This window comes from Agelaius phoeniceus, assembly GCF_051311805.1.
Source record: "Agelaius phoeniceus isolate bAgePho1 chromosome W unlocalized genomic scaffold, bAgePho1.hap1 SUPER_W_unloc_2, whole genome shotgun sequence".
Lineage (NCBI taxonomy): Eukaryota > Metazoa > Chordata > Aves > Passeriformes > Icteridae > Agelaius > Agelaius phoeniceus.
In genome coordinates, this window is record NW_027509867.1 from 7,939,208 (window position 1) to 8,009,385 (window position 70,178).

General features: G+C 52.8%; 2 protein-coding genes across 2 annotated transcripts; one reads left to right on the top strand and one right to left on the bottom strand.

Moving 5' to 3' along the window:
* Window positions 1-21,184: 21,184 nt before the first annotated feature.
* LOC143692758 (olfactory receptor 14J1-like) lies at window positions 21,185-22,117 on the top strand. Its single transcript, XM_077172999.1, has one exon. It carries the CDS (start codon window positions 21,185-21,187, stop codon window positions 22,115-22,117), a length of 933 nt encoding a protein of 310 aa, XP_077029114.1.
* Window positions 22,118-29,743: 7,626 nt separating this feature from the next.
* Window positions 29,744-33,756, bottom strand: LOC143692699 (serine/threonine-protein kinase pim-1-like). Its single transcript, XM_077172942.1, has 6 exons — window positions 33,752-33,756; window positions 31,617-31,851; window positions 31,455-31,505; window positions 30,885-31,251; window positions 30,093-30,269; window positions 29,744-29,850 (listed from the first exon to the last, which is right to left on the bottom strand). Exons 1-6 carry the CDS (start codon window positions 33,754-33,756, stop codon window positions 29,744-29,746), a joined length of 942 nt encoding a protein of 313 aa, XP_077029057.1.
* Window positions 33,757-70,178: the final 36,422 nt, after the last annotated feature.

Genomic DNA, 70,178 nt, shown 5'->3' on the forward strand with positions numbered 1-70,178 from the left:
CTGGGCCATCCTGTGGGTGCCCTGTGATGGCACTCAAGGTGATCTGTTCCATAACCTTGCCAGGCACCCAGGTCAGGCTGACAGGCCTGGAGTTCCCCAGCTCCTCCTTCCAGCCCTTCCTGGGGATGGGCTCACACTGGCACCTCCAGTGCTCTGGGACCTCCCTGCTGTGCCAGGACTGATGGTAAATGATGGAGAGCAGCTTGGGCAGCTCATCCCCAGCTCCCTCATCCCCCTGGGATGGATCCCATCTGATCCCGTACACCTGTGAGCATCTGAGTGGCTCAGCAGGTCAGCAGCTGCTTCCTCCTGGATTCCAGGGGGCTGTTCTGCTCCCTGTGCCCATCTACCAGCTCAGGAGAACACTTGTCCTGAGGGAAACCTGTCCTAATATTGAAAATTGAGACAGACAAGGTGTTAAACTGTTCAGACGTTTCTTTAGTTACTGTATTCCCCACTGCATCCAATAAAGAGTAGAGGTTCTCTTTATCTGGTGTTTTGCTACTAATTTATTTATAGAAACATTTCCTATTATTTCTCACACAAGTGGCCAGATTAAGCTCTAATTGGGTTTCACCTCTTTCCTCTTCTTTCTGCATAACCTAACAACATCCTTAAACACTTCCTGAGTTGCCTGTTTCTCTTTTCAAAATGATGCATCCTCTTTTTTCCCTTAAGTTCCCACAAAAGCTCCATGTGGAGCCAGGCCAGTCCTTTTCCTCACCAGCTCATCTTTTACCACACTGGGACAGGCTGCTCCTTCCCCCTTGAGATTACTTTCTTGAAATGTGTCATCCTTCCTGGACCCCTTTGATTTTAAGGGCTCTTTCTCTTTAAAAAATCAGTACCTGATTCAGTACTCCCCAAATCAGCGTCCTAAACAGGCCAAAGTATGCCCTGCCTAATTCCAGTGTAGTTTTGTTGCTGCCCCTCCTTCTTTCACAGAACACTGAAAACTTGATTATTTCATGGTCACTGTGCCCCAGGCAGCCTCTGAGCCCCACATCTGCCCCCAGCCCTTATCTGTCTGTGAACAGCAGCAGACAGAGCTTTCCTTGGCAGTGGGAGTGTTACCAAAAATTTGGTAAAATATAAAACTCCTTAACTCGAGTGTAGCATTAAGAAGCAGCATTCTTTATTCAGCTGGATGTACGGGGGAGAGCTCCTCTCAAAGCCGTGCATGCTGAGTACAGGAAAGTTTCTGTTTATATTCTCTATTTTGCACACATATTCATTGATTGTCATGGACTAAACATGCATATGATAATCATTTCCCCAAAATCATTGGCATATTTCCCCTCCCCTTTACCCATGTGTTCTTCTGTCCTGGGGGTCTCTCTGGTGGTCCCTGGTGGTCATGGACCCCAAAGTTCCAGTGGGCCTGGCTGAGCTGGCAGGACCCTGAGGCTGCTGAACTTCCAGTTCCCCTTCTCACACAATGGTCCTTGTGTGGTTTCCATAGGCCTGGGGGGTGTAGACAATTGATCATCTGGTAATATGAGGTGACAGAGTGGGGTATGACATCACGAAGTGGGTAATGTGAGATCATAGAGAAGCTATGACATCATAGGCCATATCTGTGACGCCACACGGCAGAATTCTGACATCATAGAGCAGATGATGACATCAGAGATTTGGCTGTGACATCAGAGACCAGCTGTGTGACATCAGAGAAGGGGCTGTGACATCCCAGAGGGGCTGTGTGACATCCCAGAGGGGCTGTGTGCCATCCCAGCAGGGCTGTGTCAGGTCACTGGGTTGGTCACTCGGCCCCAGCTCCCCCTCACAGTTTCTCCCAACAAGTCCAATGCTGTCCATGCCCAGCGGGGTCCCTGTCCCCCGGGATCCCCCCGGCCCACCTGGAGCCACAGCCTCCACCAAAGGATGTTCCACAGGATCCACCCCAGAGCCTGACATGGGGACAAGGGGCCAGGGCTGTGTGAGCAGGACATCAAGGACGGGGATTATCCAGGTCACTGTGGCCTGGGTTGGGTTGCCCAGGGCAGGAAAGATGTCTGGCAGCTGGAGCAGGGTCTGGGAAGGGCCTCCAAGGTGGGGCTGGAGCCCTTGGGCTGTGAGCAGAGGCTGAGGGAGCTGGGCTTGTCCAGCCCAGAGCAGGGAAGGCTGAGGGGCTCCTCATCCCAGCCTGGCAGTGCCAGCGAGGAGGGGATGGAGAACACAGAGCCAGGCTCTTCACCGGGGGCCTGGTGGGAGACAAAAGCCAATGGGTGGAAGGGGAAAGAGGGGAGATCAGCCAGGACAGGAGGAGATGAAATGAGTCAGGCTGGTTTCAGCATTTCCTCAGCACCAAGAGCAGCCTGACCTCCCTTCTCCATCCACCACTGACAGCTTTGCAAATCAGGAATTGTTGGAGCTCTTTTGCCCCCACTCCTGGACGAGCATCCTGATACAAGAACTTAATTTTGTTTATATCTGTCACAGAACCATGTTTTGTCTAAAATTAATTCTAGTATGTAAATCACTTGTGGATGGTGGAACTCATCAGATGCTGCTGGGACGTTGCACATAGCTCAGGGAAGACTGAGATTGTTATTAAATTGTGTCCTGTTCAACTGTGGTCTGTTGGCCATGAGGAGAAACTTTCTGTGCCTCTGAGTCTCATCAGTTCCTGACCCCCAAAGGACACAAACCTGATGAGTTGTGGTTCCCACTCCAGTGGTGGCACTTGGACCTCCCTCCATCCCCAGAGCTGAGCTCCCTTGTCCCAGAGAGTCCCTGGCAATGCAGGGATGAAGGAAACAGGCTGTGGGGATCAGGGGCAGAGCCAGGGAGAGGAATGACTTTTGCATTGGATGGAGCTGTGCCTTCCCTTGGCTTTGTTGGCTGACAAGAAATGAACATCCCTCTGTGTCTCGGGCAGCTCCTTCTCCAAGGAAAGCAGGTGGGAGTTGGAGCCAAGGAGCTGAAAGCTGCAGGTGCAGCCTGGGCTGGAGGGAGCTCAGATTTGCACAAGGCTGCTCTGAGTGCCAGGGCTTGGATGGGGGAAATGGTGGGGCGGGGGTAGGGACAGAGTCTGATTGATTGTCAACCATGGAGGGTCTTGATTTTCATATCCATTCAAACTGCATGAGGAGGTACTTGGATTCAATGTAAATTGGAGATTGCACATATCAATGAATTAAGAGGAAAAAAACAATAAATTGCAGGATCTAAAAATATTTACTTGCTGTCTTTTTATATATAATGCATTCACTTTTAATAGGCTTTTGAAATCTGTTGAATTAACCACACAAGATTTGGAAACTGAAATCAAGTTATTCCCAGAGGCTTGGCTTGTTCAGGTGTTCTGAATGTTCATGAGCCCTGGGACACTGAATTCCTGCACTGAAGAGCTGAAGGCTGAACAAGCCTCTGGAGCAGTGAAATTCAGCAGCAGCCTCCAAGTTGCTGAGGATGTCAGCAGCCCCCAGTGAGGCCATCCCTGCCCAGAGACCGTGGGGGAATGGGCAGACAAGGAGAGCGTCCCTGGCGCTGGGGCAGCACAACTCAGAGGCACCAGCGGCTCCAGCTGGGCAATGGAGTGTGGAATGTGGCTGGGAAAGCCCTGCCTGGGCTGGGCCAAGCAGGACACACAAGCCCTGACTCGATCCCTAAAACAATTATCTCAAGGAGACATTTAAAAGGAATTACAATTGTTTGTGTCCTCTGAGTTAGGTGCACTGGAGAAATACCAGTACAAGAGATTCTAGGAGCTCAAAACAACCAAACAGCCTTCCCTGGGAAGTTCGGAAAATTGGAGAAACTTTGGCAAAAGGTTTATTATGACATTGTAGTGGTTTTGGTTTGTTAATTTAAGATTTTTCTATTCTTGACATTTCTTAATTAATGGATTGATGAGTATGGGGGGTTTTAGTGTCAGTTAATTATTTATCTATTTCTTTTATTGTGAGATTGTATTATGAGAATAGTAAAGTAGGCCTAAGATTTTTAAAGCGTATATAGAAAATTTTATTTAAAATAAATTTATAAAGAAAAAAGGTAGTAAGAATTAAAATGAATTCTCTCGAACACTTTTTTTCTTTACAACTTTTTCTTTTTACTGACAATGTTAAGTAAGTAAATTTAAAATTTCTAGTTGGTTTACTATTTCTAGAATAGTCTTTTTTTTTGTTTTCTTCGGGAGAGAAGTTTTTCTTGTTAAGGTTATGGAGATTATTTTACAAGAAAAAAAATATTTTTTTGTGGTTCTTAATTCTTTCATGGATAACAGTTGTCAGGGGAACTTTGTTCTTGGGAAGTTGTTTTTATTGCTACAAGATTTTTTACAGCTTGTAGATGGGTCATGTCAACTTATGGGGTACTGTTTTAAAGATGTGTTCTTTAAGGGTAAAAGTTTTTATTTTTTACTTTTAAAATTATTTTTATCTCTGGGAATAGAGATCTTCTCTTGGGGATACTGGATTAGTTGGATTTTTCTCCCTGCTGTTTAAACCTGTCATGAAATTACAGTTATTTTAACATTTGTTTATTTTAGTATGGAGGGGTTTTTTGATATTAATTGTAATTTTTTTAAAAAGTTTTTTGTGTTATAAAGAAAGAGTTGTTCCATTATCGTTTACAAGAAGATTTAAGTTTTAAGATTAAGGTATTTTTTCTTCTTTTTTATTTGGGACTTAATTTCTCCTTTACTGATTTGATGGTTTTATATATTTTTTATATGATCATGGTGAGATTTTAATAGCTGTGGTTGGCTTTGTTCTGGTTGGGATTTTGTAGCCTCTTTTGTTTTCCTGTTTGGGAGTTGTTGGGGTTTGGTTTGGTCAGAATGGGGCCAATGGGGGTGGGGCAGCCTGGGGAGGGGGGAAGGGGCTCAGCCCATGGCAGGGTTGCTTGGTTTAGTTTGGTTTGGTTTGGTCTGGTTTGGTTTGGTTTGGTTTGGTTTGGTTTGGTTTGGTTTGGTTGAGATGGGGGCCAGGGCCGGGGCCCGCTGCTTCTTTGTTGACTGGAAAAGAAAGAGGAGATTCCTGGGTTTTTTCATCTTTAGCATTTGTGTTTCACAGAGGTGCGACCGTGGTCACAGGGGTTTTCACGATGATGAAGAAGAGACGAGAACGTTGACTCTATGATCAGAAGGCTTGATTTATTATTTTATGATATATGTTATATTAAGACTATAATAAAAAGAAATAGAAAGGAAAAGGTTTCTTCAGAAGCTAGCTATGCTAAGAATAGAAAAGAATGAACAACAAAGATCTGTGTCTCAGACAGAGAGCAAGAGCCAGCTCTGCCATGAGTGGTCAGTAAATCCAAACATCTACAGGAGACCAATCACAGGTCTACCTGTTGCATTCCACAGCAGCAGATAAGCATTGTTTACTTTTGGTTGCTGAAACTGCAGCTTCTCACAAGGAAAAATCTTAAGAAAAGATTTTTCATTAAAGATGTCTGCGACACAGAGGCGTGTTCAGTATCTCAGTGGTTTAACAGATTGTCAGTTACACAAAAAGTTTTGTATTACTTTTAAAAATTCTTCTCATGTCAAATATGGACAGATATTCAATCAACAAAAAACACTTCTCAAAGCATTGACTTGGCCCATTCAACTTCACAAACTCTAAGCCTGTTCAATTTCATGTTAATAACAATTTACAGGAGCACAGAAATAGAAGAAGATGCAGAAAGAGAGAGAGACAAAAAAGATGCAGAGAGGCACACACACAGCTACCAACTCCTGGATTCCAGCAGAGTTCAGATGGAAATTCCAAGAGGAGGTAGGGTCAAGATGTGTGCTTGCCTTGTGGTCAGCCTTCAATACCCCTTGGTCTCCCTGGGCCCTTCCCCCAGGTGGGGCTTGGGCTCATTTGGTCCCTCAGGAGCTGGGCTGGGGGCTGCAGAGGTGGCTGTGGAGTATTGCCTGTGCTGTGCCAGGGACTGGCAGCCACTGCTGGGCTGGGATAGAGGCTCTGGGGGGATTGGGGTTCCAGGGCAGGGCAGGGCTGGGGTTCCAGGGCAGGGCACGGCTGGACCTGCCCCTTCCTCCCCCACACACAAAAAGTTTTGATCCAAAAATCTCCTCCAGTCTTTCACAACAGTCAATATTGCAGGTGAAATCCCAATTCTGGCCATGGGCACCTGGACTAGGACAGTTCTTTTCCATAGGAAGAAAAGCCCCAGTTCTTGCCCTATTTCTGGTTTGATTGCCTGGATCTTGTTTGGTTTTGTTGTTGCTTTGTTTCCCTGCTGTGCCTGAAGTGACCAGTAAGGAGCAGAGTGACTCTTGCCAAGGAACTTTGTGCTGCTGTCCCTTGATATTAAATCTGGTTTATTATTAATATTTATTATCCCCTTGCTGGGGATTTTTTCAGTGCTCTCAAGGCCTCATTGGTACCAGGGTGAAGGAGCCCTGGCCCAGGCTCTGGCCCGGGGGGACATGGAGATGCTGCCGGGGGGTCCCTGTCCCCCTGTGCCACCCCCAGAGCCCCAGCCCCCCGTCCCCGTGTCAGGCTCTGGGGTCGATCTCGTGGAACATCCTCTGGGGGAGGCTGCGGTGCCAGGGGCGGGGGGACCCGGGAGGACAGGGGACCCCGCTGTGCACGAGCAGGGTTGGACTGCTCTGGGGGGAACTGTGAGGGGGGCCAGGCAGAGTGACCTCCCCAGTGACCTCACACAGCCCCTGTGATGTCACACAGCCCCTGTGATGTCACACAGGCCCTGTGAGGTCACACAGTCCCCTGTGGTGTTACACAGCTGCTCGATGATGTCACAGAAGACTCTGATGTCAAAGCATCACACTGCGATGTCACAGTTTGTTCTGTGATGTCACAGCCTGCTCTATGGTGTTACACAGCCACCTGGTGATGTCACAACCCACTCCCTCATGTCACAGAGCCACACTCTATGATGGCAAGATCTGCTCTATGGCCTCACACTATGATGTCACAAACAGCTGGGTGATGTCACAACCCCCTCAGTGATGTCATAAAACCCTCTGTGATGTCATATTGCCACTCTGTAATGTCACAGCACACACTTTGACCTCACACCTGGCTCTATGATGTCATACAGCCATGCCATGATCTTTCAGCCTGCTCTGTGATGTCACAGAATCCCCTCTATGATGCTGTAGCTGCTCAGTGACCTCACACAGTGCACTCTGTGCTGTCAGACAGCCCCTTGCTGACATCACAGCTGCTCTGTGCCTCCATGACACAGCCACAGAGGAGCTGCTGTGACACAGCCCCCTCTGGGACATGCCACAGCCCCTGCCAGTGCTGAGCCCCTGGGAGCTCTGTCTGTGCCCTGCTGGTGTCCCTGAGGGGCCCTGGCAGTGCCCCAGCCCTGCTGGGCTGTGCACAGGAGCTGCTCCTGGCCAGAGCTGTCTCTCTGCAGCTCTGCTGCCCTTGCCAGGAGCTGCCTCTGGGCCAGGAGCCCAGCCCAGCTCAGCAGCACAGACACAGCACAAGGGCTGTAATGACCCTCTGGGGCTTTCGTGCCCTTTGCAACAGACTCAGTCCCTCAGAGTGTGCTCAAAGGACTTCTCAGGGACTCAAAAAGAGGGTGAAACACCTATGTTTCTCATACTTTAAATAGATCCTTCTGAAGGACAGGACTGAGAAAGTGTCCCCAGGTTCCAGGTAGAGCAGAACACTGGAGGCAGTGATGACAGGTGGGGACAAGCAAGGCAAAGGTGTCTCTGGTGCTGAGCAAACCTGCGCCTCTGTCCCTGCAGGCTGTCGGCCTCCCCCGGCTGCCCCACCTGGCTGGCCCCTTCCTTTGCTGACAGCTCTGCCTCCTGCCTGCCTCTGCCTGCCCACACAAAGCCTGGGGCTGCTCCAGGCTCCTGCTGGGGGACGTGCTGCACCACAGCCCTGCCCTGGCAGGGAAATTCCTTTCTCCTTGTGTCCACTCTGAGCCTCCCCAGCTGCCCTTGGTGCTATTATGTCTTCTTCAGGCTCATTCCCACTAGGAAGAAAAGCTCCAGCCCCTCTGAAACCACCCTCCAATCCCTCCCAGGCTACTCCTGTTCTGTCCTCAGTCTCCACCCAACTGACCCCAGAGCCTGCAGACTCTCCCTGCTGGTTTTATGATGAGGCCTCCAAACCCAATCTTGGGAGATTTTTGGGTCCTCTCCAAGGTCTGTGAAAATGGAAAAATAGTGATCAAAGTTATTTTCTCCCAAATCTTGAAGTGACAGAACTAGGGTCAATATCTCTAAACTGAATGAGGGTGGATTTACATTTGTTAGAAGAGGAAATATTTTGCAATTATGGAAGTGACATGAAACTGCATCTGTTTTTCCACAGAAGTGGATGCCCCATCCCAGGAATTGTCCAAGAACAGGAGCTTTGTGCAACCTGACCCAGTGAAACCCTCTCATCCCCAAGGACAGAATTCCTGTAGTGTGGGTTCTCTGATGTGCTGGGTGCCCTCACAACGCTTCTGGCCAGAATGTCTGCTGAGGGCAGCCAGGCTGCTGCAGGGGCAGTGACCTCACAGCCATCACCATGGCAGCCCTGTCCCCTGGGCCTGGCTCTGCCCTTTCCTCTGCCCCTGCCTTGGCTCTGCTGGCATGAAGAGTTTTGTCATTGATATCTTGTCCCCAAGGTGCTGAGGCCAATGGCTTCCCAGTCAGGCTCCTGGAGCACAAGTGGCTTTTCAGAGGCCAGCCAGGAATGAGCCCTGAGGCAGCAGCTCTGCAGTGGTGGCCACCAGGCCGGGCTGCCAAGGGAGGCTTCTGGCCATGGGCTGCAAGCAGCTGCTGCTGCCAAGGTGCCTTTGGTGCCTCAGGCTCTCCCTGGCACAGCTCCCAGCACGGCACTCTGCCCTTGTGCCTGAGGCCTTCCCTGTGCTGGGGCTGGCCTGGGGCTTTTCCTGCAGCGGGACCTGCCCTGCTGATGGCACAGGAAAGGCAGTTCCTGCTGGAACAGGAGGCTCTGCCTGCAATGGCCTCCAACAACTCCAGCAAGGGCCTGTTTGCAAAGGCCCCAGTGGGAAATGAAGGGGGGGGGGGGGGTCATGCTGATTTTGGGGTGAATATTGCAGAAACAAGTCTGACTCCTCCATCCCAAAGTTGAACATCCTTAGCGGGAGCTGAAGCTGTGACAGTGCTGGAAAACTCCCCAGAGAAAGGAACAACCAAGTGACACCACTGAGAGCTTCTGCAGAGCTGCTGAGCTGGCCCAGCCTGGGCACACCCGACTGACAGAGCAGCACCTCAGACTAGAAAAGCCTTGTCCCAAATCTTAACCGCAGCATCTCCTGACATTTCCCTTCTTGGAGGGTGTAGAGTTTCCTCTCTGTATGGGGACACCCTGAAGGTCATTCACTGCTCCAGGCTGAGCCAAAGGGATTTGCCCATGGTCATTGTTCTGGGGGACTGACATCAATCTCTGCTTAATTACTGGTTTAGCTTTAACAAAATTGCTTTGAAATCACTTCATAGTGTTTAATATAATATAATATAATATAATATAATGTTATATAAATGTTACAACTCCAATACCTTGCTGTAAATATTTCTGATAAAGATAATTTTATTTAATCATTACCATAGTAGATAATTATATAAATATCTCTGTTTTCCTATCCTTAATCCTGTGGGACAAATACTGTAATGATTTAATTCCACCTTGATAATTTTTTACACACAAACACTTGAAAAGTCTGAGGCTGAGATTGGAACCAGCTGCTCCAATGCTCCACTCCTAGAAGGAGTTTAGGAAGTCTGGAGGTCCTTGGGGATATCTGGGGATCTGTGGAGACTATTGGGGCTTCTTTCTGTACCTTCTCACCCAACAGGAACTTTTGTAATAAACTTTGCCTGAAGCTCCCACTGTGCCCATGGCAGGAACCCCTGTGAGTGTCTGGGACATCCCGGCTGTTTGGCAGCCTGGGGACTCCTGGGATGTCACCGTGGAGCCCCCGTGAGTGCCTGTGACAGATCGGTGCCTTTGCAGCCCAAGGTGCCCTGGGATGTCACCATGGAATGGCTGTGACTGCCTCTGACCACAGGGCTCTTTACCATCCCAGAAAGCCCGGGGAGGTCTCCATGGAGCCCCTGGCTCTGCCTGTGACATTCCAGCTCTGGAACAGCCTGGAGACTCTTGGAAAGTCCCCATGGAATCCCTCTGAGGGCCTGTGACAAATCTGATCCTTAGCAGGCAACCATCACCAGCCCCCTGTTGCTATGCTCAGTCCGTTGGCAACTCCATGGAGACCCCATGCCAGGGGTGGTTGCCTTGGCAACCAGGGCTGGCACCAGCTGGGATACTCGGTTTCCTTGGGCTGAGCTTCAGGAATGGGATTCCCATGGATGATGAGGGCAGAGCTGCAGCTGAAGCCCTTCCCACACTCCCCACACTTGTAGGGCCATTCCCCAGTGTGAATCATCTGGTGGCTGATCAGGGTGCTGCTCTGCCTGAAGCTCTTCCCACACTCCAAGCACTTGTGGGGCTTCTCCCCATTGTGAAGCTGCCCATGGACCACCAGCTCCATGCTCGGGCTGAAGCTCTGTCCACCTTCCAGGCTCAGGGTGGGTCTTTCCTCCTCAGAGCACCCTGGGCTGGGTTTGGAGCCCCTCCTCCTATGGAATCTCTGGGGCTTCTGCTCCACATTGGAATTCTGCACCATGGAGCCACTTAAAATGACATCGTCCAGGAGGTTCTGCTGTGGGGATTTGTCCTCCCTGGTCTCTATCCTCAGCTCCTTCCCTGGGGGAGGAAGGCCAAGGAGAGGATGGGATTTGCCTCCGTGCCAGAGGGAAGGGGAAGGAGATCCCCCCAGTGCATCCCCGGCAGGACGGGGTTGGCAGCAGGGTTTTCCTGCAGCCGGGGGCCGTGCTGGGCTGGGAGATGGAGCAGGAGAGAGGGGGAAAGGGGCACTGACTTCCTCCTCACCTGCCTGGCTGTCCCGGGGCATTGTGTCAGTTTGAAAAGACAGGTGTCTGCTAAGGAAGGCAGGAGACTCCCTTGAAATGGAAAATGTTAATCCTTTCCCTTGGAATTATAATTTTCAAAAGAAGGAGCTGTCAAGCAAAGTCAATGGGAATAGGAATAACAGTTCTTCAGAAGGAAAATTAAAAATACAAATGCAGTAGTACTAAAAACTACTTACAGAGTAAGAATACGACCTGACACCCTGTGGGTCAGAGTGTTGGTAGCACTCCTGTTAAATGGTGGCTGCAGTGCTCCTGCAGGGACAGGTGTGGTTCTGTTGGAGCAGTGATCCTGTAGAAGGGTGGAGTTTTCCTCTGAAGGTCCAGATGTGGCATCGATTGGCCTGGTCTTCTTCTGGGATCCAGTGGAGCTGAAAGCTGCTCTTCTGGGAATCTTGTAGGAGAAGGCTAACTCTGTTGTTCACATTCTCAGATTATATCCAGGTAGGAATGCTTGGCTCCTCCCTCTGGGCAGAGCTTCTCACAATGGGATGATGGAATTTTTATCAGTGACACTCAATGGCCCATTAACAGAAGATATCTCCCTGGAGGGAGGATTCATGCGGAAGAGATAAAGTAAATTGCTCAATTGACAGATGATAATTGCCCCAACTTTAACAGAGGGTAATTGAATACACACCCAGCTAAACCTGAGACACTGTTCCAGCCTTGGAAAGCAGGATTTGGTACCAGGATTCTTTAGGGAATGCAACCCTGATTGAAGGCAGAGATAGAATCTCCAGAGCCTGCAGCCAGAAATGGACAGTTGTGTGATACTCATTTCAACATCTTCTCTTTCAGAATTATTGACTAATGATTATTTGCTTTGCCTACCTAATATTTTGGTAATTTTTTGCAAATTTGCATTATCTAAATTACACTGTTCCTTAAGTTAAGTTGGTGTCTGTGTCTTTGGTGCGGGCCCTGCCCACTGGCGAAACAGGGCCCAATCCTGCCTAAGTGTTACCTGGGGAGACAAAACCCTCACTGCAAATGTGCCCCCTTCCTCCTTGATCCCCACACTTCATGCACTGATCATGATGTCCTATGGTCTGGGGTATCCCTGGGGTCAGCTGGGATCTCCTGTCCTGGCTGTGTCCCCTCCCAAGCTCCCCCACACCCTCAGCCCCTCCCCAGCGTGGCCGAATGAGGGGCAGGACAGGCCTTGGCTCAGTGCGAGCTCAGCAAGAACAAAACCATCTCTGCGTGCTCAGCCCTGTGCTCAGCCCCCGGGCCCGGCATTTCCTCCACTGCCACCCCGGAGCCCCCTTTCCCACCCCTCTGCCCCACGGCCGCCGCAGCACCGGCTGACAATAGAAGCAATTCTGTGGCAATTCCAAGTTTCCTTGGTTCCTGCACAGCTCCAGCTCAGCTGCTGGCAGGTTACAATTAAAGAAAAGTGCAAATTTGGCCCATTAAAGATATTATTAAAAGGAAGGGAAAGCTCTGTGTAGCTGTCACAAAGGTGACAGGGATGAAGAGAATAATGATTCTCACATATGGAAAAAACCCAAGCCTGGGAATTCAGTAGTTATTTGGGAATTTAGCTACTTGAGCTGGGCTTCTTGTGGGACTTTCAGCAGCCTTGTGTTCCTCACCATGTGGTGAATGAACCTTGTCAGTCTTGCTGGTATCATTTGCTCCATTTCCTCCAGCGATTTTAACAAACTTTTCAAGGAGGGACAACAAAATATTTTCTTTACACTCCAGTCCCACAACAGCCATTTTCCTCAACAGTTCTCCCATAGGTCGCTCAGACGAAGCTGCATCCAAGTTTCCAAGAGTTCCTCCAGGGAGACCCACAACCTCCTCAGAGGAAGGAACCATGCTGTAGTCAAAGGCAACTGGGGTCAAAGAACAGTGCCCTGAACTCACTGTGCCAAAATAATTTTGCAATCTGGTTAAGAAAATATTAGAGAGATGCCATTTGCCCTGGGGCAGGGCAAGTGTGACATTGTCCCCTGTGTGTGTGTGGCCTTCCCAGGCTGGGGGTTTTACACCTGAGCCAGTTTGGGTAAGGGGGGTGGTGTTCACCCCCTGAGCAGGGATTCCCCCACTGTTTCAGGCTGCAATGTAAGACGGAACCAAATGCATGTTTTCAATGCCCATCCCCATCAACTGCTGTAAACAGGTGGGGCAGTGTTCTTGATCTCTTCCATGACTCAGCCCTGATAACGCCCTCCAGGGGAGATATCTTCTGGGAATGGGCCATTGAGTGTCACTGCAGGACTGATCAAATTCCATCCTCCCATTGTGGGATGCTCCGCCCAGGGGGAGGATCCAAGCATTCCTACCTGCATATAAGCTGAGCCTTGCAACACCAGGAGCAGCTTGCCTACTGGATTCCCAGAGGACAAGAGCTCCAGAACCACCACTGGACCTGCAGAGGAAGACCAGACCCTTCTACAGGATCACTGCTTGGACAGAATCACCTTCATCACTCCAACAGGACTGCAGCCACCATTTAATGGGACTGCAGCCACCAGCCTGACCAGCAACAGAGTGTCAGGTTATATCCTGACTCTGTCAGTTTAAGGCAGTGTTTCTGTATCATTGCCTTGATCTTCTTTTCTTATGAAATTGTAATTCTGGTTTAGACTCTCCCCCAGGTTTGCCTTGAAACCAGTAAAAATTCAATGCGCTCATCCCTTGCTTTCCTCCCAGAACAGGATTTCACATCCCCAAACCTTTGCCAGATGGAGGAGGAGGCTGCAAGGAAGAGGAAGGAGGCCCGGGACACGCAGGCAGGTGAGGAGGAAGTCAGTGCCCCTTTCCCCCTCTCTCCTGCTCCATCTCCCAGCCCAGCACAGCCCCCGGCTGCAGGACAACCCTGCTGCCAACCCCGTCCTGCTGGGGATGCACTGGGGGGATCTCCTTCCCCTTCCCTCTGGCACGGAGGCAAATCCCATCCTCTCCTTGTCCTTCCATCCCCAGGGAAGGAGCTGAGGATGGAGACCAGGGAGGAGAAATCCCCACAGCAGAAACTCATGGAAGAGGCCATTTTGAGTGACTCCAGGGCACAGGAATCCAATGGGGAGGAAAATCCCCAGAGATCCCACAGGAGGGGGGGCTCCAAACCCAGCCCAGGGTGCTCTGAGGAGGAAAGACCCACCCTGAGCCAGGAAGGTGGACAGAGCTTCAGCCAGAGCTCAGAGCTGGTGGTCCATGGGCAGCTTCACAATGGGGAGAAGGCCCACAAGTGCTTGGAGTGTGGGAAGAGCTTCAGGCAGAGCAGCACCCTGATCAGCCACCAGATGATCCACACTGGGGAATGGCCCTATGAGTGTGGGGAGTGTAGGAAGGGCTTCAGCTGCAGCTCTGCCCTCATCATCCACCAACGCATCCACACTGGGGAGAGGCCCTATGAGTGTCCCCAGTGTCAGAAGAGGTTTCAGACCAGCTCCAGTCTCCTCCAGCACCAGCAGATTCACACTGAGGAGAGGCCCTTCCGCTGCCCCAACTGTGGGAAGGGCTTCAAGCGCAACTCCACCCTCATAACCCACCAGCGGATCCACACTGGGGAGAGGGAGAGGCCCTACGAGTGTCCCCAATGTCAGAAGAGGTTTTACACCAGCTCTGATCTCCTCCTGCATGAGCGGATTCACACGGATGAGAGGCCCTTCCGCTGCCCTGACTGTGGGATGGGCTTCAAGCGCAACTCCCACCTCATCAGGCACCAGCGGATCCACACCAGGGAGAAGCCCAATGAGTGTGGGGAATGTGGGATGAGCTTCAGCCAGAACTCTAACCTGATCTCCCACCAGAAGACCCACACCAGGGAACGACCCTATGAGTGTGGGGAATGTGGGAAGAGCTTTAGGCAGAAGTCTCTCTTGATCTGCCACCAGAGGATCCACACTGGGGAAAGGCCATACAACTGCGGGGAATGTGGGATGACCTTTAGTAGGAAGACCCAAATGATCATCCACCAAATGATCCACACAGGGGAGCAGCCCTATGAGCGCCCCGAGTGTGGGAAGAGGTTTCACACCAGCTCTCAGCTCCTCCAGCACCAGCGGATTCACACGGATGAGAGGCCCTTCCTCTGCCCCGACTGCGGGAAGGGCTTCAAGCACAACTCCACCCTTGTCACCCACCAGCGCATCCACACTGGGGAGAGGCCCTACGAGTGTCCCCAGTGTGGGAAGAGCTTCACCAGCAGCTCTCACTTGAGCAGACACCAACGGAGGCACCAGTAAAAGAAGCCCTGCACATGCCCCAACTGCAGGAAGAGTTTAATGCACTGCTCCAGCTTTATCCCCCATTGGAGACCCCACGTTGGTCAGAGTCCTGGTGATCCATGTTCCCTGTGATCCATGCTGGGAAGACACCTGTCCCTTTTCCTGCCCCTGGCAATGACATGATGTGGGATTGGAGAACATGAGGGTCTGGCCATGGCCCTGTCATTACATTCACTCCCACCTGAGGTCATTGCCAGGGGCAGGAAAGGGACTCTCTCTCTCTCTCTCCCTGAGGAAAAGGGTCTCCTTTCCAGAGAGGAGGAAATACATTGCCAGGAAGAACTAGTTGTTGATGTTGTAGTTTTTTCTGTAAATAGTTTTACTTATCCCTTCTGTTATCAATATTGATTCTGTTCCTTTTGCTCCTCATCTTGTTGCTGTTCCCAATAAATTGTTCTTATCCCAGCCCGGGATCTTTGCCTTTTGTGCTTTTCATGGGAGGCGGGAGGGCAGCGAGGGCAGTGCGGTTTTAGCGGGAGCAGGAAATTGGGGAATCCCATTCCTGAAGCCCAGCCCGTGGAAACCGAGCATCCCAGCTGGTGCCAGCCCTGGTGGCCATGGCAACCACCCCTGGCATGGGGTCTCCATGGAGCTGCCAAGGGACTGAGCATAGCAACAGGGGGCTGGTGATGGTTGCCTGCTAAGGATCAGATTTGTCACAGGCCCTCAGAGGGGTTCCGTGGGGACTTTCCAAGAGTCTCCAGGCTGTTCCAGAGCTGGAATGTCACAGGCAGAGCCAGGGGCTCCATGGAGACCTCCCCGGGCTTTCTGGGATGGTAAAGAGCCCTGTGGTCAGAGGCAGTCACAGCCATTCCATGGTGACATCCCAGGAGTCCCCAGGCTGCCAAAGAGCTGGGATGTCCCAGACACTCACATGGGTTCCTGTGATGGGCACAGTGGGAGCTTCAGGCAACATTTATTAGAAAAGCTCCTGTTGGGTCACGAGGTGCAGAAACAATCCCCAATGCTCCCCATAAATCCCCAAATGTCACTGTTGTATCAGTGTTCCATGGTTTCTTTCCAATGGAAAACAACCATCCTTATCCTCCAGGTGTCCATGTCTGAAATTGGGATTCCACCTCCAAAATTCTGTATATCCAAGGGTTACTCCCAGGCACAATCTGCCAGTACCATCAAGCCTGGCTGGCCTTGGCCTCTGGTGGCTGCCCCTGCAACACTGGGGCTGGGTCCTTCCCTTCCCATGGAGATCACTGGGACACTGTGGAGACCTCATGGAACCAAGGGGATCCTTGTGGCACCACTGGAGCCCATGGAACCAAGGGGCCATGGTGACACAGTGGGGCTTCATGGAACCCAGAGACCATTATGGCTCTGTGGGGCCTGATGGAACCATGGAGACCATTGGGACCCTTCAGGGCCTTGTGTCACCAAGGGGGCATTATGGCACCTCAGGGCCTCAGGGAAGCGAGGGACCATTGGGACAATGTGGGGCCCCATGGAACCGAGGGAACATGGAACAGGCCTGGCTGGTTTGGCCTCCTAGGGGCCACCTGAAAGCTCTGGCTGATGTTGTGATGTCAAGGAATGCGTCTCATCAGCTCCTGGAACACTGGGGCTCCGTGCTTTCCTTGCTATAGAAAAGAACCATCCCTCTTTTTAAATGTCCCTTGCCAAAATTGGTATTCTCTCAAAAAAATTTTTCTATATGCAAGGGTTTCTCTCAGAAAAAAACTTGCCCCTTCTGGCTGGCCTTGTCCTCTGGTGGTCACCTCTCTTCTGCCTGGCAAACACTGGGGCTCTGTTCCTTCCTTCCTATGGAAAAGAACCAACCTTCATGTCCAGGGTCCATGGCCAAAATTAGAATTTGGCCTCCCAAATTCCATATTTCCAAAGATTGCTCCCAGAAAAAAGTAGCAAGGACAGACAGGTCAGGTTGGCCACGTCTTCTGGTGATTTTCTTAGACTCTGAGTTGAATGCTTTCAGTTGAAAAAACCTTGGAAAGGGCCCAGAGATCTCCCAAGAAGGGTTTTTGAGGACTTGGGCACATACCGATACATATGGACAAAGGAGCTCTGTGCTCTGTGCTGTTGTGAGGGTTTGGCATCATGGAAGTGATGTTCTAAGAGAAGCTGCTAGCAGTTTCCTCCGTGTCTGACTAAAAATCCAATCAATATTTAGCTTTGAGAATTGACAATCTGTTAAACCACAAAGGAAACTGTACATGCCTCTGTGAAGACACATGTTAAAGATGGGAAAGCCTGGGAGGGTCTCTTTCCCTTCTGGCTGGCACAGAGGTAACAAGGCTGACCCGGCCCCGTCTCAGCCAGGCCGGGCCGGGCGGCTCCTGCCGTGGGGCCGGGCCCCTTCCCAGGGACCCCGCCAGGCCCCATCGGCTGCCGGGCAGCCCCATCGGCTGCAGGGGAGGCCGCAGGGCCAAGGCCGGGCCGGGCCATGGCTGCAGTTGGGAACATCTGGGCCCTGCTGAGCCCTGCCCCGCCGCCAGCCCGGGCCCAGCCAGGATCCGCCGGGCCCCAGGAGCAGCCCTGAGCTGGGCCGGCTCGGCCAAGATTCTGCCACCCTTGGGCTTCAGCCGCAAGCCCCGGGCAGGGGCAGGAGAAGCCATCGGCCCCCGGCCGTGCTGCTGCTGTGCTCTGGCCTGGCTGCTGAGATCCTGGCCCTGCCCCAGCGCGGCCCATCCTGACACAGCCCCAGCGCAGCCGCTGCAGAAACCTCCATTGTAAAACAGCTCCGGCTGCAAGCACCGAGCCCGGCCGGGGGCACGGAACCATCTGCAGGCCCCCGGGTGAGATATGAACTCTTTCAGTGCTTCCATCCTCCCTCCAGTGAGAGAAAAGGACAAAGTGCAGGCACACAGAGGAGCAACATGAAGACACCCAGGTCAGTGAAGGGAAAGTTGAGTCCCAGATGGGAGGGATGAGGAGATGCCTTGATCTTGGGGCTGAAATCCTCTTGTAAAGCTATGGGGAAGGATGTAATTAATATATCAGACTCTCTTTTTCCCTATAACTAATTTAAAATATGGGGAGATGACTTGTTCAGCAAAGGCCTCCATGCTAAAGTAAGCAAATGTTGATGTAGCTGTGATCCTATGAGAAGTTTGAACAGAGAAAGAGAGAAGAGTGGTGAGATCCTGTGCCCTCAGGGAGAGAAAAAGAAGATCTCTGTTCTCAGAGATGAAGATGATTTCAGAAATAGATGAAGAGAATCTTTGCTCTTGAACAGCTCATCTTTAAACTCATACCCCATTAGCTGACATGGCCCATAAACACAGCTGTGGGGAAAGCTGTGAAAAATGGGAGGGACTTCACAATTGCAGATTTTCTGGGCAGCTGCTATTCATGGGAATTGAGAGCCACGGGAGAACTTTTTTCTTATGGAGGAGTCTCCATAGCATGAAAGAGAGACTCCTCTCCCTAAGTGAACTGAAGAAAGACTGTTCTAGATGGTGTAAACTGACTGAAACTTTCAGGTTTTGTCTCCTTGCATTGTCAGTAAGAAAGAAAAGGTTGTAGGGAGAGGAGAAGTGTTCAGATTCTTATTACTCTTTCTTCTATTTACTGGTAATAAAGTTTTCTATATACACTTCTAAAATTTTGAGCCTACTTTGCCTTTCTCCTAATCCCATCTCACAGCAGGAAATGAGTAAATATATTCCAGGGAGTGCAATGGTAATTAGCCAACACTGATCCCACTGCACTAAGAGATGCATTGGCTGAGAAATCTCATATTAGCAAACCAAAATCACTCCAGATACATTCCTGATAAACTGCATAAGAGCAGAGGGAAATCAAGGCAGAGCCATGGTTTGTCAGGACTTGATGCATCCTGATGAGCCCTGAGGTACATTTGGAGCTGAGCACTGGAACCTCAGGGCCTGAGAGGAGATTGCACAAACCTTTCCAGGAGTCAAAGTCAGAAGAAAACCCCAAAGTGTCTCAAAGCATGAATGGGTCTCAGTGAGGTCCATCCCAACAGAGGCTCCTCATGGACTCCTTAGAGGAGAGTATTGGAGGCCAGGATTGACCAAAAACCTCTCAGAGTCTCAATGTGGAAAGAAAATTCCAAACTATCTTAAAAAATGTGAGAAGCTCAAAGCATTACTGAGCCCCACTGAGTGTCAGTACAAAGCTCTCCAGGGACTCATTAAAGCAGATAATTGGGGCCATGATTGCACAAACCTCTCACAGAGTCGGTATCAAAAGGGAAACACCAAGTACCTTAAAAGAATGGAAGTACCCTGAAGTATTAATGAGCCCCACTGAGTGTTGTTACTGACAAAGCCTCTCCAGGGACTAATTACAGCAGATAATTGGAGGCCATGATTGCACAAACCTCTGAGAGACTGCAAGGCCAAAGCCAAAGCCAAAGTCCTTTGAAAAACCTGCAGTCCCTGCAGGGAGCATGAAGGAGCCCCCAGGGCCATTGCTGAGCAAGGCTCCCCAGGGACTCCTTGCAGCAGATCCTTGAGGCCACTGGGATGTGGGCTAGGGGGGGATGCTGAGGGCAGCACAAGGGGCTGACAGTGCCCAGCCTGGCTGGGGCTGTGCCAGGAGGCCCCAGGGCCTCAGGACAAGGTGTCTCCTCCCAGCCCTTGCTGGCACAGACCCTGCTGAGCCCCAGGGCACCAAGACTTGGCTTCTCTTTGTCCCCACCTGTCATCCCTGCCTGCAGTTCTCTGCTCTGCCTGGGGCCTGGGGACACTTGCTCAGTCGTGTCCCTCTCTGGGACCCATTAAAAGTCCAAGAAACTTTGGAGTTGGATTCTGCCTTGGAGTTCTGCGGAGGTTTCTTCATCTCCCTCTCAGGGACTGATGTTCAGGGCCTGAGCACAAAGCCCCAGAGGCTGATTAAAGTCCTTGTGCTGTGTCTGTGCTGCTGAGCTGGGCTGGGCTCCTGGCACAGAGGCAGCTCCTGCTCACCAAGAAGAGCTTCAAAAGCACATTTCTCTGGATGAGCAGCTCTTCTGCCAGCCCAGCAGGGCTGGGGCACTGCCTGCAGCCAGCCCGGGCACAGCCCAGAGGCACAGAGAGCTTCAATCAGTCAGGGCTGGGAAGGGGCTGAGAAGTGCCTGGGGCACAATCACTGCCAGCCCTTGGCACAGGAACCTCTGGCTGCAGGACAGTGCAGCTGCAGCTCCTGGAGCCATCTCCTCAAGCTGGAACATCCCAATGCCTACAGAGCCTGTGAGTACAACTCTGAAGATTTCTGGTGCAGGGGAGGTGAAATGCTGTTGAAGCTCTGACATGCTGAGGGGTTCTGGTCAGTCATAGACTATTTCCAAGAAAAGGATTTCAACAAAAATTAGAAAATTTCCAAAGACTTTTCCTTTAGTTTCCTGCTATTGGAGAATGGCTGGGAGGGGGGATAAATATTAAAGGATGATTATGAATTATTATTTATGAATTTTGACAAGTGCCTGAGACAACCGAACTGTGCTTTTAGTGACCAATAGGTTCACAGGAGATCCCTAATGTGCTTTCAGCCACTCTGCCCATGGAAGGCAGCAGCATCACCTTTGCTGGAGCCATCAGGCTCAGTCTGAGCTGTCCTTTCTCCAAGCTGCAAACAGAACCTGCCCCCAGCCAGTGCCCTGTAAACAGGCAGGGTTCTGTCAGGCCAAGGAGAGTGCACAGAGATTTGGGGTCTGTGAGTGCTGGCAGGGAGAGATCAGGCACAGGGAAACACCTGCAGGAGGAAAATCTGCAGGAAGCAGAGAGAAGATCAGGCAATGAGAGAAAACAAAGCCCAGCAATGCTGTGGCAGGGAGAGTTTAGAGATGCCCACAGGAGCCCCTGCAGTGCAGCCCCTTGCTCTGAACAAGCCCCCTCCCTCCTGTGCCCCAGCCAAGCCTCTGCCCTCGGCCTGAGAGTTCCTGATATCTAAGAATAGAAGGAAAGACATAGGGGGAGCTTAAAAAGAAAACCCTAGAACTCTTAAACACCAAAGGCTGTCTTGGTGTTCCAGGGCAGGGTGTATGGGAAAAGGCTTTGATTTTGGTTACAGGAATCTCCTCTAACTCTTCACTGTCCTTTCTCCATGAACAGGTCGCCATGTGCAGCCCCAGCAAATGTCCAACAGCAGCTCCACCATGCACTTCCTCCTGCAGGCATTGGCAGACACGCGGCAGCTGCAGCTCCTGCACTTCTGCCTCTTGCTGGGCATCTCCCTGGCTGCCCTCCTGGGCAACGGCCTCATCATCAGCGCCGTAGCCTGCGGCCACCACCTGCACACGCCCATGTTCTTCTTCCTGCTCAACCTGGCCCTCGCTGACCTGGGCTCCATCTGCACCACTGTCCCCAAAGCCATGCACAATTCCCTCTGGGACACCAGCAACATCTCCTACACTGCATGTGCCGCCCAAGTCTTTTTCTTTCTGTTCTTCCTTGGATCAGAGTATTACCTCCTGACCATCATGTGCTACGACCGCTACGTGTCCATCTGCAAACCCCTGCACTATGGGACCCTCCTGGGCAGCAGAGCTTGTGCCCACATGGCAGCAGCTGCCTGGGCCAGTGCCTTTCTCAATGCTCTCATGCACACGGCCAATACATTTTCCCTGCCCCTGTGCCATGGCAATGGCCTGGGCCAGTTCTTCTGTGAAATCCCACAGATCCTCAAACTCTCCTGCTTCAAATCCTACCTCAGGGAACTTGGGCCCATTGCTTTTAGTGTCTGCTTGGTATTTGGTTGTTTTGTGTTCATTGTTTTCTCCTATGTGCAGATCTTCAGGGCCGTGCTGAGGATCCCCTCTGAGCAGGGACGGCACAAAGCCTTTTCCACCTGCCTCCCTCACCTGGCTGTGGTCTCTCTATTTGTCAGCACTGTTATCTTTGCTCACCTGAAGCCCCCCTCCATCTCTTTCCCATCCCTGGATCTGGCAGTCTCTGTTCTGTACTCGGTGGTGACTCCAGCCCTCAACCCTCTCATCTACAGCCTGAGGAACCAGGAGCTCAAGGATGCCCTGAGAAAAATGATGACTTTATCTTTTAAGAAACAGTAAACTCTCTTTTTCTGCTCTATAACCTTAAGAATGTAACTCTTTACAATCTCAGCCTTTTTTTCCTAGTTCTGCAGTTTTTCATTGAGACCTTTTTTTATTATTATACTAGTGTTATAATGTTTTTTATAAAATACTGTAGTCCTCTGCTGAGCATGTCTACATGGACATCTACTTTTCTTGTGTAGCACAAAGACTTTCAGGGGTCTTGTTCCCTGTTCATTTCAATAATATCCAGTGTCTGCCCTGCCTTGTGTGTCCAAGGCATTTCCTCAGCCCTTCTCTGGCTCTGCAGGGGCAGTGCCTGTGAGCTGAGGCTGAGGGAAGGGGCTCCCAGCACAGTAGCACGGCCAGGGACAATGGCCCTGCCTCTTTGCACATCTGCTCCCCCCAGCTCCACACTCCCCTCCCCAGCCCTGCTGTGGGTGCAAGGCCAGAGTGCTCTGGCAGCTTGGTCCCTGTCCTGCTGCATGTCCCTGCTGTGACCCCAGGCAGGGACAGGCCATGGGCACTGCTGGGACACAGCTGGGCTCCAGCACAGCAGCTCCATCAGCAAAGGGCATCTCCTGAGGGCAGGGCAGGGAGGCTTTGCTCCCCTCCAGAGTCACTCTCAGGACTCTCAAGAGGCTCCTTCCTTGTGTTCCTTGCTCTCCCAGGGCTCAGTGGGATGAGATCAGGGTCTCACTGGGGCCTTCAGGGGACTCAGGTCTGGGTCAGGTTTTGCTGGTTGGTGGACAGTGCCCATCAGATGCTGAATGGTCTGTGCTGAACCTTCCTGGGGCTCTGCAGCTTGTGCCAGGGATGATGACAGGGGAATGTTTGTCTGGAGGGCCTTGGGAGCTGCAGGAGAGCACAGGGGACCTGCAGGGACAGAGTGTTCCAGGGACCAGCAGGGAGTGGAGCTCACTGGGCACTGGCCAGGGTGGGGTCACCCTGAGATCAAGGCCTGAATGTCTGCTGTGAGCCAGGAGAGCTCTGCAGCCCAGGGACACAGCAGGCACAGGGAAAGGAGTCTGGGCACTGACTCCTCTGCCCCTCAGGGATCTCCCCCAGGAGGATCCAGGGCAGCCCCGAGCCCCTCTGGCAGCCCTGGAACAAGGCAGGCACCTCTGAGCCCCTCCATGGCCCCGCAGAGCCCGTGTGGGAGGGGGTCAGGGCAGGAGCACCCTCAGCTGCCTCTGTGTCCCAGGCTGAGCAGCAGAGCCCAGCAGAGGCAGCCCAGGGCCCCGGGCAGCACAGCCCCCGTGCTCTGCAGAGCAGCAGCCCCAGCTCGGGGCTCTGGGCAGCAGGGCAGGGCTGCAGCAATGGCTGCTCGGGCCAGCACAGACGTGTTCCCCTGGGAAAGGCTCTGGGGGCAGCTGGCATGGGCCAGGAGCAGGGCAGGAGCCCGTGGGGGTGCAGAGGAGCCCTGGCAAGAGGCTGCCCTGTCCCTGGGCCAGCAGGAGCTGCCTGAGGAGCCCCGGGGCCAACTCTGCTGCTGGGCTGGGCAGCGGGGCTGGCCCTGGGGCTGCAGGAGCTGCCCGAGCTGAGCATCTGCTGAGCATCCCAGACACAGAGTGGCTGTCCCTGACCTCCAGGGCCTCCAGTTCCTGCTGCAGGGCCTGACCTGACTCTGCTGCTCTGCGGGGCTGGGGCAGGTGCAGGGAGGGGAAAACAATGGAGCCTTGTCCCCATGAGTCCCCATGAGTCCCCACAGAGTCAGAATGGTATCTGTGGTTTCATGAGCCCCACGGTGTCACAATGGCCCCTTGGTTCCATTGGGCCCCATAGGGTCCCAACGGTACCCTGGTTACAGGAGGCCCTTCAGTGTCACAAGGGCCCCCTTGGTTCTATGGAGCCCACAGGGTCAGTTTTGTCAGTGGGCAGGGTCAGCACCAAACACACAGACACCAACTGAAGGAATTGTGTAATTTATCTAATGTATGTCTGCAAAAAATTACAATAGGAGAGGCTCAGCAAAGCACATAATCGTTAGAAAATAATTACAAAAGCAGAAGCTCAGCAATGCACCCAACCATCCCCACCAAAGATTGCCTGCAGTGATTGAGAAAGATCCAGCCCCGGTTACCCTCAGCCTTTACCATCCCCCAGACCCACACAGCAGCTGGGGAAGCTGTCACAGCCAAGGGCTGCAGAGCCACTCCTGGGCACTGGCAATTCCTGCAGGTGCCTCCAGCCCCAGCTGAGGCTCCAACCCCGCTGGGAGAGGGCCCAGCTCTGACAGTGCTGAATGAACAAACTGACAGCACTGCTAGTGTGGCAACATCTGGTTTCATCCTCTCTTGGGTCCCTCCCAAAGCCTGGCCAGGGCCCCAGGAGGAGCCAAGGGAGGTGACTTTGACCATTCAGACCCAAACAAGGCCAGATGAGGCCTTTTCTGGTTTCCAAATACAAAAAAAAGTAAATCAGTATTTCACCAATGAACACATACAGAGATCATATTGCTAATAATGATTCATTGATGAGTGAATACAAATATTACCTTTGGTTGGAAGGTTCATCTGGAGCTCAGCTTTGCCTCAGGGCCTGTTGTTCAGGCCTCAGTCAGGGCCTGGTGAGGCCTCAGTGCTTCACTCAGTGCTTTGACCTACAGATGAACTGCAACCTTCTCAACAATTTCAATAACACAGTTTAAATTTAGGTATTAGGCACAAAGGCATCACCTCTTGTTCTTCAATTAAGTGCTGCTCAAGTTCATTACTCAGAGCTATAATTTTAATTCCTTTTAAAACATGCTTAATTAGTTGCTATTCTCTGTTCTTTATCAAATTCCCCTTTTTTCCTTGAGACTGTGTCTCTTTTTAGAAGAGTCCCAGTACTCCATTTCCAGCACAAGGCGTCACAACAACTCCAACATGGAATCATAACACACCAAGTGCTCACAATGCAATGATTGCAGTGACTGCCACAAATGCATTTCACAGCAGCCTCCAATTTGGGAGCCAATCCCACCATGAGGAATTTTCTTCTTTCTGCCTCTCTTCTACTGATCTTTCTATTGAGGTGATTCCTGATTGATGGACCTCAAACCCAGCACTGATAGACATTCCTGCAACATTCCTGTCCTGGAATAGCCCAGGATCCTCCCTGGCCAGCAAGCAGATAATCCAAGGCCGTGCAGTTCTGCAGAGCCCCATTTGTGTTTGTTGGAGCTCGCAGGATGTGCTGTTGGATATTTTAACAGCATCACTTCTTACTTCTTCTAATAATTGATTTAGTTCATTAATGTGAATTGGGTGCAGCCATGCACAGCCAGGGGTTTCCATTTCCCCAGTGGGCCATTGTTAAGGGCATGGAGCACATCTGGGAGATGGGTTCTCCATGGGGACAGGTTCCCATCTCCTCATTTTTTCAACTGCTCTTTTAACAACCCCTTCACCCATTCAACCAATCCTGCAGCTTGTGGTTTGTCTGGGATATGAAAAACCCAGCAGTCTTAATCACTGCATTTCTCACAGTAATAGAAAAAGCATTCTGCATCACAGTATCAGCAAATCCTATAGAAATAGCCAATTTCATCCCTTCCTCCTTTATGCCTTGTATAGAGTTCACAAAGTTTACCACTGACATTTGGGTCTTGGGCAGTCCTTTTCTGTAGAGTATTTAGTGTCACAGTGAGCAGCTAAAGCTGACATATTAGTACTGTCGGCCTTATTTAATAGTATCAATTTTTAATTACATAGATAAAAATATAAATTATTGTGTTATATTACATATAAGTATTACGATTAATTTGTTATTATTAATATTATCATTATAATTATATCACTAGCACAAATGAACCTGAGCTCAAGAATGAAACCTTCTGTCACTCCGTGTGGGAGTGACAACAACAATTTTTCCTTCTGTTGGTGCTGTTTCCAAAGTGTCATTAACAAAGTTCACCCCCATCTTCCCAAGCCCACAAGTTCTTTTCCTTTTCCATGTGCAATTTTTGGATGCATTTGAAGCCATCCAGGGGTTCAGCCTCTTTTACCTGACTGCCCCACTGCTCCCACGGGGCTCCGACCTCAGCCCACTCCAGAGCCAGGGAACTCCAGGGAAGGGCTTCCCATCTGGGAATTTCTGATGGCACTGATTCCTCACATTGACATTGAACAAATGACATTTTGTTGGGATCTGGCCAGACTGTGCCAGTTTTTTTGTGCCAGTGGGCAGGGTCAGCACCAAAGGCACAGACTCCAACTGAAGGAATCGGTGTCATTTCCTGCAGCTCAAAGCAGCAAAGAATCACAACAGGAGCAGCTCAGCAATGCACCCAACCATCCCCACCAAAGATTGCCTGCAGTGATTGAGAAAGATCCAGCCCCAGTTACCCTCAGCCTTTACCATCCCCCAGACCCACACAGCAGCTGGGGAAGCTGTCACAGCCAAGGGCTGCAGAGCCACTCCTGGGCACTGGCAATTCCTGCAGGTGCCTCCAGCCCCAGCTGAGGCTCCAACCCCGCTGGGAGAGGGCCCAGCTCTGACAGTGCTGAATGGACAAACTGACAGCACTGCTAGTGTGGCAACATCTGCTTTCATCCTCTCTTGGGTCCCTCCCAAAGCCTGGCCAGGGCCCCAGGAGGAGCCAAGGGAGGTGACTTTGACCATTCAGCCCCAAACAAGGCCAGATGTCAGATTTCATGGCCTTGTCTGGCTTCTAAATACACAAAGGTCAATACACGTTTCACTAAGGAGTGGCTACATCTATCACAGTGCTAATGACCATGCATATTTCATCAGGGAGCAGATACAAAGATAACCTTTGCTTGGAAGGTTCATCCAGAGGCCACCTTGGGCTCAGGGCCTGCTGTTCAGGCCTCACTCAGGGCTGCTGTCCAGGCCTTGGCACTTCAGGGACGTGCTTTAGTGCTGGGCTTGGCACTGCTGGCTGAGCGGCTGCACTGGGTGAGCTCAGAGGGCTTTTCCAACAGAAAGGATTCTGTGATTCCATGATTCTATCCACTGCATTCAGCTGGGTCCATGTTAGCAGCATTCATTTGCTCAGAAAGTCTCCTCTTGCCCAGCTCCTGTGGCCTGATGCTTCAGCTCCTTCAGCTCCTGGTGCTGAGCTGCTCATGCTGAACGAGACGACTCGGAGAGAAGAACACAGTCCATGCAATTCCTTCTGGGACACGGAGAGGGGAGGCTGTGCAAACAGGAGCATTGTTTGCTGTGGCCTCCTCTCTGCCCTTCACGCCTTTCAGCGCTTGGAACCAGCCAAGAGCTTTCTCCAAGAGTGCAATGGAGCAGCTGTTCCTGCTCCTGGCTCTGGCTCTCTCCAGTCTCTGCCCTTGCCTGCTTCTGTCCCTCGTGCTGTGCCCTCTGTTCCCCCAGGGCTGGCTGGCTGCTGCCCAGGACTGTGGCACTGGCACAGATCCAGTGCTCCAGAGCCTCCTTTCTGTGCCCTTGGAGCTGCCTGAGCACAGCAGCCTTTTCCATCTGCAAGCTCCGCATGGACAGGGAGTGCCCAGCTCCGTTCCTTGCACAGCCTCCAGGAGCCCAGGGCTGCCATCTCAAGTCCCTGCTGGCACTGGGGGCTCCCAGGTGCCTCAGGCTGCTGTGACACCGCTGCACATGGGAGGGAACAGGGGCAGGGCTGTGCTGAAAGTCAGCTCCATCTGCTGCTGCTGCTGCTGCTGCTGCTGTGGGGTCATTTGTGCAGCCCTGGCCCAGAGTCAGGGATCAGATCCTGCCAGTCTCTTCCAGCCCTGGCTGCTCAGAGTTTGGGCCCTGGAGCCTCAGGTGGGCAAAGGCAGCTGCTCCTGGTCCCTCTGTGTGCCCGTGTTCAGCAGTGCTGCTCCATCAGTCTGTGCCCAGCAACGGGGAAAAGCCTCAGCCCTGCAGGGCCAGGAGCTGCCGGGCTCTGCCTGAGCAGCTCAGCCAGCAGGAAGGGAGCTGCTCCACACGGGAACCAGGAGCAAAGGACATTCCTTTGATAGGACATGTTTTCTATTTAAAGGAAGAAAAAAGAAAAAGGGAAAAAAATAGGTAAATTGTAAAAGATAAGAATAAAATCCAAGTGTTAGTGAAAAAACATAACATAATGTTAGTGAAAATAACAAAACATAAATGCAAAGTTACATTCTTTGCATTAAGAAGTGAATTATTTTAAAAAGAGAACTCAGTTATTTATATTGTAAATGTGCTGATGGCATGGATCCATCTTGCTGACCTCAGCACCCGTTTTTGAAAAGTTTTTGAGGTTGTTTCCAACATTGTTAAATTGTGGGTGAAGCAATGGGAAATTGCTTTGTGCCCTGCCACCTCCAAGCAGGACTGGGAATGGAAACTCTGTCAAACCCCAAATCCTTTAGAAGATGCCCTTCCTTCTCACCCTCAGTTAATGAGCTGCACATTCCTGTTGAAACTGTCAGGGGTTTCTTAAAGACACAAAGTCCCACTGACAGCTTTTTGCTCTGGTTTGGCAGTGCAGAAGGGCAATTCTCCATCCACCAGCTCCAGACTGCACTGCCTCAGGAGCACGGCCCACTCGCCAGCTTTGGCCCACTCGTGGCACTGCTAGAGGAGGAAGAAAGTGCAACTGCACAATTCCAGCCAATCAAGAAGGAAGAATGGGACAGACAAAACAGCCTGTGCAGATCCAGGTGTTCAGCTGGGACTGTGGAGAGTTTGGGTCCTTGCCAATTGGATGTGTGTCCCCAGCTGCAATCTCTGGGCCTGCAGCAGAGTCTCACTCACTGCCAAAGCAGAAAGCTCAGGCGCTGTGCTCGTAACGGGCTCGTCTGATGCAGAGCTGTCAGAGCAATGTGAGGGCAGAGCCAGCCCAGCTGGGCCCAAGGCTGAGCCCAGCAGAGCCCTGGCAGAGCCCAGAGCAGCCTCAGCAGCCGCAGAGCCCGGCTGCAAGGAGAGAAAGCAGAAACCGCCCGTCAGCTGAGGGCTCCTGTGCCCTTGTGCCAAGGCCTGCGGGGCCCAGGCCATGCTGGCTGTGCCCAGAGCTGTGCCCAGAGCTGCCCATCCCTGCTGCCTTTGGCAGCAGAGCAGGAGGGCAGGACATGTGCCCAGCCTGCAGCCAGCCACGGCACATCCAGCCCTCAGCAGCTGCCCAGAGCCAAAAAGCAGCTGGGCAGCAACTGAAGAATTCATTGCATCTGCCCCAGCAAAGGGGGAACCTTTGGTGCCTGGCCAGGCCGTGCCAGGACCAGATCTGGGAGCATCCCCCTGCCTGTGGACTCACCTGCAAATTGGGCCTGGAGCCTGGCTTTGAAGAAGGTGCCAGAATCCAAGTCCATCATCTTCAGCTGGCCAGGCCGAGGAAGAGATTGTCACCCTTGAGCTTGTCCTTGGTGTCTCCAGCAGCAGCCCTGCCTGGTACAGCTTCTCCAGGGGCTCCTTCTCCTTCCCTGGGGCCAGACCAGGCTGTCAGGGCTCTGCCCAGGACCCCAGCCATCCATGAACCAGACAAACCAAACCAGGGGGGATGGTGGCCACCAGTGCTTGCCACACCTGGTCTCCAGCTCAGCTCCAGCTCAAGAGCTGCGTGTTCCCTTCTGCTGACCCCTGCTCAGAGCTACAGGCAGCACAAAACCAGCCTGGTTTGCTTTGCCACTGAGTGCCAAGAGATGTGTGGAGCTGGTACCTGCCAGGCCCCTGGATCCAACTGTGCATGTGGATCTCTCCCATCTTCTAGGGCAGAGGAACACCCTGCACCCAAGGATGACAGAAAAGCTCTTCTAAGGATGGCCTGTCCGAGGGTTGCATGGACAAACACCTCTTAATGATATCCTGGCACTCTGGGGAGAGAAACCAGAAATCACCAGTCAGCTGGAGAAGTTGTCCCCCTGTTCCCGTGCCCAGGCCATGCTGGGTGTGCCCAGAGCTGGGCCTAAACTTCCCCATGGATGCTCTGTTTGGAGGAGAGCAGGAGAGCAGGACCTGTGCCACCTCCTCAGCAGCTGCCAGAGCGGGATGCCCACGAGCCCGATGCTGTCTCCCAGCACTGGGATTCCCCCCGTGCCCAGAGATGAGGATCCACCTTGAGAAAGCCATCGTGGGAACAAGATCCGCCCCCGGATGATCTCCTGGCCCCTCCTGAACGGGTGCTTGCCCATGACCAGGTGGCACAGCAGGAGGCCCAGGGACCAGATCGTCGCTGCCTCGCCGTGGTAGCGTTGGTGCTGGATCCACTCTGGTGGGCTGTAGGACAGGGTTCCTGTGGAACACAGACACAGCTCAGCAGGGGGATGCTGCTGCTCCCAGAGCCTGGCCCCAGCATCCCTGGCCATGTGGGGGCTGCCCCAGAGGCACACGGGGTGAGCGCTGCCCTCTCACCAGCACCTGGGACTTGTGTACAAACTCGGGGCTGGAAAAGAAGCCACTGGTGCTGGAAGAGGGCAGCAGAAACCCTGGGAAGGCCCAACCATGACACACAAAGGAAAAACCCACCCACTGGTGGAGAAAACCCACTCTCCTCCCCACCTGTATGGCCCCCAAAAATGTTAATAAGCCAAGGCAAACAAGGGGAGTGGAGCAGTCCAAGCCCTTCCTTGCCTGCACACCAAACCATCCGGGGCACGGGGTCAGACCCCCCTCTCTGCTACCCCCATGGGGGTTTGTGTCGGGCTGGCTGCCCCAGCTCCAGCCCCAGCCCAGGCCACAGTGGGTGCTGAAGGCTGTCGGCAGGGCTGGCAGCTGCCCCCCCTCACACCCCACCCAAATCAACTCGGCTCCAGCATCAATCCCATCCCGGCTGCAATAGGGGGAAGCCCCAGTGCTGCACCCAGGCTGGGCCATGAGATGCCCAGGAGCATCCCCTGCGAGGGCTCACCTGCAAACTGGGTGTAGGCTGTGTCTTGGAGGAAGGCGCCACAGCCAAAGTCGATCAGTTTCAGCTGCCCGCTGGCCAGGTCGAGCAGGATGTTCTCGGGCTTGATGTCCCTGTGCAGGACCCCGCAGGCGGTGCAGTGCCGCACGGCCTCCAGCACCTGGCGGAACAGCGCCCGCGCCTCCTCCTCCGGCAGGAAACCCCGCTCCGCCAGGAAACCCGAGAGCTCCTGGCACCGCTCCGGACGCTCCAGCACCAGCAGGAAGCTGTCGGGGAGCTCGAGCCACTCCAGGAGCTGAATGACAGCGGCACAGCCACGGGACACCTTGGCCAGCAGCACGATCTCCAGCGGCGCGCTGCTGCCGTCGGGCTGCGGGAGGAGCGCGGTGCCGTCAGTGGGGCTGAGGCCGTTCCGGGGCTCTGGGAGCCCTCAGCCAGCCTGGGATGCTCTGCACGCCCCGCTCAGCCCACGCCCGCTCTCCCCGCAGGCTCCCGGCGGCTCCCACCGTGCCGGGCCCCGGCTCCTCGCCGCCCGGCCCGGCCCGGCTGCTGCCGCTGGCCCCGCTCACTCACCAGCTCGCCCCAGTGCCGGATGCGATCCCGCGGCACGCGTTTGATGGCCACCTGCGAGCGAGGGAGAGCAGCGGGCTCAGCTCGCCGCCCGTCCTGCCCAGCCCCATCCTCCGCCCTTCTCCTCCTCCTCCCCCTCCGCCCGCCGCCGGCCCCGCCGCTCACCGGGGCGCCGTCCGAGAGCCGCGTGGCCGCGAAGACGCTGCCGAAGCCTCCGCGCCCCAGCAGCGAACCCACTCGGTACCGCTCCTGCAGGGCCTCCTGCGCCTTTCCTGCGGGCGAGACGCGGCTGTCAGCGCTCGGCCCGGGTCCAGCAACGGCCCCCGAGCGCGCCCCGAGCGGCCCAGGCCGGGCATCCCCACCTGCCCCGGGCCCCGACGGCTCGGGGCCGGCGGCCGCGCTGCCGAGCGGCCGAGCTCGGGCCGGGGAAGCCGCAGCGGAGGCGGCGGCAGCGGCAGCGTCGCCTGTGTCCTCCGCGGGCCCCGGGAGGAGCCAGGGCCGGGGCCGGGGCCGGGGCCGGGCTCGGGCCAGGCGGAGCCGAAGGGCGGCGATGCCGCCCCCGCACCAGGAACTGACGCCCGCCCAGCAGCGCCACCGCCAGTACGGCCAGAGCCGGGCGGAGGCGAGAGCGCGGCGGGACGGCCGGGGCCGGGCACGGGGCAGCCCCGCCCGGGGCCGGGGGCGGGCCGGGGGCATGGCCCGGCCCGGCAGGGGAGAGGGAGGCGGGGAGAGGAGAGGGACGCCGGGCAAGGGACCCCGGGAGAAGGGTGCCCGACGGCGGGAAAGGGAGACACAGAGAAAGAAAGAGAGAAAGAGAAAGGGTTCTCTCGAATATCTGCTTTTGCTGCTGCTGATGCCGCCACTGCTGCTGCCGCCGCTGCCGCCGCTGCAACTGAAGCACCGGGGCCGTTCGTCCCCGTGTCCGTTCCCCGCTCGCCCCACGAGCCCCACGTTCGAGCCCCGCGCGCCCCGGGCACAGCCCCTGAGTCTGTCCAAACACGGGAACTTTGCAGCGGTGAGCCCAGATGCAGAGCCCTCACTCCTGCACACTGGCACAGCAATCCCCTCGCTTGCTGCTCTGCATTGGCCTGGCTGAGGGGCAAACACTGTCGGGCCACCTTCCCTTGCTGTAGGATTCCTACCTGACCCAAGCACTGCACTTACATGTCCAGTGTTGCCTTCCAGTAGAACCAGGGGAAGGAAAACTCTGTGTGGCTCATGGTATTTTCAAGTGTCTAAAAATCACTAAGTCACCGATCTTAGAGGTGCGGTGCATCTGGAATTCCTGGGATGGAGAAGTAGTGCAACATGGAAAAGGGGAGCATAGAGATAAAGGAAAAGATCTTGGATTATTTCATTCATTTTCATTTCACTTCTGGAAAGCTGTTTCAGTTTTCCAGGAATCTTCTCCTGTCTCTCTTCCCAAGAATGTCTCATGGAGAACAAGGTCAAGCTTCTGTCACAAGATTTGCCAGCAGGAAATTATGCCACTGGTGAAATTTTCATGATTGTTTGTGCTGGCTTAGGGCAAATTTTGGGAGGAAACCTCCAAAAGGGGTCTGTTTTGCAGAGATAGCCAAAACCTCCACAACGTTGTGTAAGTTGTAAAGCCGGTGTGTTTATTATTACAGCACCGGATGCATGCAGAGATTACTCTCCTTAAAAGGCATGCGTACCTCTGGGAACTTCAGGTCCCTTTTTATCCTCCTCTCAAATACATATCCATACGATTTCACAATAGGTTCATACATATTCATTTTTACAAATTTTGCGTGACATTTGCCACTAGTTCTTCTTTATCAGAAAGAATTCTTAGGTCAGGTTGACCTGCTTTCACAGCAGGCTCTCTGTCTCTCTTTATCACCCTCTGTCCCGTCCCCCCCTTAGCTCTGTCCTTCACTGAATCAGATTCCCTGAGCCTAGGCTTTGCAATCAGGCTACATAGCTATGTTTTCTAACCACAGACTCCAAGATGTACATTTCACCTAAATCAAAATGGATTTCTACTCTGGAAAATTTCTACTCTGTCTCAGAAGCACTCCTCCCTCTGTCCCTCACACGCTGGCCCTGCCTGGTGTTCCTCATCCCTTTCCCCACCGCTCTCCTGCCCTTCCCCTCTGCTGGAAGGCGGACAAAGCTGCCTTGGATAGCAAAGTCAATGGCAGCCAGTGTGAAGAGAACATGGAGGAGCTGGATGAAAGGATGCAGGAGTTGCAGAGCCAGATTTCAGGCCAGCAGCAGCACTGGAACAGTACCCAGCAGCAGTTCAGCGATGCAATTGAAGACAAGGTGAGGGGTACCTCATCGCCACCACGAGGAACTGGCACCTTTGGGACTTGACAGCCTGAGACAGCATCCCTCTGAGGATCCCCCTCCAGGCTTTTCCCTGGAGAGCTCCATGTCACATCCTGGAGCAGCTGGCTGAGGCTGTGCACCTGTTCACAGCTGGATCGCCTGGAGCTGAAGACTTTCCGTAAACACCGGGAGGATTCCTGGAACAGGAACATGGAGGAACTCGAGGATAGGCTGTTGCGTGAAAACGCTGCTGGGATTAAGAAGTGAGTGCAATGGAGATTCTGATGGCTTTGGGGACAGTGATGGCAACTGCTCCTGCCAGGCAGGGCTGTCACACACCATGCCCTGAGCTGGGTCGTGCCCTGCCGTCCTGGCCGTGCACACGGGGGAGCTTTGGTGCCAGAGAGGTGCTGAAAGCGCTGCAGGGGCTGCTTGGGATGGTGGCATGGGTGCCTGTGCCCTTCACCTGGCATCAGCCAGCACCTTGGGGATGGGGAGAAACAGGCTCAAGAGCCCATGGTTCACCCTGCAATGGCCGTGGCCCTGTGCAGTGAGCTGCCCAGCAGCTGGCTGCTGCAGGGAGCTGCTGCCTGTGTGCTGCAGGGCTGTGGCCCCAGGAGCTCAGCCAGCCCTCTTCCCTCCCCCTCCTTAGGCAGCTGCCAGTCCCTTTCTCGTGCCTGTCCTGTGACCGCATGCTCAGCGTGCAGGTTCCTGGCCAGTGAGTAGCACCAGTGCCTCGGGGGCAGCGGGGCTGGCATGGGGGGAGATGGGTGCCAGCAGTGACCCGCTGTGCTGGCACAGGGGGACAGTGTCTGCTTGGGAGGGGCTGATGTGGGGAGCCCCCTCTGCAGCCCTGCCCATCAGCAGGGGCTGTGGGGGCTCATCCCAAGGGCTACAGGCAGCGGGATGCCATGGGCTACAATCCCATGGCTTTGGGGGGGCTGCCTCCAACAGGAACAGGTTCTTTGTCTCCTGTCACACACCTGTGACTCCTGCCCTCCCCAGGTACCCCGAGACACTCCCGTATTTGCAGCCCATGCCCCCCAGCAAGGAGCCACCGCCCAGCCAAAGGTGAGGGCCCTGAGGAAACATCCCCAGTGCCTGGGGTGCAGAGCAGCCCTGACACAGCAAGGAGGGCTCTGCACCTGGGCTGGGGCAGAGCAGCCTGGGGGGACGGGGCAGGGCAGGGGAGCAGAGGGCAGCTGTGGAGGGCCAGTGCTTGCCCCAGGGCTGGGGGCTTTTGCATTCCTTGCCTTGCACTGCCCTGTCTGGCCCATCTCTCTGTCCCAAGGCTGATGAAAGCACATCTGATGAGCTGCATCTGTTTGCAGTCTGAGCTCAGGCTTGGAGGGCTGTTGGGGAAGATGAAACAGGAAAACCTTATAAATATGATTGCCTGGCAAAAGATTTTGAGAATATGGAAACTATAAGTGAGATTGAAATGAAAGCAAGCTTCGAGATCCCTTAGTTACTGAACAACGGGAAAACAATGGTGTGGCTGGCTGAAGGTAATCCCCTTTTGATGAAACAAGACCCTCTGCTTGCAGGCAGGTCCAAGGGTCAGAGCAGACCCTGCCAGCTTTGCAGAAGGTTCCAAAGAGGAGTTTTTAGGGTTTAAAATGTAGCACAGTATGGTAATGTAGTGATTCTTATAGGCTGTATGGAAGTGCTATAGGATTTGTATGTTGTACTAGATTGGTTAAGTGAGAATAAGAATATTCAACACAGAAGATGATTTATTGTATTGTAACGGGAACTTAGCTCTTACTTTTCTATGCTCTTAGCTCTTACCTCTTACTCTTACCTCTTGTCTCTTAGCTCTTGCCTTTTATCCTCATACCCCTTTTACTCTCTTATGCTCTCGTCCTCTCTACCCCTCTCTTCTCTCAGGCCTGCTCTGAGCTGTGGCTGGCAGCTCCAAGCAGGGCCCTGCACCCACACCCTTTGCAATAAACTGTCCATGACCTGGCTTCAGAGATCTCTCGTCTCCGTTCGTCCCGACCGTGCTATCCCCGTCAATCCTACAGACAGGGATTGGGTGCCTCCTGTGAAAGGAGTTCCCAAAACCAATCCCTGCAGCTGGGACAGCCCAGCTCCTGCCAGTTGGTGTCCTGTGCACAGGGACCTGCCTGGTGCCATGGCCAGCACACGTGGCCATGGGGACAGAGCCAGCAGATGCAGCCTGGTGGGATGGGCCTGGGGCTCCTGCAGCAGGTGGACAGGAGCTGGCAGGGACATGCCCCTGCAGGCAGCACTGCCAGTGCCCTCCCTGGCACAGCAGGGTGATGCCCTGCATGCCACAGGCCTGGGCACTGAGTGTCCTCTGTCCCATCCCACAGGAGGCCGCTGGTCTGTGCCAGTGTCCCCGTGTGCCACAGAGCTCTGGGGACCATCAGAGCAGCAGCTCCACGATGCAGAACATCAAGGCTTCCCCACATACAAGTGCACAGCTGCAGCGTCTCCTGGTACACAAGGTAGGTGTGATGAAGGTGGGGACACAGAATGGTGACTGAGGCTTGATGGCATTGCTGACTGTCCAGGGGGAATCTGTGCCCTCAGTCTCCAGAGAGACCTGAGTTGGATTATTGGGGTGTGCTGGATTGGGCCCTGCATTGCAGCCAGCTGCCCTCTCCTCCTCAGCCCAGTGTGACCCTGCTGCACGGTGATGGACACATCTCGAAGGGCCGTAATGACCAGCATCGTACGGCGATCAGGACACAGGATGCGTCAGGTATGGCCTGTCAGGGCAAGGGGGTCAGTGACGACAGGGGCTGATTATCTGCAGGATGCCAGCTGGGGGATGAGTAGGGCTCTGTGTACAGAGCTGGGTAATGTGGCATGGGTATTTTGTTTCTAGGGCAAGAAAGAAGGGGCAGAATGGAGCAGGAGGACTGGCACATGGGGCAACTGAGCTTGGAGCTGGAGTAACGTGGGAGAATGGCCATGCCCAGTGTGGGACAAGAGCTTGAGTCCTGGTGCGCTGGGGCCAGCACCTGTGGCGGCTCACCCTTGCCCTTCACGCCCAGGCCCTGCCGCCTCAGGAGAGCACGGCCAGGCACAGCTCCTCGACAGGTCTCATGGGCCCCAGGGCTCGAGCAGCCTCTGCAGCCCCGCCAGACATCAACAGCCCCTGGCCAGCTGGAAAGGACTCAGTGCCCAATGCTCGACCTGGGACATATTGTCCAAAGCGAGAAACGCCTGTGACAATTGTCATAAGAAACTTGACTTTCTACTTGTATATAGTTATTAAGTTAGTTGTATATAGTTTTAGGCTAATAAAAACTGTTAAAATTATAGGCAGAGCCTTTTCTCACAGCCTGTCTCTCCCCGGGCTCCCTGGTGCTCCTTCAGCTCCTTCCCCCCTGCTGTGGCTCTGCCCCCGGGCTGAGCAGATCGAGCCCCGGACCGGGCCCTGAGGCCGCTGCTGCCGCCGCGGCGCCTGCGGGGCAGCCCTGAGGCTCCGGGCCGGCTGTGGGAGCAGGAGCGGCGCTGCAGAGCCTGCGGCCCTCACGGGCTGCGAAGGCACGGGCAGATGGCCGTGGGGCCCGGCTGGCACTGCCGGCGCTGCTGCTCTCGGCTGCCGCCTGCAATCCTTACAGGCAGCCCTTAGGCCGGCTCAGGAGCTGCTCGGAGCCGTGCCCGAGGGCTGGCCCCGACCCCCGGCCCCCAAGGGCTCTTGTCCCTTCATCTCTGCACTGCCACATTGCGAGCTCATTTGTCAGCTTCCTCCTGCCCTTCCTTTCTGCGGGGCAGCGTTAGGGGCTGGCCCAGCCGCTTTCCTCCCGCACGGCTGCAGCCCCTTGCCCACAGCTCCCTGGCGGGAGCCAGAGCTGCTTTGCAGCCGGGCACCCCCACCGTGTCCCGGAGCCCGGGCCGGCTCCTGCCCGCTGCCGGCGAGGCCCCGCGGCTGGGCCCGGCCATCCCGGGCCAGAGCAGCTCCCTGCCCGGGGGAACACAGGGGGACACGGGGGATGTGAAATACAAAGCTGCGTGTCAGGTTGTGTCAGGTACACACAGGCAATGTGAGTATTTGTGACTGCGACATGTGTGGAGACCGGCAATGGGACAGTTGTGAATTCTGATAATAACTGAGGAAAGTAAAGCATGGAAGAAGTACTTTGAACCCATCTTTTGTTTGCAATTAACCTTGGTTGATTTAGGAGCATTAGCATTAAGCATTAAAAATGTTGCTTCTTGCTTGTAGTTAATCCTTAAAGAGTTCTGCAATAATAACCTTTTGAAGTATAATTTTAGAACATTGCTTGTATCCTTGAAACTATAGCTTTGGAATATATATAAAGGAAACATGCTTATCTCATGCCTTAATAAAGCAGAGAAAAAAGCTTGAGAAAGGAAGATGAACATCACCTCAAGGATTTATGGTTTCAACCAAGGGAAGCTGGACACCACTGTTGTTAGATTTATAGTCTTTGCAATTAAAAGGAGGACCCACATCTGGACAGCTGGACCTCACCAGATGAGATTCGTCTTTCTTCTTTTAGAAACCGGACCACCACCATCTGGGGATACTCCTTTTGGGATACATCCTGAGAAAAGCTAAATCACAATAGTACATAGAATTGTGATGTAAAAATTGGGAATAGAAACTGATGATGAGTAAGAATTGGAATAGAAACCGCTGAGAAAGCTGATGAGTACCCCTATAAATACCTGTAAGACTCAACTATGGGTGTGCAGTTGGAGGGAAAACTTCCCCGACTGTACCCAGCGCTGTATTGCTCATACTTTACCATATTAATTAATAAATTGATTGCTGCTTGAACATTGGCCTAGTCAAGCTTCTTATTTATACCATCCATAACTGTAAAAGGAAATCTTCCTGCTGAACTGAACAAGACTAGAGGGAAATCAAGGCAGAGCCATGGTTCGTCAGGACTTGCTGCATCCTAATGAGCCCCGTGGTGCATTTGGAGCTGAGCCCTGGAACCTCAGGGCCTGAGAGGAGATTGCACAAACCTTTCCAAGAGTCAAAGTCAGAAGAAAACCCCAAAGTGTCTCAAAGAATGAATGGGTCCAACTGAAGCCCATCCCAACACTGGCTCCTCATGGACTCCTTGGAGGTGACAATTGGAGGCCAGGATGGACCAAAAACTTGTCAGAGTCTCAGTGTGGAAAGGAAATTCCAAACTACCTTAAAAAATCTGAGTATCTCCAAGCATTACTGAGCACCACTGAGTGTCAGTACAAAGCTCTCCAGGGACTCGTTAAAGCAGATATTTGGGGCCATGATTGCACAAACCTCTCACAAAGTCTGTATCAAAAGGGAAACACCAAGTACCTTCAAATAACTGAAGTAACCTGTAGTATTAATGAGCCCCACTGAGTGTTGTTACTGACAAAGCCTCTCCAGGGACTAATTACAGCAGATAATTGGAGGCCATGATTGCACAAAGCTCTCAGAGACTCCAAGGCCAAAGCCAAAGCCAAAGTCCTTTGAAAAACCTGCAGTCCCTGCAGGGAGCATGAAGGAGCCCCCAGGGCCATTGCTGAGCAAGGCTCCCCAGGGACTCCTTGCAGCAGATCCTTGAGGCCACTGGGATGTGGGCTAGGGGGGGATGCTGAGGGCAGCACAAGGGGCTGACAGTGCCCAGCCTGGCTGGGGCTGTGCCAGGAGGCCCCAGGGCCTCAGGACAAGGTGTCTCCTCCCAGCCCTTGCTGGCACAGACCCTGCTGTGCCCCAGGGCACCAAGACTTGGCTTCTCTTTGTCCCCACCTGTCATCACTGCCTGCAGTTCTCTGCTCTGCCTGGGGCCTGGGGACACTTGCTCAGTCGTGTCCCTCAGAGGGACCCATTAAAAGTCCAAGAAACTTTGGAGTTGGATTCTGCCTTGGAGCTCTGGAGAGGTTTCTTCAGCTCCCTCTCAGGGACTGATGTTCAGAGCCTGAGCATAAAGCCCCAGAGGCTGATTAAAGTCCTTGTGCTGTGTCTGTGCTGCTGAGCTGGGCTGGGCTCCTGGCACAGAGGCAGCTCCTGCTCACCAAGAAGAGCTTCAAAAGCACATTTCTCTGGATGAGCAGCTCTTCTGCCAGCCCAGCAGGGCTGGGGCACTGCCTGCAGCCAGCCCGGGCACAGCCCAGAGGCACAGAGAGCTTCAATCAGTCAGGGCTGGGAAGGGGCTGAGAAGTGCCTGGGGCACAATCACTGCCAGCCCTTGGCACAGGAACCTCTGGCTGCAGGACAATGCAGCTGCAGCTCCTGGAGCCATCTCCTCAAGCTGGAACATGCCAATGCCTGCAGAGCCTGTGAGTACATTCTCTGCTTGTCTCTTGTGCAGAGCAGCCAGGGGTGCCCAGGGCTGTCCTGCAGAGCAGGGTCCTGCAGCCCAGGGCGCTGTGCTGGGGCAGGGACTCTGCTGCCTGCCAGGGACAGCTCTCAGCCAGCCCTGGCAGCTGCTCCCAGCGCTGGGGGACAAGATCTGGGTGGCAGGAGACAGCTGGTGAGGCTTGGAAGTGTTCTCCTTGTGTGGGGAGGATGCTGCATTGTTCAGGACAGCTCCCAGCATGACATTTAACTGCAGAACATTTCCAAGTAGATTATACAGGGAGCACAGCAAGGCAGGGGTTGCATAAAGGGGAAAATCCTGTTTTTTTAATCTACTGCTCTGGGTTTCCTGGTTGGGAATCTGCCCATAGATATTAATATCTCAGTTCAGGCTGAGAAAAATAAATAATAATATTCTCTTAGATCTGAATAAACTGCGCATTTACAGAGATCAACAGATGGCCCCTGAGAGGCAGCATCAGTGTTGCTTTTTCAGCCTCCTCAGGGTTGCTCTGACATTGCCATCAGAGCCTGCAGAGCCAGAGCTGCCCCTGGGCAGTGCCTGAGCTGGGAGGGCTCTGCAGGGCAGAGCTGAGCCCCCAGGGCTGGGCTGGGCTCTGGCAGCACTGGCAGGGCCCAGCCCTGGGCACAGGGAAGCAGCTGCTGGCAGGGACAGCTCCAGGCAGCAGAGCCCTGGGCAGGCAGGGGGGAGAAAGTGCCCCCAGCCTCTGCTGGGATATTTCAAGTCCTCTCCAAACCCAACTATCCCATGATTACTTTTCTTACAGATCCCCATGCCAAGGCACAGCAAATGTCCAACAGCAGCTCCATCAGGCACTTCCTGCTGCTGGCATTGGCAGACACGCGGCAGCTGCAGCTCCTGCACTTCTGCCTCTTGCTGGGCATCTCCCTGGCTGCCCTCCTGGGCAACGGCCTCATCATCAGCGCCGTAGCCTGCGGCCACCACCTGCACACGCCCATGTTCTTCTTCCTGCTCAACCTGGCCCTCGCTGACCTGGGCTCCATCTGCACCACTGTCCCCAAAGCCATGCACAATTCCCTCTGGGACACCAGCAACATCTCCTACACTGGATGTGCTGCTCAGCTATTTCTCTTTATGTTCTTCATCTCAGCAGAGCTTTGCCTCCTGACCATCATGTGCTACGACCGCTACGTGTCCATCTGCAAACCCCTGCACTACGGGACCCTCCTGGGCAGCAGAGCTTGTGCCCACATGGCAGCAGCTGCCTGGGCCAGTGCCTTTCTCAATGCTCTGCTGCTCACAGCCAGTACATTTTCCTTGCCCCTGTGCCATGGCAATGCTTTGGGCCAGTTCTTCTGTGAAATCCCTCAGATCCTCAAGCTCTCCTGCTCCAAATCCTACCTCAGGGAATTTGTGCTCATTGCTGTTAGTGCCTTTTTAGCTTTTAGCTGTTTTGTGTTCATTGTTTTCTCCTATGTGCAGATCTTCAGGGTTGTGCTAAGGATCCCCTCTGAGCAGGGACGGCACAAAGCCTTTTCCACCTGCCTCCCTCACCTGGCTGTGCTCTCCCTGTTCATCAGTAGTGCCATATTTGCTCACCTGAAGCCCCCCTCAATCTCTTCCCCATCCCTGGATATGGCAGTGACAGTTCTGTACTCATTGATGCCTCCAGCCCTGAACCCCCTCATCTACAGCCTGAGGAACCAGGAGCTCAAGGCTGCAGTGTGGACACTGATGACTGGATGCTTTCAGGAACATCAAACTGCTGGAAAATTTCTCCAAATCATTTATAACAAAAGTAATATTTGATACTTCATGTTAATTTCATTTTGGATGTTCGTTTCCTTTGTTTTATTTTTCTCATATTGTTGACAAAGAAATGTCAATGTTTGTGCCATTTCTCATTTTGTTTCTCTCCATATTCCCTGTGGCCACAGATTGTGTCGGTGAGGGGCTGCGCTCTTGGTGGCTTTAAAGGAACTAAAGGATCTCCCAGCAAAGTTTTTTCCAGAGATGCCCTTGTGTTCCCTTCTCTGGAGCTGCAGCAGCAATGTCCATGTGCAGAGCTGGGGCAGATCAGTGCTGGCCCAGCAGCTCTGCTCCTGCTGACCGCACCATTCCTGATCCAGGCCAGGAGTCATTGGCCTTCTTGGCCACCAGGGCACACTGCTGCCTCATGTCCAGCCCGCTGTCCATCAGTCCCTGCAGGTCCCTTTCTGCCTGGCTGCTCTCCAGCCACTCTGTCCCCAGCCTGTAGCACTGGGGCCAAATATGAGGGCCTGGCCCTTGGATTTGTTAAACCTCACCTTGTTGGATTCATCCCCTGGATCCAGCCTGTCCAAGTCACTGTGCAGAGCCCTCCAACTCTCCAGCAGATCAACACTCACATCCAACTTGGTGTCATCTGCAAAGATCTCCTTGGTTCCATGGGGCCCCTCAGTGTCAAAATGGCCTCTTGGTCACACCAGGCCCTGCACTGTCACACTGGTCTCCTTGGTTCCATGAGACCATGCAGAGTACAATGGTCTCCTTGGTTCCATGGGGCTTCACAGTGTCACAATGTTCTCGTTGGTGCTGCAGTTCCACACTGGTCCCCTTGGTTCCATGGGACCCCAGAGTGTCACAATGGCCCCATGGCCACATGAGGTCCCACACTGTCACCATGGTCTCTGTGGATCCACAAGTCCCCTCAGTGTCACAATGGACTCCTTGTTTCCACCAGGCCACACAGTGTCACAACGTTCTTCCAGATTCCTTGAGGCCCCATCGTGTCACAGTGGCCCCTTGGTTACACAGGATCCTGCAGTGTCACAATGTCCCCTTGGTGCCATGAGGCCCCGCAGTGTCAGAACGGCCCCTTGGTTCCACTGGGCCCTGCAGTCTCCCAATGGTCTCCTTGGTTTTGCAGTGTCAAAATGGTGAAACCCCTTGGTTCCACGAGTCCCTGCAGTGTCACAATGGCCTCTGTGGTTCCACGAGGGCCCAGAGTGTCACGGGGCACTCCCTGGGTCCATTTGGCCCCACAGCACCACCATCGAACCCTTGGTTCTGTGGGGCTGCATGGTGTCACCATGGTCCTCTTAGTTCCAGGAGGCCCTGCAGTGTCACAATGGCCCCAGAGTGTCCCAATCATCAGAGAATGACAGAATCAAATAGGCTGGAAAAGACCTGTGGGATCATCAAGTTCAACCAATGCCCTAATACTGCCTTGTCACCCAGACCATGCCACTGAGTGCCACTGGAGAGGGACAGTGACTCTGCCACCTCCCCCCTGGCCAGCCCATTCCAGTTCCCACTCACCCTTTCTGTGAAGAACTCCTTCCTATTGTCCAGCCTGAGCCTCCCCTGGTGCAGCTTAAGGCTGGGTCTTCTTGTCCTGCCCTCCAGAAGATCCACACTCACACCCAGCTTGGTGCCATCTGCAGTTTGTGAATGCTGGACTCGATCCCCTCACCCAGATCATCAGTGAAGATATTAAACAGGACTGGGCCCAGCACAGATCCCTGGGGACAGCACCAGTGCCTGGACACCAGCTGGGTGCAGCACCATCCCCACCACTCTCTGGGCCCAGCCTCCAGCCAGCTCTTAAATCTCCCAGCCAGGAGGGAACCTGCCCAAGCCGTGGGCTGCAGCTTTTCCAGGGAATGCTGTCAGAGACAGAGTCAAAGGCTTTGCTGGAGTCCAGGCACACAACATCCACAGCCTTTCCCACATCCACAGGTGGGTCACCTGGGCATAAAAGGAGACCAGGTTGGTCAGGCAGGACCTGCCAGCCCTAAATCCACGCTGGCTGGCTCTGATCCCTGGGCCATCCTGTGGGTGCCCTGTGATGGCACTCAAGGTGATCTGTTCCATAACCTTGCCAGGCACCCAGGTCAGGCTGACAGGCCTGGAGTTCCCCAGCTCCTCCTTCCAGCCCTTCCTGGGCATGGGCTCACACTGGCACCTCCAGTGCTCTGGGCCCTCCCTGCTGAGCCAGGACTGATGGTAAATGATGGAGAGCAGCTTGGGGAGCTCATCCACAGCTCCCTCATCCCCCTGGGATGGATCCCATCTGATCCCATACACCTGTGAGCACCTGAGTGGCTCAGCAGGTCCCCAGCTGCTTCCTCCTGGATTCCAGGGGGCTGTTCTGCTCCCTGTGCCCATCTACCAGCTCAGGAGAACACTTGTCCTGAGAACAACCTGTCCTAATATTAAAAATTGAGACAAACAAGGTTTTAAGTAGCTCAGCCTTTTCCTTATCGTTAGTTATTGTATTCCCCACTGCAGCCAATAAAGAGTAGAGGTTCTCCTTCTCCCTCCATTTGCTATAATTTTTTTTATAAAAACATTTTTATTTTTTTACAGAAGCTGATAGGTTAAGTTCTGATTGAGTTTTCAGCTCTCAACTTTTCTTTCTGCATAACCTAATGACATCCTTAAACACTTCCTGAGTTGTCAGTCCGTTTTCCCCTTGACTTCCCACAAAATCTCCATGTGGAGCCAGGCCAGTCCTTTTCCTCACTGGCTCATCTTTTGCCACACTGGCACAGGCTGCTCCTTCCCCCTTAAGATTACTTTCTTGAAATATGTCCATCCTTCCCAGCCCTCTTTGTTTTTAAGGGCTGTTTCTCCTTAAAAAAATCAGTACCCAATTTGGTACTCCCCAAATCAGCATCCTAAACAGGCCAAAGTCTGCCCTTCCTAATTCCAGTGTAGAAGATTTGTTGCTGCCCCTCCTTCTTTCACAGAACATTCAAAACTTGATTATTTCATGGTCACTGTGCCCCAGGCAGCCTCTGAGCCCCACATCCGCCCCCAGCCCTTCTCTGTTTGTGAACAGCAGCAGACAGAGCTTTCCTTGGCAGTGGGAATGTTACCAAAAATTTAGTAAAACAGAAAACTCCTTAACCCCACTGTAGCATTAAGAAGCAGCATTCTTTATTCAGCTGGATGCACGGGGGAGAGCTCCTCCCAAAGCCCTGCAGGCTGAGTACAGGAAAGTTTCTGTTTATATTCTCTATTTTGCACACATATTCATTGATTGTCTTGGACTAAACCCACATATGATAATCATTTCCCCAAAATCATTAACATATTCCCCCTCCCCTTTACCCATGTGTTCTTCTGTCCTGGGGGTCTCTCTGCTGGTCCCTGGTGGTTGTGGACCCCAATGTTCCAGTGGGCCTGGCTGAGCTGGCAGGACCCTGAGGCTGCTGAACTTCCAGTTCCCCTTCTCACACAATGGGCCTTGTGTGGTTTCCATAGGCCTGGGGATGTGGAGAACAAGCTCCAGGTGTCAGCTCAGCTGGTGTAGGCAATTGATCATCTGGTAACATGAGGTCACAGAGTGGGATATGACATCACAGAGTGGGAAATGTGAGGTCATCGAGATCTATGACATCATAGACTGCCTCTGTGACATCACAGAGCAGGCTGTGTCATCAGAAACCAGCTGTGTGACATTAGAGAAGGGGCTGTGAGCTCACAGAGCAGGCTGTGACATCCCAGAGGGGCTGTGTGACATCCCAGAGGGGCTGTGTGACATCCCAGCAGGGCTGTGTCAGGTCACTGGGTTGGTCACTCGGCCCCAGCTCCCCCTCACAGTTTTTCCCAACAAGTCCAATGCTGTCCATGCCCAGCGGGGTCCCTGTCCCCCGGGATCCCCCCGGCCCACCTGGAGCCACAGCCTCCACCAAAGGATGTTCCACAGGATCCACCCCAGAGCCTGACATGGGGACAAGGGGCCAGGGCTGTGTGACCAGGACATCAAGGACGGGGATTATCCAGGTCACTGTGGCCTGGGTTGGCTGCCCCAGGGCAGGAAAGATGTCTGGCAGCTGGAGCAGGGTCTGGGAAGGGCCTCCAAGGTGGGGCTGGAGCCCCTGGGCTGTGAGCAGAGGCTGAGGGAGCTGGGCTTGTCCAGCCCAGAGCAGGGAAGGCTGAGGGGCTCCTCATCCCAGCCTGGCAGTGCCAGCGAGGAGGGGATGGAGAACACAGAGCCAGGCTCTTCACCGGGGGCCTGGTGGGAGACAAAAGCCAATGGGTGGAAGGGGAAAGAGGGGAGATCAGCCAGGACAGGAGGAGATGAAATGAGTCAGGCTGGTTTCAGCATTTCCTCAGCACCAAGAGCAGCCTGACCTCCCTTCTCCATCCACCACTGACAGCTTTGCAAATCAGGAATTGTTGGAGCTGTTTTGTCCCCACTCCAGGATGAGCATCCTGATACAAGAACTTCATTGTTTTTATATCTATCACAGAGACACATTTGTCTAAAATTACTTTTAGGATGGAAATCACTTTTGGGTGGTGGACTCATCAGACACTGCTGGGACGTTGCACATGGCTCAGGGAAGAGCGTGATTGTTATTAAATTGTGTCCTGTTCAACCATGGTGTGTTGGCCATGAAGAGAAACTTTCTGTGCCTCTGAGTCTCACCAGTTCCTGACCCCCAAAGGACAGAAACCTGATGAGTTGTGGTTCCCACTACAGAGGCTGCACTTGGACCTCCCTCCATCCCCAGAGCTGAGCTCCCTTGTCCCAGAGAGTCCCTGGCAATGCAGGGATGAAGGAAACAGGACAGGCTGTGGGGATCAGGGGCAGGGCAGAGCCAGGGAGAAGAATGACTTTTGCATTGGATGGAGCTGTGCCTTCCCTTGGCTTTGTTGGCTGAAAAGAAATGAACATCCCTCTGTGTCTCGGGCAGCTCCTTCTGCAAGGAAAGCAGGTGGGAGTTGGAGCCAAGGAGCTGAAAGATGCAGGTGCAGCCTGGGCTGGAGGGAGCTCAGATTTGCACAAGGCTGCTCTGAGTGCCAGGGCTTGGATGGGGGAAATGGTGGGGTGGGGGTAGGGACAGAGCCTGATTGATTGTCAGCCAAGAAGGGTCTTGATTTTCATATCTATTCAAAGGGCATGAGGAGGTACTTGGACTCAGTGTCAATTGCAGATTGCACATATCATTTAATTAACAGGGGAAAAAAACTTAACAGGTCCTGAAAAATCTTTTTCTCACTGTCTTTTTAATAGATTACATTCACTGTGGATATACTACTGAGATCTGTCTAATTAACCACAAAAGATTTGAAAATTAAAATCAAATTATTCCCAGAGGCTTGGCTTGTTCAGGTGTTCTGAATGTCAATGAGCCCTGGGACACAGAATTCCTGCACTGAAGAGCTGAAGGCTGAACAAGCCTCTGGAGCAGTGAAATTCAGCAGCAGCCTCCAAGTTGCTGAGGATGTCAGCAGCCCCCAGTGAGGCCATCCCTGCCCAGAGACCGTGGGGGAATGGGCAGACAAGGAGAGCGTCCCTGGCGCTGGGGCAGCACAACTCAGAGGCACCAGCGGCTCCAGCTGGGCAATGGAGTGTGGAATGGGGCTGGGAAAGCCCTGCCTGGGCTGGGCCAAGCAGGACACACAAGCCCTGACTCCCATCCACTAAAAAACTCACTCAATGAAACATTTAAAAGGAATTACAATTGTTTGTGTACTCTGAGTTGACTCCCTGGGGAAATACGGACAAGAGATTCTGAGGCGCTCAAAAGAACCAAATAGCCCTTACTGGCAGCTTTAGAAAATCACAGAAACTTTGGCAAAATGTCTATGATTACATTGTTGTGGTTTTCGTTTGTTAATTTAAGATTGTTTTAATTTTGAGATTTCCTAATTAATTTATTGATGAATGTGATGAGTTTTAGTTTAAGTTAATTATTTATGTATTTATTTTATTGTGAGATTGGATTACGAGAAAGGTAAAGTATGCTGAAAATTTTAAACGGGCAGAAAGAACAATTTTATCAAAAAGAAATTAAAAAGAGAAAGGTAGTAAGAATTAAAATAACCTTTTTAGATCACTTTTTTTTCCTCTACCACATTTTCTATTTACTGACAATCTAAATAAAGTAAACTTACATTTTCTAGTTAGCTTACTATTTCTAGAGTAATCTTTTTTTAGTTTACTTAGGGAGAGAAGTTTTTCTTATTAAGGTTATGGAGATTTTTTTTCCAAGACGAAAAAAAAGGTTTTTTGTGGTTCTTAATTTTGTCACAGATGTCAGTTATCTGGGGAAATTTGTTATTATGAAATTGTTTTTATTGCTACAAGCTTTTTTACAGCTTATTGATTTGCCATGTCAACTTATGAGGTATTGTTTTAAAGATGACTTCTTTAAAAGTTTTTATTATTTACTTTTAAAATTATTTTTATCTCTGGGAATAGAGATCTTCTCTTGGGGGTACCGAATTATTTATTTTCTTTTCCCCCGTTTAAACTTTTGATGAAATTACAGTTATTTTAACATTTGTTTATTTTAGTTTGGAGGTTTTTGTTTGATATTATTTTGATTATTTTTAAGAGTATTTTTGTGTTATAAAGAAAAAGAGATTTTCTTTATACCTTATAAGAGGATTTTAGTTTTAAGATTAAGGTTATTTTTTGTCTTTTTTTATTTGGGATTTAATTTCTCCTTTACTGGCTTTGATGGTTTTCTGCTTTTTAATAGGCTTGCATTTTGTTTTTCTTTTACTTGAGGGACGTTTGAAGTATTGAAAGGGTTAACACCTGACCCGCTGGTAACTTGTGGTGGAAGTTGTGGTTGGGTTGTGTTAGGATTGGTTTTATGGTTGGTTTTGGGGGATTTTGGGGTTTAATTTTAGTTGTAGGGTTATTTTGTGTGGGTTTAGGTTGTAGGGGTTTTTGGTGTTAGTTCTGTTGTGGGGAGGGGACTTGATGGTGAGATTTTAATAGCTGTGGCTGGCTTTGTTCTGGTTGGGGTTTTGTAGCCTCTTTTGTTTTCCTGTTTGGGAGTTGTTGGGGTTTGGTTTGGTCAGAATGGGGCCGATGGGGAGGGGGCGGCCTGGGGAGGGGGGAAGGGGCTCAGCCCATGGCAGGGTTGCTTGGTTTGGTTTGGTTTGGTTTGGTTTGGTTTGGTTTGGTTGAGATGGGGGCCAGGGCCGGGGCCCGCTTCTTCTTTGTTGACTGGAAAAGAAAGAGGAGGTTCCTGGGTTTTTCATCTTTAGCATTTGTATTTCACAGAGGCGTGTTCAGTATCTCAGTGGTTTAACAGATTGTCAGTTACACAAAAAGTTTTGTATTACTTTTTAAAATTCTTCCAATGTCAAATATGGACAGATATTCAATCAACAAAAAACATTTCTCAAAGCATTAACTTGGCCCATTCAACTTCACAAACTCTAAGCCTGTTCAATTTAATGTTAATAAGAATTTACAGGAGCACAGAAACAGAAGAAGATGCAGAAACAGAGAAAGACAAAAAAGATGCAGAGAGGCATAAACACAGAGCTATCAACTCCTGGATTCCAGCACTGTTCAGATGGAAATTCCAAGAGGATCCAGGGTCAAGATGTGTGCTTGCCTTGTGGTCAGCCTTCAATACCCCTTGGTCTCCCTGGGCCCTTCCCCCAGGTGGGGCTTAGGCTCATTTGGTCCCTTAGGAGCTGGGCTGGGGCTGCAGAGGTGGCTGTGGAGCATTGCCTGTGCTGGGCCAGGGACTGGCAGCCACTGCTGGGCTGGGATAGAGGCTCTGGGGGCATTGGGGTTCCAGGGCAGGGCAGGGCTGGGGTTTCAGGGCAGGGCAGGGCTGGACCTGCCCCTTCCTCCCCCACACATGAAATGTTTTGAGCCAACAATCTCCTCCAGTCTGTCAGAACAGGGAATGTTGGAGGTGAAATCCCAATTCTAGCCATGGACACCTGGAGAAGCAGGACAGTTCTTTCCCATAGGAAGGAGAGCATGGAGCCTTCCCCAGTGTTTTGGGGACAGATGAGTGGTGACCCTTGTGAAACCATTGCCAGACAGACTTGTCCTGTCAATATTCCTATTGGAACAATCCCTGGATATAAGGAAATTTGGAGGTGATATCCCAATATTGGCCATGGGTGCTTTGAGGAGGAGAGTTCTTCTTCTGTAGGAGGAAAGCACGGAGCCCCAGTGTTTAATTAGCAGAAGAGACAACTGAGTTCTTGAGGGTCTTGGCACCAGGGGGCACCCCATTCCATGGGGTCCAGCAGTGTCACACTGGTCCCAATGATTCCATGAGGCCTTGCAGTGTCACAATGGTCTTCATGGTTCCCCAGGCCCCACAATGTCACTTGACTCCTCTATTCCACGAGCCCTGCAATGTCACAATGGACCTTTGGACCCTGGGGGTTTGCAGTGTCACAAAGGTCTTGTTTGGTTCCCACTGTCACAATGGACCACTGATGACATGAGGCCCTGCAATGTCACAATGGGCATTTGGCTCCATGGGGCCCCTTGGTTCCATGACACCCCAAAGTGTCACAATGGTCTCCACGGTTCCATGAGGCCCCGTGGTGTCACAATGGACCTGGACCCTTGGTTTGATGGGGCCTCTCAGTGTCACAATGATCCCCACATTCCATGGGGCCACTCAGCTGGCATTCCACACATGGAATAGAGGTGTGTGGTTCCATGGAATGTAGGGATCATTGCGACACTGGCGGGGGGAGCCGGGGGGACAGGGGACCCCACTGTGCACAATCAGGGTTGGATTTCTCTGGGGTAAACTGTGAGGGGGGGGCTGGGGAGGATTGACCTCCTCAGTGGCCTCACACCACTACTTTGATGTCACACAGCCTTCTCTGTGATGTCACACTGCCCCTGTTATGTCATACATCACCTGTGATGTCACACAGCTCCTGTGATGTCACAGAGCTAACTCTATTATGTTACCCTGTAATGTCATACAGCAGTGCTGTGATGTCATAAAAGACTGTGATGTGACAAAGTGACCCTGTGATGTCACTCTCTGTTCTGTGATGTCACAACCCTCTCTATGATGCCACAGAGCCACCCTCTATGATGGCAGAGTCTGCTCTATGGCCTCACATCCTACTATGTGATGTCACAGACAGCTCTGTGATGTCACAACTCCCTCAGTGATGTCACAAAGCCCTCAAGAACTCAGTTACATTGAAACATTGAAGTCTCTTGGACTTTGAAGAGATCCCTGTGGGGAACACAAGTGAGAAAGTGTCCCCAGGTTTCAGTCAGAGCAGAACACTGGAGGCAGTGATGGCAGCTGGGGACAAGCAAGGCAAAGGTGTCTCTGGTGCTGAGCAAACCTGGATGTGGTTCAGGAATGCAAAGGGCCAAGGCCTGAGCCCCAGTCCCTGGCCAGGCAGATCCTGTCCCTCCCTCAGTGCTCAGGGCTCTTCCCAAGATGGGCACTGGGATGTGGGGATGTGCAATGCCAAGGGCAGGAGCATGGGGCGGCCCCTGCCAGGCTGCTGAGCAGGGACAAGGAGGCAATGAGGCCCCAGGCCTGCAAGGGTCACTTGTCCCCTCGTGGCCTCAGGCCCAGGGCCAGCAGCCATGGCCAAAGTGCTGCCCAAGTTGGCTCTGTCAGGGCTGTCTTGCAGCTGCTGCCCATCCCTGTGCCCTGTGCAGCCCAGGCTGTCCTACGGTGTCCCTGCCCTGCGCCTCTGTCCCTGCAGGCTGTGGGCATCCCCCGGCTGCCCCACCTGGCTGGCCCCTTCCTTTGCTGACAGCTCTGCCTTCTGCCTGCCCACACAAAGCTTTGGGCTTAATACCAAAAGGGTTAATTCCATTTTTACTGTGCCTGTGAACTTTTAGCACAGAAAAAAGGCATGCAGGGGCTGCTTTCCCAGCAGGAATGGTTGGAAGAGAAGATGAAGACATCTGGCTCAAGAATGCAGTGACAGAAAAAGCAAGGGCTGAACCTGGGAACTTGGGGTGGGTTTTATGGAATTTTAATATACACATAGTGACTGTATATAAGCAATACACTGGTAGAGTCATGTGTCCACGTAAGGAGTTATCCCCTGCTGGACCTCATGCCTGAATAAATGACGTTCTCTTAAATTCCAAATTAGTGTTAAGGAGTCTTATTCCGATATTTTGGGCATTTGGTGACAGCAGAGGCTCACAGAAACAAGGATCCAGCTGTGACACTTGGAACCTCATGGAACAAAGGGTCCATTGTGATGCAGTGGAACCCCATGGAACCAAAAGTCCATTGTATCAGAGCAAGGACTCGTGGAACCCAGGAGACCATTGCTGACAGTGTGGAAGCTCCTGGAGCCATGGGGTCATTGTGAGAGTTTGGGGCTGCATGGAACCAAGGGTCCATTGTGACACTGCAGAACCTTCTGGAATCAAGGCGGTCATGTTATACTATAGAACCTCATGGAACAAAGGATCCATGGTGACACTGTGGAACTCAGATCATTGTTGACAGTGTGGAAGCTCATGGAACCAAAGTCCATTGTGACACAGAAGGACCCTTTTGAACCAAGGGTCCATTGTGGCTCTGTAGAGTTTCAGAGGACCAAGGAGACCATTTTGACACTGTGGGGCCTCATGGAACCACCTGCCACTGTGACACAGAGGGGCCACATGACGCCAAGGGGCCATTGAGACACTGAGGAACCTCATGGAACCAAAGTCTATTGTGATGCAGTGGAACCTCATGGAACCTAAGGTCCATTATTACCCTGTGGAGCCCTGTGGAACCAATGGGACCATGGTGACACCGTGGTGCTCCATGGAACCAAGGATTCATGGAACAATGTGGGACTTATGGAACTAAAGGTTCATTGTGACATTGCAGGGCTTCATGGAATACTGGAGACCATTGTGACACTTCAAGGCCTCATTGAACCAAGAGGCTCTGTAGGACCTTGTGGAACCAATGAGACCATTTTGACACTGCAGGGCCTCGTTGAACCAAGGGTCCATTGTGATACTGTGGGACGAAGGAGACACCTGTGACACTGCAAGCCCTCATGGAAGCAAAGGACCATTGTGACACTATGGGGCCCCATGGAAACCAGGGGCCAGTGTGACACAGCAGGGCCTTGTAGTACCAAGGATCCAGTGTGACACTACCAGTGTGACACTGTGGGGTTTTAGGGATCCAAGGGAACAGGAAACAGGTCTGGCTGGCTTGGCCTGACTGGCTCAACTGACCTCAACATGTTGAGGGTCACTGTTCTCATGTGTCCCTGAAACACTGGGGCTCAGTGCTTTCCCTTCTATGGAAAAGAGCTATCTCTCCTGCCCAGGCACCCATGGCCAAAATTGGTACTTTTCCTCTGAAATTCCCTATATGCAAGGGTTTCTCCCAGACAAAAGGTGCCAGGACAGGCCTGGCTCAGCTTGGCCTCTGGAGGTTGCCTCTACTCTGCTCTGGAAACACTGGGTCTCTGTGCTTTCCTTCCTATGGGAAAGAACTGGACGTCTCATCCAGGCGCTCATGGGCTGAAACCAGGATTCTGCCCCCAAAATTCTGTAAAAGAAAGATACAGAATCCAAGATATTCATTGTGTTGTTCCAGGATGAAAGCTGCCAGGAGAGACAGATCTTGCTGGCCTTGGACTCTGGTGACTGCCATTCATCAGCCCCTGAAACACTGAGGATCCATGCTTTCCTTTCTGTGGAACTATGGTGACACTTCAGGGCCCCAGGGAACCAAAGGGCCACTGTGACCCTGCAGGGTCTCATGGAAGCACGGGGGCCATTGTGACACTTCAGAAGCAAGGAGAACATTGTGACACTGCAGAGCGCCATGAAACCAAGAGAAGATAGAAAAAGTCTGGCTTGCTTGGCGTCCCAGGCCACCTGACAGGTCCAGCTGATCTTGGAATGTTGAAGGCTGCCTCTCATCAGCCCCTGGAGAACTGGGGCCCTGTGCATTCCTTCCTATGGAAAAGAACCATCCGTCTATTCAGGTGCCCATGGCCAAAATTGATACTCACCCTGAAAAATTCCCTGCATGCAAGGGTTCTCCCAGACAAAATCTGCCAGGACAGAGAGCTCTGGCTGGCCTTGGCCTCTGGTGGTCACCTCTCATCTCAAAGAAGCCCTGAAGAAAGTATTTGAACAGGTTTGACTGCTGGGACATCAGTGAGTCTCTCATCCTCCAAAAAACTCAGATGCTATTCTGATCATGTGTCTTTTTTCCTGTTGTGTATTATGCATGAAATATTATTTTCAGCTAAAAAATATTCTTATCACTCTACCAGTGTTATCTGACGCAAATTCCTCATCTACATATGAGTCCAGGTCACCTGTATAAGCAAACAAATTAAACAATCCAGCAGGAATTATTTGTCTCTGCTCCCATCTGTCACATCTCCTGTGGAGCTGGAGGTGCAGCCCCAGCACTTGGGAGGGCTCAGGGGGTCACAAGCTCAGCTCCCACCCAGAGAACTTGCAGACCCTGGGCTGCTATTCTTGGCCCCTGCACGCTCAGCCAGGCTGAGATGGACACTGATGGTTTCTGGGCCAGGCTCTCAGAGCTCAGCCCAGCTCCCTGCAAGCTCTGCCAGCTGCCCTGAGCTCTGGGCAGCACCAAGGGCCTCTCTGAGCCCAGCCCAGCCCAGCCAGCTCTGGCCCCACAGCTCTGCTCAGGCCAGGCTGCTCTGGGCACTGGCCCCACGGCCTCAGCCCCTGCCAAGGGCACAGCAGCAGCTGCAGCTGCCACAGGACTCAGCCCCAGCCATGGGGGAAGGTGCTTGGCCAAGGCCAAAGGAGGCTCCCTGGCTGCCCTGCTCCCCTGGGGCTGAGGTGCTGAGAGCTGTGCAGCCCCTGCTGCCATCCCATCTGCCCAGGGCAGCACAAGAGCCCCGGCCTTGGGGCCCTCAAGAGCTGCTCCTGCTCCAGACCCAGGGCCCATGCCAAAGCTGGGACAGCAGCCACAAAGCTGTGCCCATTTTTGTTCATTGCTGCTCTGATGGGCATGGATCCTCAGCCATTTGGAGGTTGATGATGAATTTTACTACTCCAGAGGCCTCTTCTTTCTTGAGCTTCTCAGGAATTCACTGGAAAAGGCTCATATTTTTCAAAAAACCTGAACAAGAAAAGCCTCAAGGAATAATCTATGTCTGCAATTCTTCTGTGCTTAATTAGACAAATTTCACAAGTATATTCAAAGTGAATCTACTATATTGATAAAAAAGCAGACAGAACTGTTTTGTCCTGTTGTCTTTTCCTGTTTATAGATTGATATCAGGAATGCCCAATTGATATTGACAACCAGCACCTTCTAATGCAGTTTGAACGGATATGAAGATCAAGACCCTTCATGGCTGATAATCAATCAGACTTTGTCCCTACCTCCTCCCCACCATTTCCCTCATCCAACCCCAGGCACTCCTATGGATCAGGAATGGTGTGGCCAGCAGGGACAGGGTAGTGATTCTTGCCCTGTGCTCAGCACTGCTTGGGCAGCTCCTCGAGTGCTGTGTCCAGTTCTGGAGCCCCCAATTTAGGAAGGACATGGAGGGGCTGGAGCGTGTCCAGAGAAGGGCAACAAGGCTGGGGAGGGGTCTGGAGCACAAGTCCTGTGAGGAGTGGCTGAGGAAGCTGGGGTTGTTTATCCTGGAGAAGAGGAGGCTCAGGGGAGACCTCTTCACTCTCTACAACTTCCTGACAGGAGGGTGCAGCCAGGTGGGGTTTGGGCTATTTTCCCAGGGAACAGTGACAGGACAAGAGGACAGAGCCTTCAGCTGCACCAGGAGAAGTTTAGACTGGACATTAGGAAATATTCCTCACATAAAGGGTGGTTGGGCATTGGAATGGGCTGCCCAGGGAGGTGGGTGAGTCACCATCCCTGGAAGTGTTTAAGGAAAGACTGGATGTGGCACTGAGTGCCATGGTCTGGGTGACAAGGTGGTGTTGGGTCCCAGGTTGGACTTAATGATCTCCAAGGTCATTTCCAGCCTGGTTGATTCTCTGATGATTGTGACACTGCAGGGCCCAGGGGAAGCAAAGGGGCCATTGGGACACTGCAGGGCCTGGTGGCACTAAGAAGACCATGGTGACACTGTGTACGACATGGCAGCACAGAGCCAAGGGGCCATGGTGACACTGTGGGGCTGAATGGAAGCAAGGAGTCCATGGTGACATTCTGGGTCCTGGTGGAACCACAGAGGCCACTGTGACCCTGCAGGGCCTTGTGGAACCATGCAGAGCATTGTGACAGAGCAGGACCTGGTGTCATCATGGGGCCATTGTGACACTGCAGGGCCCCATGGAACCAAGGGGCCAGGGCTGCTCCTCAGGGACTCCTGGAATGAAGGATACATGTTTGACACCGTGGTGGCTCTAAGGACCAGAGGCCATTGTGACACTGTGGAACCAAGGAGAGCATTGCTGCACTGCCAGACCTCATGGAACCAAGGATCCATTGTGACACTGCAGGGCCCAAGGATCCAAGGGACTTTATGACACCAAGGGTTCCTATGGACGCAAAGGGACTTTGTGACACTAAGGGATCCCAAGGAACCAAAGGGACATTGTTACACTGGGAGGCCTCATGGAGTCATGGAGACCATTGGGACACTCTGGGGCCTCATGGAACTGTGGTGACACCAAGTTGTCTGGTAGTGTCGATGTCCTGGAGGGTAGGAGGGCTCTGCACAGGGCCCTGGACAGGCTGGATCCAGGGCCCAAATCCAACAAGGTGAGGTTTAACAAGTCCAAGTGCCGGGTTCTGCACTTTGGCCACAACAACCCCTGCAGCACTACAGGCTGGGGACAGAGTGGCTGGAGAGCAGCCAGGCAGAAAGGGACCTGCAGGGACTGATGGACAGCAGGCTGGACATGAGGCAGCAGTGTGCCCAGGTGGCCAAGAAGGCCAATGGCTCCTGGACTGGATCAGGAATTGTGTGGCCAGCAGGAGCAGGGAAGAGATGGGCTGTTTGCAGGGGAGGAAGCAGGGGTGGGCAAGAGGAAGAAATTTTTGCCAGGAAGAGTAAAGAAAGCAAAGGTGAAGCCAATGAAATGCTCAGAGCAGTTTGGGGGTGGCTGCCAGGCAGCCCTGGCTCTGAGCAACAGCGTCTGCAGTGGCACAGGAAACTCCCAGCTGATGGGAACAAACTTTCTGGCTGAGTGCAGAGGCCAGGACAAAGCTGAGTGGTTTCCCTGGTGTCCCCCAGGCCTTGCTGCCCCAGGGGCTGATGGCATTTGTGCTCCCTCAGGTTCATGTCCCCACAGCAACAGCATGGGGGTGCTGGCCCTGCTGTGTGCAATGCAAACAGGGGCTGCTGAGGCAGTGCTGCCGTGTGTGTGCCTGCAAGGATGGGGCACCTGTGTGAGCTGGGGGAGAGGCCAGGGCTGCAGAGGGGGGATGTTGTTGGCAGCTGCATGAGGACGCTCTGGGACGCTGCCCTGGGCTGTGCAGCGCCCTGGGCATGGATCAGCCCCTGCTCTGCTGCTCCTTCCCGTCTGCCCCAGGGCCCTTGAAGAGCCCCAGCCATGCTGTTTGCCCCCAGCCTGCCCACGGCCAGCCTGGGGCTGCTCACGGGGGTTTCTGTGCTGCTGAGCATTGGCCTGGCCGTGTTCTTGAGAGAGCCTGGGCAAGGAGCCTGGAGCCCCCAGGGCCTGGCCTGAGGCGTCAGCGCTGCCCCAGCAGTGCCCATGGCCTGTCCCTGCTGCAGCCCTGGCACTGCCACCCCCAGGGCTGTGCCCGGCCCCGAGAGCACTCAGGCCCTGCAGCAACACCAGGGCCACCAGGGCAGCGGGGCAGGGCCACGGCAGCAGCACTGGCAACACCAAGTGCTGCTGCTGCTGCTGCTGCTGGGCACAGCTGCTGGGCCAGCACTGATCTGCCCCAGCTCTGCACACAGACATTGCTGCTGCAGCTCCAGAGAAGGCAACAAAAGGGCATCTCTGCAGAAAACTCTGCTGGGAGATCCTTTAGTTCCTTTAAAGGCACCGAGAACACAGCCCCTCATTGACACAGTCTGTGCCCACAGGGAAGGTGGAGAGAAACAAAATGAGAAATGTCACAAGGAATTACATTTCTTTGTGGACTATATTATAAAAGAAATACAAAGGAAAAAAATCCCTACAACCAAAGCCACAAGAAGTATCAAAGATGACTTTTATTGCAAGTCATTTGCAGAAATTGGCTAGAATTTTAATGTTTCTGAAAGGATCCAGTCATGAGTCTCCTCCCTGCAGCCTTGAGCTCCTGGTTCCTCAGGCTGTAGATGAGGGGGTTCAGGGCTGGAGGCACCACCGAGTACAGAATGGCCAGGGCCAGATCAAGGGATGGGGAGGACATGGAGAGGGGCTTCAGGTGGGTAAACACTGCAGTGCTGAGGAACAGAGAAACCACAGCCAGGTGAGGGAGGCAGGTGGAAAAGGCTTTGTGACGTCCCTGCTCAGAGGGGATCCTCAGCACAACCCTGAAGATCTGCACATAGGAGAAAACAATGAACACAAAACAACCGAATACCAAACACACACTAACAGCAATGAGCCCAAATTCCCTGAGGTAGGATTTGGAGCAGGAGAGCTTGAGGATCTGTGGGATTTCACAGAAGAATTGGCCTAGGGCATTGCCATGGCACAGGGGCAGGGAAAATGTATTGGCCGTGTGCAGCAGTGAATAGAGAAAGGCACTGGTCCAGGCAGCTGCTGCCATGTGGGCACAAGCTCTGCTGCCCAGGAGGGTCCCGTAGTGCAGGGGTTTGCAGATGGACACGTAGCGGTCGTAGCACATCATGGTCAGGAGGAAAAGCTCTGCTGAGATGAAGAATGTAAAGAAAAAGAGCTGAGCAGCACATGCAGTGTAGGAGATGTTGCTGGTGTCCCAGAGGGAATTGTGCATGGCTTTGGGGACAGTGGTGCAGATGGAGCCCAGGTCAGCGAGGGCCAGGTTGAGCAGGAAGAAGAACATGGGCGTGTGCAGGTGGTGGCCGCAGGCTACGGCGCTGATGATGAGGCCGTTGCCCAGGAGGGCAGCCAGGGAGATGCCCAGCAAGAGGCAGAAGTGCAGGAGCTGCAGCTGCCGCGTGTCTGCCAATGCCAGCAGGAGGAAGTGCCTGATGGAGCTGCTGTTGGACATTTGCTGGTGCTTTTGCATGGGGATCTGTAAGAAAAGTAATCATGGAATAGTTGGGTTTGGAGAGGACTTGAAATATCCCAGCAGAGCCTGGGGGCACTTTCCCCCCACTGCCTGCCCAGGGCTCTGCTGCCTGGAGCTGTCCCTGCCAGCAGCTGCTTCCCTGTGCCCAGGGCTGGGCCCTGCCAGTGCTGCCAGAGCCCAGCCCAGCCCTGGGGGCTCAGCTCTACCCTGCAGAGCCCTCCCAGCTCAGGCACTGCCCAGGGGCAGCTCTGGCTCTGCAGGCTCTGATGGCAACGTCAGAGCAACCCTGAGGAGGCTGGAAAAGAGACACTGATGCTGCCTCTTAGGGGCCCTCTGTTGATTTCTGTAACTGCCCAGTTTATTCAGATCTAAGAGAATTTTTTAATTTATTTTTCTCAGCCTGAACTGAGAGATGAATATCTATGGGCAATTTCCCATCCAGGAAACCCAGAGCAGTAGATTAAAAAAGCAGGTTTTCCCCTTTTATGCAAGCCCTGCTTTGCTTCGCACCCTGTATAATCTATTTGGAAATGTTCTGCAGTTCAATGCCATGCTGGGAGCAGCCCTGAACAATGCAGCATCCTCCCCACACAAGGAGAACACTTCCAAGCCTCACCAGCTGTCTCCTGCCACCCAGATCTTGTCCCCCAGTGCTGGGAGCAGCTGCCAGGGCTGGCTGAGAGCTGTCCCTGGCAGGCAGCAGAGTCCCTGCCCCAGCACAGCGCCCTGGGCTGCAGGACCCTGCTCTGCAGGACAGCCCTGGGCACCCCTGGCTGCTCTGCACAAGAGACAAGCAGAGAATGTACTCACAGAGTCTGTAGGCATTGGGATGTTCCAGCTGCAGGAGATGGCTCCAGGAGCTGCAGCTGCATTGTCCTGCAGCCAGAGGTTCCTGTGCCAAGGGCTGGCAGTGATTGTGCCCCAGGCACTTCTCAGCCCTTTCCCAGCCCTGACTGATTGAAGCTCTCTGTGCCTCTGGGCTGTGCCCAGGCTGGCTGCAGGCAGTGCTCCAGCCCTGCTGGGCTGGCAGAAGAGCTGCTCATCCAGAGAAATGTGCTTTTGAAGCTCTTCTTGGTGAGCAGGAGCTGCCTCTGTGCCAGGAGCCCAGCCCAGCTCAGCAGCACAGACACAGCACAAGGACTTTAATGAGCCTCTGGGGCTTTGTGCTCAGGCCCTGAACATCAGTCCCTGAGAGGGAGCTGAAGAAACCTCTCCAGACCTCCACGTCAGAATCCCACTCCAAACTTTCTTGGATTTTTAATGGGTCCCAGAGAGGGACATGAGTGAGAAAGTGTCCCCAGGCCCCAGGCAGAGCAGAGAACTGCAGGCAGTGATGACAGGTGGGGACAAAGAGAAGCCAAGTCTTGGTGCCCTGGGGCACAGCAGGGTCTGTGCCAGCAAGGGCTGGGAGGAGACACCTTGTCCTGAGGCCCTGGGGCCTCCTGGCACAGCCCCAGCCAGGCTGGGCACTGTCAGCCCCTTGTGCTGCCCTCAGCATCCCCCCCTAGCCCACATCCCAGTGGCCTCAAGGATCTGCTGCAAGGAGTCCCTGGGGAGCCTTGCTCAGCAATGGCCCTGGGGGCTCCTTCATGCTCCCTGCAGGGACTGCAGCTTTTTCAAAGGACTTTGGCTTTGGCTTTTGCCTTGGAGTCTCTGAGAGGTTTGTGCAATCATGGCCTCCAATTATCTGCTGTAATTAGTCCCTGGAGAGGCTTTGTCAGTAACAACACTCAGTGGGGCTCATTAATGCTTCCGGGTACTCCAGTTATTTGAAGGTACTTGGTATTTCCCTTTTGATCCAGACTCTGTGAGAGGTTTGTGCAATCATGGCTCCAATTATCGGCTTTAATGAGTCCCTTGAGAGCTTTGTACTGACACTCAGTGGGGCTCATTAATGCCTTGAGATACTCAAGGATTTTTAGGTATTTTATGGATTTAAGAATACTTTTAGGTACTTTTAAGGATTTTCCTTCCCACACTGAGTCTCTGAGAGGTTTTTGTGCCATCCTGGCCTCCAATTCTCTCCTCTAAGGAGTCCATGAGGAGCCTGTGTTGTGTATCTTCCCTTTTTCTGTTTTAACACAAAGATGGAACTGAAATAATTTTGTAAGACATTCTAAAAGCATCCAAACAAACATGGGACAATTAACAATACAACAACAACCTCTAAGATAATTGATCGTCCTGTTTTAGCTCGGCATCATCCAACCCTTTAGTCCCTTGGACTGGAAGACTTTATTGAACCAGTCTTTGTTTTCCACTTGAAGCTTCTTGAACCCTTCCTTCAGTACCTGAATGCTCTTGTGGATTGACTCGCTGTGGCTGGAGAGGTTCATGCAGCACATGCCCTCAGAGTCTACACAACCATGCCCAGGTACCCAGAGTAAAAACTCTATCGCTGTTCTGCAAGGTGGCGTGTCTGATGGTCTCTGTGTCTGAGAGCAGCCACTCAATGTGAGGGAGGCAGCATTGGTTTGCTTAATTAACAGGCACCCAGGATGGTCTGATTGTCCTAAAGCTTTAGCTGCAGCCACCCAAGGTAGTCCAAATTGGGGGTGCTACCATCCTAAACCTGGATTAAAGCTTTCAAAGCCATCTCTTTGATATCATCCAATACTTCTCTGGGGATACCTGCTGCTTGATCATCTGGTAGGCTGTGTTGTCCTTCTCCAGCTAGATATTTGATTGTCAATTCCACCCTTGCCTCATTATTAGCATAGTCTGCTATTAATTGATTTAGTAAACACTTCCATCCCCCTTCCCACAGGGTGTATTCTGTACGTGACAACCACCTGGTCATGATATAATTTAAATTATAGGGGGTTAAAGCATGTGCTGTAAACATGGCCCTCATAGGCCATTAAAACAAGGTAAGTCCTTCCTATGGTCTTTAGCTGCCCTACACAGATCCTTGATTTCCCCGTAAACCAATGGCTGATACCTGGAATTCTGCCCCCTACTTTCATAACATCCCAGGGCAATGTGGAGTTTCAAGACTATTTGCCAGTCTCCGTACTTAACTGCTTCTTTCTGGATCCTTTCCTAGGGATCTTTTGGGGCTGAGGGGCAAGGTGGCTCTGAGGAATCCAAACTGTCTTCTGGGGAGGAAGAATAACTTGGAGCAGAAACATTTGGATCAGAAATAGTGTGACAGTTGGGCTTAATATCTGTGATTATGGGGTTATATTGTTGCTGGAGGGTGAGGCAAAGGCCACTGCCATTTTTTCAGGCGTTCCGGGCCTTGATTTAGGATGGCGGACTTACAGGGTGGAGTTCTGGAGGCATGGCCCAGGGTGGAGGTGGAATGATTGACAGTGGGGGTGTGACCCGCAGTTGTGGGGGTGGAGTCTGGAGGTTCATTCAGGGCGGAAGAGAAGGTTGTGGTAGCAGGAAGTGGAGGAGCCAAGATGGAGGGAGGATGCTCCGGCTCCCGAGCCACATTCAGGCTCCTTCCATCTTGAGTCTCCAGGGCATGATGCTCCAAGACGGCGTGGCCATTGCCATCTTGGAGCATCATAGAAGGTCTGAGAAAGGCAGGTTTGAGGGGAGGTCCCGAGTTAGGAGTGACCAACGGATTGAGTTTTCAACCCACTGCTTTCTGGTGAAGGGTCTCAAGGATAGTGTGGAAGATGGGGAGCATGCAGGGTGCAATGGGGTCCCTTTTGATTGAAAGGTTGTACAATTTAACTCCCAATGAGTCCCAAAATTCAGTGGTATGGATTTCATCAGCAGAGGCATATGGAAAATTTTTAATGATCCTCCTCATGATTGATTTTAATTTCTTCTTTGAAAATATTTTGTCATGATCAGTGAGAATTAAAGCACCTATATATGCTCCTTTCTACTTTGGACATCTGGCTGCCCATTTTTCTCTTTCTCTGCCTTATGGGGAAGAGCCACCGGAGGACCCCAAGTCAATTATGGGACGTGGGTGCATGTTGTAAAAACACAGTGGCAAAATGGGCAATAAATGTCTTGCATTTCCCCAAACCCACCAGCAATCCTGTGCAGGTGAAGCTGTCGCTGTCCCTGCTGATCCTGTGCAAGGTCCCTCAAAGCAACAATGAATCCACTGGGCCGGGCACAATCCAAAATCCCGGGGAGCCCTGGCCTATCCATCAGCCAACCCCAGCTGACGTGACTGACACAGGGAGCCCTGAGTGTCATGGTCCCTGTTTGGCCGCCAAAGGTCACAATGAGGGTGGCTGTGACAAACCTCTCTGGTTCCCTGACTTCAGGGCAAGGGTGGGGAAAATGAAAAGGTGTGGGTTCGATGGAGTTGCCCAAAAAGAACTTTAATAACAGGGTGAAAAACAATAAACATGGAGAAATTGAGCACAGTACAAGGGGCAGGATCCAAAGACCTGAGAAAAAGGAGAAGCAACAACATGTACACTTGGGGATAGAACACTCTGGAACAATCCTTGTTTCCATATAAGGGAAACAAGTAACCAATAGGAGAATAGAACTTGGACAAGTTAGCATAGAAACACCAAAGGCTTATTGGGGAACTCTCAAGCTCACCCTAAGTTAAACAAATGATTCCCAGGGCTTGAAACTCACGTCCAGTTCTTCCGGGGTAAAATCTGGCTGACTCTGAGTTACAGCCAGGCTAACTCCCACATTGCTGCTTTGCTCTGGCCCCTTGGTTCCATTGTGGTCCAGTAGTGCAACAATGATTCCCTTGGTTCCACAAGTTCCCAGAGTGTCACAATGGCCCCTTCCCTCCATGAGGCCCTGCGGGGTCACAATGGTCTCCATGATTCCATGGGGCCTTGCAATGCCACAATGGTCTCCATGGATCCACGGTGCCCTGCAGGATCACAACGGCCCTTTGGCTCCATGAGGGCCTGAAATGCAGCAATGGCCTCTTGGTTCCACAAAGCCCTGCTGCTTCACACTGGCCCCTTGGGACCATGTGGCCCAGCAGAGCCACAAAGATGTCCTTGATTCCATGAGGCCCCACAGTGTCACAGTGGCCCCTTGGATCCATGGTACCCTGCAGTGTCAGAATGTTCCCCTTGGTTCCACAAGTTCCTACAGTGTCACAGGTTCCACAAGGGCCTGCAGTGTCACCATGGCCCATTGGTTCCACAATGCTCCGCAGTGTCACAATGGTCTCCATAGCAAGGAAACAAGTGAGCCCCAGTGGTGCAGGGGCAGATGAGAGGCAGCCACCAGAGGTCAAGGCTGGCCAGACTTGACTGTATTGGTAGATGATTTTGGCGATTAACCCTTTGAATACACGGAATTTTAGAGGTGGAATCCCAATTTCAGCCATGGGCGCCTAGACAAGGAAGACAGTTCTTTTCCATAGGAATAAAAGCACGGAGCCCCAGTGCTTCATGGTCAGATGGGAAGTGGCCCTTGACATGTCAAATTCAGTGGGACCTGTCAGACAGCCCCCAGGAGGCCAAGCCAGGCAGACCTGTTCCATGTTCCATGGATTTCATGGGTCCCCACACTGTCACAATGGTCTCCTTGATTCCATGAGCTCTGGCAATGTCACAATGGCTTCTTGGTTTCATGAGCCCCAACAGAGTCACAAGGGTCCATTGGCCACACGCAGCCCCGCTGTGAAGCAATGGCTCCTTGTTTCTATTTTAAATCAATCACAATCAAACCACAGTTTATCATTGATCCTTGCTTCTATAGGGCCCATGATTTGCACAATGGTCTCCTTGATTCCATGATTCCTGGATTCCACAGTCTCACCATCGTTTCCTTGGATCTCCATTGTCACAACTGAGCCATGGCTCCATGAGGTTCCGCAGTGTCACCGTGGTCGCTGTCAGAGGCTGGATGAGATCCATGTCCCGAGACACCTTGGGATGCTCGGAATGCCCGTGTGGGGCCAGGGCCGGGTCAGGCCTTGGTTTGTGGTGGGACAGAGCCCCGCCCCCAGCCCTGGCCTGGCAGAGCTGTCAATCACACAGCAGGGGAGTGATGTTAACCCAGCTCTGATTGGTCCAGCTGTCAATCAATCAATCACACAGCAGCAGCTGGTGCTACCCTGTCTCTGATTGGACAAGCAACTGGCAGTCCCACCCCAGGGGTGGGGCCATGAAGGCCCAGTGGGTTAAAAGCCGGAGCATGAGGCCAGCCCAGGGTCTGGATCCTGCCTTCTGCTGGGGTTCCTCTGTTGGTGATGCTGGAACCCGAGCAGTTGGTACCCATGTGCGTGTCTTTCTCTGGATCTTCTGTCTTTCTGTTGTTCTCTATTTCTTCTCCTTCTAATTCTACTTACATGGAACATTTTTGGGTAATTTCATATGTTAAAGGTTAAAGGATTTTACGTTAAATGTGTGGGAATCCAGGGCACAGGGAATATTTCTCTGTCTGCTCTGAGGAGTCCTGACCCCCAGAGAGACACTGCATTTAACCTTCACCCATGGAGTGGACTTCCAGGACTTTGAGACAGATTAGAATTTACCAAAGTGTGAAATAGATCAGAGGGTAGTATTGTATTTCACTAGGGTGAGAAATTTAGGTTTTGGAATTTTTAGTATGGTGTAGATAGGAAGCAAGATGGAGGAATTGGGGTGTAGTCCCTGTCTTCTTCTTTATCTGCTCCATTTCCTGTACTGTTGGTGGCACAGCGTGGTTGGTCAAGGAAAGCACAGTGCAAAGGTTATGTGGACAGTCAAGGGACAAGTTATTGGTAAATAAGTAGAAATAATGTACGTTTTAAGACTTAATTGGATGAGACAACTTTCAAAGACCTTGAAACTGTACATTGTGGGGCCATTTTGTGGTGTTTTCCCCGCTTGCTGAGCCTGGTGTGCACAGCATGCAAAACTTTAGAAAACATAACAATAAACAAGAAGCTGAAGACTGAAAAAGTCCCATGCATCTCCATTCACCTGGCACAGAACTGCTATAGGAGGGTTACCCCATCCAGGGTGCCCCCAGAAAGGCCCAACATTAAACAAGCATGAATAACTGCTGCCCCAAAAATGTCTGTAATAAGTTGGCTCTTTTCCATAAAGTTGTTTACTGAAGGGTGTTGTCTTAATTGGCCAATCATGTGAAATGTGCTGGATAAATGACCAATGAGGTTCACCTGTAGCAAACCAAGGCCTAAAAGAACAGGATTAAAAAAACAGGTGGCTTTCTGCCCTTAGCCTTCTGATCTGAGTCTGTGTCATCTCTGACTCAATGGTGACATTTGGGGATCTGTGGGGGCTGTTGGGAATCCTTTCTGCACCTTGAGACCCAACAGGAGCTTCTCTAATAAACGCTGCCTGAAGCTCCCACTGTGCCCATGACAGGAACCCCTGTGAGTGTCTGGGCCATCCCGGCTCTTTGGCAGCCTGGGGACTCCTGGGATGTCACCGTGGAGGCCCCGTGGGTGCCTGCGACAGAACTGTCCCCCCGTCCAGAGGCTCCCGTACAAAATTGCAATTCCTCCTCCAAATTTCCATATGTGCAGAGATTGTTCCCAGATGAAATCTGCCAAGAGAGACAGCTCTGGCTGCCTTGGCCACCCAGGGGACACCTCTCATCTGCCTTTGAAACACTTGGATGCCTTTGCAGCCCAAGGTCCCCCGGGGTGTCACCACAGAATGGCTGTGACTGCCTCTGACCACAGGGCTCTTTACCATCCCCAGAAAGCCCTGGGAGGTCTCCATGGAGCCCCTGGCTCTGCCTGTGACATTCCAGCTCTGGAACAGCCTGGAGAATCTTGGAAAGATCCCATGGAACCCCTGTGAGGGCCTGTGACAAATCTGATCCTCAGCAGGCAACCATCACCAGCCCCTGTTGCTATGCTCCATTTCCATGGCAACCATCCCCAGCCCCCGTTGCTATGGTCAGTTTCCATGGAAACCATCACCAGCCCCCTGTTACTATGCTCTGTCCTTTGGCAGCTCCATGGAGACCCCATGCCAGGGGTGGTTGCCATGGACACCAGCTCAGGCCTGCAGCCAGAGCCCGTTGCCATGGCAACCATTGGCAGCCCCATCCCCAGCCTCATGGGATCCCAGAAGCACAGAATTGGCTGAGCTGGGAGGGACCCATCAGGATCCTCCAGTCCAACTGCTGGCCCTGCACAGGACACCCCAACAATGCCAGCCTGGGCCTGGCAGCGCTGGCCAAACGCTGCTGCAGCTCAGAGAGCCCTGGAGCTGGGACCCTGCCCTGGGGAGCCTGGCCAGGGCCCCAGCAGCCTCTGGCCAAAAACCTTTTCCTGACATCCAAGCTGAGCCTGCCCCGACTCAGCTGCAGCCGCTCCCTCCACTCCTGTCCCTGGGCACCAGAGGGAAGAGGTTCCCACAGCCCCAGCCAGGGACCCGCTCCCAAGGCTGCTGCCATGGCCACCAGGGCTGCCACCAGCTGGGATGCTCAGTTTCCACGGGCCGGGCTTCAGGAATGGGATTCCCCAATTTCCTGCTCCCGCTAAAACTGCACTGCCCTCGCTGCCCTCCCGCCTCCCATGGAAAGCACAAAAGGCAAAGATCCCGGACTGGGATAAGAACAATTTAATGGGAACAGCAACCAGATAAAGAACAAACAGGAACAGAAACAATATTGATAACAGAAGGGATAAATAAAACTGTTTACAGGGAAAACTACAAGAAACTCACAGGGTCTGCCTGGCTACAATATTTCTTGCCTGGAAAGGACACCCTTCTCCTCAGGGAGAGAGAGAGAGTCCCTTTCCTGTCCCTGGCAATGACCTGAGGTGGGACTGAATGTAATGACAGGGCCATGGCCAGACTCTCATGTTTTTCAATGCCACATCAGGTCATTGGCAAAGGGCAGGAAAAGGTACAGGTGTCTTCCCAGCATGGATCACAGGGAACATGGATCACCAGGGCTCTTTCCAATCTGGCTTCTCCCATGGGGGATGAAGCTGGAGTGGTGCATCAAGCTGTTCCTGCAATCGAGGCACTTGCAGGGCTTCATTTACTGGTGGCTCCGTTGGTGTCTTGTCAAATGAGAGCTTCTGGTGAAGATCTTCCCACACTGGGGACACTCGTAGGGCCTCTCCCCACTGTGGCTGCGCTGGTGCCTGATGAGGGTGGAATTGTGCTTGAAGCTCTTCCCGCAGTCAGGGCAGTAGAAGGGCCTCTCATCCGTGTGAATCCGCTCATGCAGGCGGAGATTTGAGCTGGTCCGAAACCTCTTCCCACACGTGCGGCACTCGTAGGGTCTCTCCCCAGTGTGGATGAGCTGGTGCCTGATGAGGTGGGACTTGCGCTTGAAGCCCTTCCCGCAATCAGGGCAGTGGAAGGGCCTTTCTTCTGTGTGAATCTGCCGGTGCCTGGCGAGATCAGGGCTGGTGTGAAACCTCTTCTGGCACTCAGGACACTCGTAGGGCCTCTCCCCAGAGTGGATGCACTGGTGGGTCAAAAGGGTGGAGCTGCAGCAGAAGCCCTTCCCACACTCCCCACACTCGTAGGGCCATTCCCCGGTGTGGATCATCTGGTGGCTGATCAGGGTGCTGCTCTGCCTGAAGCTCTTCCCACACTCCAAGCACTTGTGGGGCTTTTTCCCATCATGAAGCTGCTCATGGGCCACCAGCTCCGAGCTCTGGCTGAAGCTCTGTCCACCTTCCTGGCTCAGGGTGTGTCTTTCCTCCTCAGAGCACCCTGGGCTGGGTTTGGAGCCCCTTCTCCTGTGGGATCTCTGGGACTGGTCCTCCACGTTGGAATTCTGCACCGTGGAGCCGCTCGAAATGGCCTCTTCCATGAGGTTCTGCTGTGGGGATTTGTCCTCCCTGGTCTCCATCCTCTGCTTCTTCCCTGGGGGAGGAAGGACAAGGAGAGGATGGGATTTGCCTCCGTGCCAGAGGGAAGGGGAAGGAGATCCCCCCAGTGCATCCCCAGCAGGACGGGGTTGGCAGCAGGGTTGTCCTGCAGCCGGGGGCTGTGCTGGGCTGGGAGATGGAGCAGGAGAGAGGGGGAAAGGGGCACTGACTTCCTCCTCACCTGCCTGGGGCTCCTGGGGAACCTTCTTCTTCCTCACAGCCTCCTCCTCCATCTGGCCAAGTTTACGGGATGGAAAATCCTGTTTTGGGAAGAAAACAAGGGATAAGTACATTGAATTTTGTACTTGTTTGAAGGCAAACCTGGGGAGGGTCTAAACCAGGATTACAATTTAATAAGAAAATGAAGATCAAGGCAATGATGCAGAAACACTGCCTTAAACTGACAGAGTCAGGATATAACCTGACACCCTGTTGCTGGTCAGGCTGTTGGCAGCTGTCCCATTAAATGGTGGCTGCAGTCCTGTGGGAGTGATGAACGTGATTCTGTCCAAGCTGTGATCCTGTAGAAGGGTCTGGTCTTCCTCTGAAGGTCCAGTGGTGGTTCTGGAGCTCTTGTCCTCTGGGAATCCAGTAGGCAAGCTGCTCCTGGTGTTGCAAGGCTCAGCTTATATCCAGGCAGGAATGCTTGGATCCTCCCCCTGGGCGGAGCATCCCACAATGGGATGATGGAATTTGATCAGTCCTGCAGTGACACTCAATGGCCCATTCCCAGAAGATATCTCCCCTGGAGGGCGTTATCAGGGCTGAGTCATGGAAGAGATCAAGAACACTGCCCCACCTGTTTATAGCAGTTGATGAGGATGGGGATTGAAAACATGCATTTGGTTCCATCTTACACTGCAGCCTGAAACAGTGGGGGAATCCCTGCTCAGGGGGTGAGCACCACCCCCCTTACCCAAACTGGCTCAGGTGTAAAACCCCCACCCCGGGAAGGCCACACACACAGGGGACAATGTCACACTTGCCCTGCTCCAGGGCAAATGGCATCTCTCTAATATTTTCTTAACCAGATTGCAAAATTATTTTGGCACATTGAGTTCAGGGCACTGTTCTTTGACCCCAGTTGCCTTTGACAACAGCATGGTTCCTTCCTCTGAGGAGGTTGTGGGTGTCGCTGGAGGAACTCTTGGAAACTTGGATGCAGCTTCGTCTGAGCGACCTATGGGAGAACTGATGAGGAAAATGGCTGTTATGGGACTGGAGTGTAAAGAAAATACTTTGTTGTCCCTGCTTGAAAAGTTTGTTAAAATCACTGGAGGAAATGGAGCAAATAATACCAGCAAGACTGACAAGGTTCATTCACCACATGGTGAGGAGCACAAGGCTGCTAAAAGTCCCACAAGAAGCCCAGCTCAAGTAGCTAAATTCCCAAATAACTACTGAATTCCCAGGCTTGGGTTTTTTCCAAATGTGAGAATCATTATTCTCTTCATCCCTGTCACCATTGTGACAGCTACACAGAGCTTTCCCTTCCTTTTAATAATATCCGTATTGGGCCGAATTTGCACTTTTCTTTAATTGTAACCTGCCAGCA

Excerpts from the sequence above, each read along its gene's own strand:
- LOC143692699 (XM_077172942.1), bottom strand. Across the intron at positions 31,506-31,616 it reads GGCTCTCGGACGGCGCCCCG|GTGGCCATCAAACGCGTGCC; the intron begins GTGAGCGGCGGG and ends CCTCGCTCGCAG. Across the intron at positions 30,270-30,884 it reads AGCCTACACCCAGTTTGCAG|GAACCCTGTCCTACAGCCCA; the intron begins GTGAGCCCTCGC and ends TGTGTTCCACAG.
- LOC143692758 (XM_077172999.1), top strand. The coding sequence starts at position 21,185 with ATGTCCAACAGCAGCTCCACCATGCACTTCCTCCTGCAGGCATTGGCA.